Below are 63,855 nucleotides of genomic sequence, written 5' to 3' on the forward strand. Positions count from 1 at the left end.
TGCTGGTAGAAGGAAGGCTGCATACTAATGGTGCTGTTCCTATAAGAAATGTCCAGGTTGATTTGAAGAGCATACAGCTTCACATACAGTTCTCCTTATGTCCAGATTAATAATCAAAACTAGGTTAGCCAAGGACTTTGGGCTCCATTTATGCCAGGAACTAAGAATTCCCATTCTTGACCCCACCAGCTTTGTGCAGGTCAGAGAAAGCAATTCCCTTTGAATTGCCCCTGACCTTAACTAGTGTTCAACATCATAACGTTCGCACTCCATCCTTCATCAACATCTCTGCAGGGAGGATCTGCAATGGTCTGAACAAAACTGGTCATGACCAGTAAATACAAGTCATTGTCCAGCCTTATCTAATATTGGATCTGAAGCACACTGAAGAGAACCCAGCAGTCTAAGGGCACATCCATGTCTACAGTCTGAATGTTTTGTTTTTAAGAGTTATGAGTCACACAAAATGTAATCAATGCAACTCATTTGCCCCAATGTATCTTGTGTAATAGAACAAACATTAACTACTATTGGGTATTTTTACGAAATTGCATTCTTTTAATTGATTTAGCACTATATTAGCTCTCTACTTCCTCCCAGAAATAGCACATAGTACAGAAGAAGTTTGATTTGGAACAGGAATCTATGTGTTTATACAGATCAAGACAGAGGTATTATTTCCTATATAAAAAATAATGAATGCAATAATCACAGACAGCATTCACTACCAGAAAGAGCACAGGCTCATTGACCTAGCAATAAGCTCAGGCAGGGCTTTATGGATGGAGTTTTTCACTAATTAGTTTGATGGAGAACAGAAATGTTGCACAGCATAATGAGGAATAAAACTTAAACAACCAAATACATTTGTGCCTTCTATTATCTTCTCTGCTCCTTTCTCTCCCTATTTACATAGTTGATAATTAAATAACTGAAGATCATTAAAAAAAAAAAAAAAAAAAAAAAAAAAAAGGAAGCCTTCTAATTGTGTAGGCCATCTTGCCATCTTTTTATTGAAAAGCTGAGGTTTTCCAGTATTATTTTATTCCCCTCCTTTAGAAGATCTGTCTACATAGATCAAGTGCAACAGAAACACACCTGAAGACTGAAGCTGTATTTAGATGTAAGTCTCCAGCTGAGTCTGGACCATGCAACAAGCATTTTGCAGGGGTATAGCTGCTGTCTTCTGGAGAGATCAAGCTTGTAGCCTGGGAATGGGAATTTTGACCACTCAATGCTCTTGTGGCAAAGCATGCAGGAAAAACAGCAGCTGATTTATGAAGTAGCCATCTGTTCCCTATATTTAAGACACAGCAGAGTGTGTTGGTACCAGCTTTCAGTGACCAGCGATTCTCATTTTAGAATGTTAGAATCCTATTGCAACTATTTATTTAGGTACCTGAAAATGCAAATAGATGTTTATTGGATATTTTCAAAAGTATGTAATTATGTGATTTTTATTAAAACCCTCTGAAATAGTGTCCTTGCTTGTTTAAATCATTTTAGAAATTCAATTTTTTAAGCAATGAAATATCTTTAAACATCGGCCTTCAGTGTTCCAGGAAGCCTAGTTGGAGAGAAAGATAACAGCTCTTATTTTAAAGAAGATTAGGAAAAACGACAGTGTGTGATAGCAGAGCATCCAGCTAAGGTGATGATCACCATGGGCTAAACATGTCCTAGAAGTCCCTTACTCTCTTATAACAAGAGGAAAAAAGAAAAAGTGAGCAAATAAAGATCAGCTAGGAGTCCAGACTACCAGTAATGAGAAATGCCCATCAATATTAAGCAGTTAAATTTATTGATTATTCATGTTTAATGAAGTACAGGATAAATCCGTTGTGATTTTATTTTGGGTTTTGTGATGTACACGTGAATCAGATTCAATACTGGTGATATTAATCATCCTGTCCTCACCCAAGAGCTGTATTTGTTGACATTTCACTGTTACTTATTGTCTCTCTGTTTCTTGCTGTTTCTCCCTTCTGCAGTGCTATACTTCTGCAGCATACAACGTACAAAGGGAGACATTTGTTTTGTCTTTTCCACTGTACCTGGACTGCTCTGGTCCTAGTGCAGGAACAGAACCTCTATGAACCAATGTCCCAGCTCAAAGAACTGGAAGTTACGCACAGACAAAAGAAAGTTAACTTCCTAAAACACCAAGATCTCTTTCTGGTCGTCTTCTACTCTGGTGCTCACCAGAAACAAAAAGCATTGAAAACTTCACGAAGTCCACCTGTACAGTAAGAAGTGGAATCAGTAATGAGAAATGAAAATGAGATGACAAATTTTAGAGGTAAATTTTGTGCACTTATCTATTTATTTAGGAAATTCAGTGTGTACAAGATTCCAGCAGACATGGTGAAAAGGACTTATCCCTGTGATCCCCTGGACATGGTGAGTGACAAGTCACAGAGGATGTAGCCTGAACACAAGGTTGGAAATCTGGGCACACCAAAAGCCAAGCACTAGAAGGAGACTGGGCTCCATCAGGAGAGAACAAAAATAAATAATATCGAGTGCAAAATTATACAAATCTGAAAGATTTCCAGCTTGTGGGTGGCACAGGAAGTTAAAATGACGCACTGGTGTCTGCAGGTATGCAAACTCTTTGGAAAGATGTAGGAATAAGCAACAAGATAGCTGATGAGTGACATTACAGAAAGAATTACATGATCACAAATAGGACTTATACAGATATAAAAATGAAAAACAACATACGTACTTTTTTTTTGTTGTTTGTGAAGTTCTGCCTTTATTGTATGTTGCTAATTCCATATCTGGTCACAACAGCTAGAGATCACTGCTGGACCATTTTGCTGAGCTTTGTATGAGTATGCATAGCCACATGAATCCTTATTGATACTGTAAAGCTCCTTACAGAGCTTGTTCTGAAGCGACACTTACTAGTTAAGGTTGGGCTTTCCTTTCCTTATGCCAGAAAAAACAAGAGAGTCACCCTTGTACTTGTACTCTGCAATCGCACTGAGCCTCCCAAAGGATTACAGTGCATACAGCTGGAGTGAAGAATAGAAGGGAAACACCATTTCTGATTTTAAATGCATAATCAAATTTGCATCCAATTTCCATGCTTATTAAAACAAAATAATTTGTTTCTCTCTGCACATGAAGTGTTTCACTCCTCTAGCAACAAAGAGGGTTGTTTCAGTCAGTCTGGTAATCACAGGTGCTGGTTAAAATCCGTCAGGCATGTCCTGATGGCTGAAAATAAGCCATGCAGGACCCAAGTCCGCAGTTGTGCATTTGATGAACTTTTTGAGCTTGTCTGCCTAAGAGAGATGATTCACATCTGTCACCTGTCGCGTGCAGTGAGGAAAGGGGAGACAAAGGCATGGGCAGCATACCTTTCAGAAGGAGCAAAGCCTATGGTACAGAGCAGAGAACATAAACATGCTTCCTACTTCCTAGCAAACACTAGAGACCATAAAACCAAAATAGTCCGTCTTCCTGTGGTTTACTTAAGTGTCTATTATTTTCTTTTGTGGCTAATAGTAGGAAGGCCTGGAGTGAAAAGTTGATGCTTGTTTACCAAAATGCTATGCAGCAATAAATAAACAAATAAAAGTAGCCAGAGTCACTGTGATAAGAGATCTGTGAAGAAATTGGAGTCTTCATGATGGGGATTTAATTATTCTAGTATCGACAAGAATGGGAATTAAAGGAGGAATCAACAGGCTGACTTCCACAGGCAGTAAAAAACAGGTTTATCTTTCACTGTTTATTGAGCCCTTAGATATGATAAATTCAATAATGGTCTGGTGGGTGTTTAGTGCTTTATGATAATATATCACTGGGCTTAAAGTAATCATGGTCTTAGGCTATGAAGGTAACAAATAAGACTTCATCATGTTGTTAAGCTCAAATATTCCCAGAAAGATGGTAGGAGAGGGGGGGGGAGAACAAGGGAAAAGAAGTGATATTTAAAGCAAACAGAGTAAATAATACAATCATGTTGATCCCAGTAATAGCAAACAGTTAAAAGTGATAATGGAAGTTACTGAAGTAAAGCAACAACATATCAAATACAGACAGAAAGCAATTACAAAAGGTATAATAGAAAATTGAAAGGACAAGCTAGCTGATGTAAAAAGCTCACAAAAGCTCTGTAAAACATTCAAGGGGAAAAAGTTGCACTTGCTAATAATAATCCACAAAGGCTCAGGGAATGCTAATTAGCGAAGAGCTGCTCTTTGTGTGTACAAGGACATACGGGCCTGTTCCAGGTTTAAACAACTGAATGACAGAGATTAAACTCATTGTTCTTTTAAAAGTTAAAAAAATCACAGTGTTCTGGCATCAGCTAGTAACGAACCAGAAATAGATTTACTGGATTTTCAGAGATTATCGAAGGCCACCAATCTATCTATAAGGAAAACATGACAGTGCACATTACATGGACCCGCCACTCAGCGTGATTTGAACCAACACCGCTGTGCACAACTTGGGAAATCCGATTGCCTTCAGGCTTTGTCTATGCTTCACATTTTATTGCACCTACCTTTGCAACAAACTCAGTTTAAATTACTTGTAGACTAGAAAAAAATAGAAATACGGATACCACACAAAGTAGGGAATACTGAACAGGAGACAAAATCATCGCAGGGTTCAATTATCTGTTCAGTCTCAGCTTTCACAGATGAGTCACTTACATGTCTAGCAGGATTTTGAACAGCACTTTACCTTCAGAATCCTCACTGCCTGTTTTCTTAGCACAGGGCTGAGAAGGGTGCTCATTGCTTATTATGACAGCTGTTTCTATCTGAAGAACAGAAATGCACAAGGACAGCAGCAGGAATCAAGTTGTGGTCACAGATACAGGGTGTGGATGGGTGATACTGAAGGCCCCCGGTGTTCCCTTTCTGTTTTCATAGTGTAGACGTATTTGCCGATAGAAATCAAAATAAGGGTAACTCCATGGTACTGAACTGCCAAAACAGAGGGTGTCCTGTCTGATCCTGCTGTCAGCCTTGGCTAAACTCATTTTATTTTCTTTCTTTAGTGGGATAGAGAAGCTTGCAAGTATCATACCTATTCACTATGTAAAAAGCAGCCTGCAAGGAGGTGGGGAGCCCCAGCCAGTACATCAGTGCATAAAGCAGCAACACTCATTTCAGAGATTCCCTCCTGAAATCCTATCCTCTGCAGGCAGAGGAACACCAAGCTGTTGACCCCTCAGGTACTTCACCCTGTTCTGCCCCAAAGAGATCTGCAGAGCTAATCTCACCGTACATTATCTTTTTTTCCCTAACATGATTGTAATTTTAAAAAATGAACACTTAACCCCAGGGATCTGTTGACAAATATGTATATTACTAAATAGTACCACTTAGCAAATATTGAAACTTAGACTTCAAAAAATAAAGGCAACAAGGACTATTGTAAAGAAACGTGTGCTTCTCTACCCTTGCTGAAAAGGCTCATTCCCCCCATTTTTAGTATTCATTCTCTTGCACGTTTTTGTTTTTAAATTGCTGCATCTTTACTTAACAACATTGTTGCTTATGCAGAAAAAATACTTTTTGGAACCTGACTTCATCTGACAGCCATAATAAAGAGAATGCTTTAGAAATTAAGCTGAATCATCTATACAGAAATTGTGAAACTCTGTATTAATGATCCATTTCATTCTTAAACAATAGAATTCTGTGCATCACTGATGAGACAACCAAATATACGTAATATTCATTGTTGCTTTAAAAAGAAAAGTAAGTAACATGCAATGCTACCTTCATTCAGAAGGCCTTATTCTCCTTTCCAAGATTCAGATGGTTGCCTGTATTCAGGTCTCTATGTAAACGAATTAACCGTTCTTTCACTACTATACCTGCAAAAAAAGAATACAAAACAGTGAGCCTTGAGTGTTTCCTATTAAGAGTCAACATCTAAATGCTAGTCCCATTTTGCATGTATTAATAGAAATAAATTAAAGTTGCAACAATTAAAACCGAAGCTGCTTTAACTGACATTTTCAGTAGGAAATACTGCAAAGGCCAGTCCAGCTCTTACTGGTCTTGGTTTTAAGAGCACAAAATCAACTGCAAACCTTAGCCGGGAAGAGCCAGCAATACCTACAAACTCACTTCAGAAGAGTGCAGAAGGTAGTTCTAAACTGAACCCCACTGTTTCTGCACTGAAAAGCCCAGAAATACAGTCACACAGAATAAATACTGTGTAGAACTGCATGCTGTTACACCAGCCCTGGGGCTGTGGGACGAAGGGCTGTGAGAGCTGCAGAGGTCCCCAGGTAACACCCAGGTTCTGAACTGAGCAGTTGGAGGCAGAATTTTGCCCATACAGACCACCACATTCATACAAATATCTCCTCCCAGTGTGTTGGGCTGGCATGCACACATCTCGATCTATTTTTGTTTTATCCATGTGGCTCTGGGGATTTGAAAGACCACACTGCTGATTTTTCTCCTTGGCTCTGTATATCTGACTATTGGTTTCTAAATATAATTGGAGATATTGATTTCTTGACATTTAGTACACAAGTTCTGCTTTAGAAAATTACCCCATGCATCAGTTTTCACTGTGTTCTCAAATAGCACCCTAACTTCTCTGCCAAGTGAGAAAGAACAAGCTATAGTTTTTGCGAGGAACAAACATTTCAACAAACATGGGGCTGGAAGCAAGCAGGCCACCCTTGTGTTGCAGAAGTGAAAGAACAAAATTTGAGCAAGGCACCAGGCAAATCCTAAAGGCAAAGCTGTCCACACAGGAGAGGCGTGGGCTCATGGTGACTATTCCCCTTTTAGGCTGCTCTCTGCCTCAGCCCCACCACTGCAAGCCCATCTCTGCTCTGCCACCTCAAGTCCCAGAGGCTGTTCTGTGCACCAACACAGCACAGCCCCAGCTGTCCTTACCCTTTCAGGCTCACACATCTCATCAGCATATACAATTTTTCTGGACAAATCAGTATTGGGATAAAATTACTACAAAATGCTTGCAAAAGTCTGGCACAAACCCATTTTCTGTACTCACACACTCAGACATTTTGTCTCTCCCAACTCACTACTGCTGTCAGAGGCTGCAAGAACTATTTACAAAAGCTGATCCTGAGATCTTCAGTTAGCAAGGGAAAATGGATGTCACAAACCAAATTGATTCTGTCAACAAATTAGCAAGCATTAATGCCTTTTTATTAACAGCATTCCCAGTGTTTAATGTCAATCATCAGCAAGTCCCACAGTTCAGAGGTCAGAATATCCCGTAGTCCCTCAAGTCATATGAAATCTTCATTTCCTCCTCATGCATTTCCCCCAAATAGCAATTCCTTTATCAACATTCACCAACCTAAAATCACAGAATCACAGAATCACAGAATTTCTAGGTTGGAAGAGACCTCAAGGTCATCGAGTCCAACCTCCAACCTAACGCTAACAGCCCTCCACTAAACCATATCCCTAAGCTCTACATCTAAACGTCTTTTGAAGACTTCCAAGGATGGTGACTCCACCACTTCCCTGGGCAGCCTGTTCCAATGCCTCACAACCCTTTCAGTGAAGAAGTTCTTCCTAACATCTAGCCTAAAACTCCCCTGGCTCAACTTAAACCCATTCCCCCTCGTCCTGTCACCAGGCACGTGGGAGAACAGGCCAACCCCCACCTCGCTACAGCCTCCCTTGAGGTACCTATAGAGAGCGATAAGGTCGCCCCTGAGCCTCCTCTTCTCCAGGCTGAACAAACCCAGCTCCCTCAGCCGCTCCTCGTAGGACTTGTTCTCCAGGCCCCTCACCAGCTTCGTCGCCCTTCTCTGCACCCGCTCAAGCACTTCGATGTCCTTCTTGTAGCGAGGGGCCCAAAACTGAACACAGTACTCGAGGTGCGGCCTCACCAGAGCTGAGTACAGGGGGACGATCACCTCCCTAGCCCTGCTGGTCACGCTGTTCCTAATACAAGCCAGGATGCCGTTGGCCTTCTTGGCCACCTGAGCACACTGCTGGCTCATATTCAGCCGACTGTCCACCATCACTCCCAGGTCCTTCTCTGCCTGGCAGCTTTCCAACCATTCCTCTCCCAGCCTGTAGCTCTGCTTGGGGTTATTGCGCCCCAGGTGCAGGACCCGGCACTTGGCCTTGTTAAACTTCATGCAGTTGACCTCAGCCCATCGGTGCAGCCTATCCAGATCCTCCTGCAGAGCTTTCCTACCCTCAAGCAGATCGACACACGCACCTAACTTGGTGTCATCTGCGAACTTACTGAGGGTGCACTCGATGCCCTCGTCCAGATCATCGATGAAGATATTAAAGAGGACCGGCCCCAGCACCGAGCCCTGGGGGACGCCACTAGTGACTGGCCTCCAACTGGACTTGGCTCCATTCACCACGACTCTTTGGGCCCGGCTATCCAGCCAGTTTCTAACCCAACGAAGCGTGCGCCAGTCCAAGCCAAGAGCAGCCAGTTTCTTGAGGAGAATGCTGTGGGAGACGGTGTCAAAAGCCTTGCTGAAGTCAAGGTAGACCACATCCACAGCCTTTCCCTCATCCACCCAGCGCGTCACTCTGTCATAGAAGGAGATCAGGTTCGTCAGGCATGACCTGCCTTTCATAAAGCCATGCTGACTGGGCCTGATCGCCTGCTTCCCCTTCAAGTGCTGCATGATGACTCTCAGGAGGATCTGCTCCATGAGCTTTCCTGGCACTGAGGTCAAACTGACAGGCCTGTAGTTTCCTGGGTCAGCCCTCCGGCCCTTCTTGTAGATGGGCGTCACGTTTGCTAGCCGCCAGTCGATTGGGACCTCCCCCGATAGCCAGGACTGTTGATAAATGATGGACAGTGGCTTGGCCAGCTCCTCTGCGAGTTCCCTCAGTACCCTTGGGTGGATCCCATCTGGCCCCATCGACTTGTGCACATCTAAGTGCCGTAGTAGGTCACCAACCAGTTCTTCATGGATAATGAGGGCCACATCCTGCTCCCCATCCCCTTCCACCAGCTCAGGGTACTGAGTATCCAGAGAACATCCGGTATTGCCGCTAAAGACTGAGGCAAAGAAGGCATTGAGCACCTCCGCCTTTTCCTCATCTCTTGTAACTAAGTTTCCCCCCGCATCCAGTAAAGGATGGAGATTCTCCTTAGTCCTCCTTTTTGTGTTGATGTATTTATAGAAACGTTTTTTGTTATCTTTAACGGCAGTAGCCAGATTGAGCTCCAGATGAGCTTTGGCCTTCCTAATTTTGTCCCTGCACAGCCTCGCTACTTCTTTAAAGTCCTCCTTAGTGGCCTGCCCACTTTTCCAAAGCTTATAAACCCTCTTTTTCCTCCTAAGATCAAGCCACAATTCTCTGTTGAGCCAGGCCGGTCTTCTTCCCCGCCAGCTCGTCTTTGGGCACGTGGGAACAGACCGTTCCTGCGCCATTAAGACTTCCCTCTTGAAGAGCGCCCAGCCTTCCTGGACCCCTCTGCCCTTCAGAACCGCCTCCCAAGGGACTCCACCAACCAGTGTCCTGAGCAGCTCAAAGTCAGCCCTCCGAAAGTCCACTACAGCGGTTTTACTGGTCCCCTTCCTGGCCTCGCCAAGAATAGTGAACTCCACCATTGCGTGGTCACTCTGCCCTAGACAGCTCCCGACGATCACGTCCTCCACCAGTCCTTCTCTGTTTGTGAAGAGAAGGTCTAGCGGGGCACCTCCCCTGGTAGGCTCACTAACCAGCTGCGTCAGGAAGCTATCTTCCACGCTCTCCAGAAACCTCCTAGACTGCTTTCTCAGGGCTGTGTTGTGCTTCCAGGATATGTCAGGAAATAAAAGTGTATTAAAAGGGTACAATTTATTACAAGTCCTCCAGCAGTTTTTCCCCATGTATTTCATCACAGCAAATTATAAATTTCTAGGTCATTAAGTTGAGAGCATGATAGTTTATTAGCTTCATCTCAAACTGTATATATACATGCTTTTTTGACATCCTTCATTTTTATTATGATCTTGGTAAAAGTTCCCTCAGATTGTGTTGTACAGATATGAGTTCAAGAAGAATGATTACCAATTGAAGTTTTAATTATTTAGGTCCAAACTAGTGCAAAATACCAACAAAAATATCAAAAAGCATTTTGCATCCCGTTGTCTAAGGTAGGGTTTATAAGCTTTAATATTTAAATGTAAAGGGACTTTATGTCAAGTACAATAGAAGAGAAACATTGCCACTTACTGGCAGTACCAATGTCTTCACAATAGTTGTAGGCATTTATATGCATCTTTCAAAAGCTCTATTAACCTTTATATTATTTGTCAATAAAAAGCCCCATTAACATTTAAACTGTGTATGTCTGTCTGTTTCAAACAAGAATCAAAAGATAACCTGTTAAGAAACAGGCTATTATTTATTACAGTCTACATTATCGGAACTGCACATGTTGGAGATTTCCAAAAGCTAACATTTCTTCAAGTAGTTTAAAAAAACTCCGTCAGCAGTTGGCAAAAAGGCTCATGGCCTGAGCAGGAGATTAGACGGATACACAGATAAATGGGTATCACAGACAGCATGGTACAACTTTGGAAAGAACAGTACAACCAGCTTGAGCTACTTCAGAAATGCTGGAGGTCTAAAGAGATCGCACTGCACATGAACTTGAAATTTAAACACTGCTTTTGCAGTAGGATCAACAGAACTTACCTGACATTAACAACTAATCTTACCTGACATTAACAATTTGTCTTTATTGATTAAAATCATGTATTTGTCCAAAGAAAACATATTCACTGGTAAGAACTGAAATCACAGCTATGCAAGTAACGGACTCTTCAAGCTGATGAACTGGAAGTGCCAAGGACGTAACTTATCAGTTCATGCATGTTCCCTAGAACTTTGTTGTTTCAAGTACCACTGATTTAGTAAAATACCTGTGTGCTGCTTCTCTAGAGCAAAGTGGGTATTTTGAAAGGTAAGGGAAAATGTTCCCAAAATACAGAGACCGAAAGAGAATTCAAGCAGTTTTGTTGTTTGTTTTTTTTTTTTTTGTAAAAAGTGTAAAGCCACTGCTTTTACAAATCATTAATGGAAACAGCATGACTCATTCCACTGAAGAGAAAAAGAATTCACTGATCGTCTTCAAGTATGGGAGATATACTCACAGTAACAACAGAGGCATTCCTTACTTTATAAAGAAACTTATAGACTCCATAGAAAATTTACAACCAAAATGGAGCTAGTGTGACAAATAGTGCTCAGGTAGCAACAAAAAAAAATACAAAGTTCACAAATTTATCAAAAAATGCATTTCAGTGGCTTCGCTTCCCCAGGATCCAATTTGATGGAGCGTCACTTCATGTAATCATCCCTTTCACCTCACGTCCGTCTTGTCTTCTGTTTTTTCGTTTGTCTTTTTGCTTCCTCTTGGCCACCTGTGTCAGAACCCGTCTGTCCAAGCGCACGTACTCCTTGCAGCCGTGTCGTCAGTTGCAGCAATAAGGGAATAAGCTAGGACAAAAAAAAAATAAAAGGGAATTAGCTTGTGATTTCAGTGACGTGTAAGGTCTGAATTTTAATGTTATTCAGACACATGCATCCCCAAATAAATAGAACCTATTGCATAAATAGCATGTCTATGTGTTTTGTTTTGGTTTTGTTTTGTTTGCTTTTTCCAAGAAACATCAAATGAGAAACTCAAAAATGCGAAGGAACTCAAACTTTACACTACGGTTTTCTAAAGGAAGGTAATTCCTCAAAAACTTGGCTACACTCTGTCTTTTCTTGAAATGTGTCACAAAAGGTGATCACTAACTCCATCTCTGAATATCCATCACAACCAACCTTCCCTTAACACAGTACACGAAGAATTCATGGATATTCCTCAAAAATATTATTTGAGTAAAGACAGAAACATGTGACCTACCTTATCATGATTGTACCCAGCCAACAACAGAAGCAGGGTCAGTGGCAATGCAATATAAGATCCTTGGGCAATATCTTGCTCTGGGAGCTTTCTCTGAAAACAGTGGAGACCACGGATTTTTTTTATTTATTTTTTAAACAGTAATCTGTGACACATTCATCCCTTCCCATCTGACTTCCTTCCAAGCACCCCTAAGATTTACTTTACTTTTAATTTCAAAGCAGATCATTCATCTGTTATCTTGATTAGACCCGTTCATCTGCTACCTTCCTGGGGTCTGTTGTTTTTTAAAGCTAATTCACCAACAGTCAGTCTCCACAGTTAACCTGTGGTTCTTTGATTTACCTGTCACATGCCACCCAAATCTCACCAACCTCAATGATAACACTACAGCAGCCACACTAGCACAAAATCTTCCAGGCGCATCTGCATCCTTCATTCGTAACTGCCATTTCATGTTCATGCCCCCACATTTCACTGAACATGCAGTGATGTAGAAAAGAAATAGGTAAATATTACTGAATGAATACTTCCCTAAACTGACCACACTGCTCAACTCTGGAATGCACAAAGACATTTCTCTCTCTTACAGGAGATTTCCCCTGACATTAGTTTGAAGACCCTTCTGCTTCACCTGCAAAAACTGAAAACTCTCTTTTGGGCCTGGTGACACTTGTTTCCTTTACAGAGAAGTCTTTCAAGGAATTCCTACAACGATCCTGTCTTTCTCCTTCAGACCCCAGTTACTACATCCTTTTAGTTACTGTAACGTCTACAACTCCTTTGCAAACTCCCTACGTGCTTCCCACAATACATCATGCTATTACATCACTGCCTGATGCCTTAAATGTGGCCAAAACCAAATTTACTGTCCCTTTAATGTCTCTCATAAACTGCTTATATTTACATTAACAGCAAGTTAAACCAAGACCACAAGATACATGCAAGCTAAACTACTCAGTCAATTGCTCTCAAGGTGAGCACTCAAAATAAATGTTTATCTATTTTGTACTTACAGTGGGACTAAAGACCAACGTAATGTGCTTATGATATCCAATGGCAGTGAACGAAACTTGAGGCAGGGTGTAGTCATACTGTGATTTAGTTAATGTAGAATCCAGGAGCACCACATAATTCTGTGGGTATAAAATTAATTCAGTCTACAGCACCTGCAGCAGTCTGAGGCAAAATTAGATTCAAAGGCAAAACTCAGTGTAATAAGCTTCAAATCTTCTGAGACACTGGTTACTCCAGCATGAATACAGTACTGCAGGCATACCAAAAATAACACTTCAGCATGCTCACGGAAGAAAAATAAATAAAACAAGCTAAGCTAACTGTTCAGCAATATTCTTACCTCTCCATCTCGGAGCAGTGGTGGGAAATGGAAGAAGAGTGATTGGCCTAAGTTGACTGTATGAATTGGGTTGTCAAGGTTTTCACTTTTGTAGAGCTTCACCTGTGAAGGAAAGAAGAAATCACAAAACAGATATTTCTGAGTCTGCACCAGAATAGCTATTTTAGATAGCCTGTATCTTTCAGGATAAAAGCACTTAAAAATTTATCATGGGTTTTATAAACAGAAAGGTGTCAAGCAAGAACACCTGGATTTGTTCTAACCTACGATGTGAGAAATAACAGAAACACACTAAAATAACTGCAGGGACAACCGGTATCTGCTATTTTCACATATCTAGATGTATTAGAAATAGTCCATGCTTTGCATCAAACAGAATTAAGTAATTATTTTAAATAATCCAAACACTTTCATAGGAATTTGCAGTTGGGGATTGTTTTTATTACTCTATTAGGCTCATTTTGCTTGGTTTCAATTCCCCTGAACTTATTTAACAAACTAGACACCCTCAAGCTACAGAATAGGCCCGAAATACTGAGCAAATAGTTTGCTTAGAAATGAGCATAATTAAAAGAGGATTGCATCATACTCAGTAAGGCTGGTGGGGGGCAGCAGTAACTCCTTTTATGAGATTGCATACTGGGTCTGGCTGGGATGGAGTTAATTCTCTTTATAGCAGCTTGTATGGTGCTATGTTTTGGATTTGTGGCCAAGTGTTGATAACACAGCCATGTTTTAGCTATAAAACATGTGTCCTCCAGAGGACACATTAAGCAAACTTTGGGGTTTTGTGGACTACTCTGCAGCAGCCTTCTGGCATCCATACAGATATTTGTAACCCCCTGGATCAGATTTTTGTAAAGACTCGACTTCCCTTGCACACACCCCAACTGAAATTCTCATAAATTCTGCACAGTGCTACCATAGCTGTGGCTCCAATCACAGCTCACTGGAATATTTCCAGTTGTTTCATCAAGGTTACACAACAAGAAGGGGCCAGACTGAGATCACAAAACCTCTCACTTCTGTCTGCATCAAATTTGAGCACATCTTTCAAAGACAAAAATCTCTGCACTGGAAGCAAGAGCTATGATATGCACACTTGCATTACATCCAGTGCAATGCCCAACCTAACATGAAACAGGTACAGGCTTGAATAACTTCCATATATTTATATCCTGATGTCAATTTCCTATATGCTTAGGCAGAATTGAAAGGGCCTAAATTTCCTGAGAAAGATGGAAAGCACGCTCAGGTGCTCCCCGCTGAAGTAAGTTGTTTTCCTTTCACACCTGCTCTGAGTGTTGGATGCTTTGGACAGCTCCCAAAATAACCAAAAGCTTAGCAATGAGATCTTGTCAGGTAAGATGCATAATGAACTAATATAAAAGAAATCCAGGCATTGTGTTTGTATTTGTAGACAACATTTCCAAAGAAAGAGCTTTTAAACTTGAAAAATTGTACGGTAACTCCTATCACAATAAGAACTCTTGCAGATACTTCCAGCAGTTACACCATAAGCCAAAGGATCACACGCATGTAGCAATTTTTTTTCAGATTACAGTACAGTTTTTTGAATTTTGAAAATTTCAGCTTTACTGTGTTTGTACTTTCTTCTATAACTGTACTTTTATATTAATGTACCCTATGGTATAGCTGCATTCACATGGCATCTTCTTGCTAGCTGACGTGCACGTCAAAAATTCCAAGTATTTCAGGAACTAATGCAAGTTCTCTGATGCAAAACACTCATTTCACCTCTGGTGTCTTCCTCTCCCTATGGACAGGCCATCTCAAAGCAGGGGAACAGACCAAGAAATGGGCAGGCCAACCTGACAAAATACTTCTTGCACATATTCCAATAAAATATTTGAGACACTAAAACAAAGCAGTGAGGAACACTGGAATCTGAATTCTATATGAAATTCAGATTCATCTTCATTAAACAATTAGTTGTAACTCGAATTAAATGTGTGCTTCTGGCTACTGAATGATTTCCAGTGATCCGACAAAAGAACATTGGGAAACCAAAAGCAAATACACTTGACAAAGATCGAAGGTTTGAACTTACACATAATGTGGACAGATATTCAGAAGATGTGATTACATTTCCACTTAAATCAAATTGATTAATTTGCCGAAATGCTATAATATTAATATCACCAATGTCACTGTTCCCAACCTGCAACAGACAACAGAGTCATATTTACAGACAGACAAAGAACAGAACACAAATACTGCTCAATTTAAAAAAAAAATACGGATTTTGTTCTCTAACAGCCACATGGAAACTTAAGGTCTTTCCAATTGCAGTTTTCCTCCAAAGAGTGTAGCTCACAATTACAGACTTGTACAGCACAGGGCTAATGGCATTAATTTATTTAAACTAAAAATGGAGGAAGTATCAAAAGCATGCATCAATGTGAAAGGCTGAGTTGCATCCACACAACAGCTTGAAGTCTGAACACTGGTTGCAGTATTTTATTTCTGTGCTGAGATGCATATTACTATGCTAGGATGTGTACACAGTTGATAAATGATAAATATATCACAATATAACCTGCTGCAAAAATATGTAACTTCATTGCCTTCAAAATTGTTTAAAATATGTAACACTTGTGTTTGTAAATCTCAGCTCTGATCAGAGTATGAAAAAACATTTGTCTAATAATAACTACAGTAAGAGGTAGGTTGCAGTCAGGCCAGGTATCATATAAACAGTCTGGCACCACTGGGGCAGTGTATTTTTTCCTGCTGGTGTCCTTCAAATGCTTTTCCATCCTGAAGAAAATGGCACCCAGTTAGGATACAATCTGCTGCACACAGCTCTCACTTGCAGTATGTAAGCTTCATGTGATTTGCTGGAATTTGGGTTGCCATTCCCTTCCCTTTCCCAAGCAGCAAACAGTCTTAGCAAGACGCTAAGGACTTGAAAGAATTCACCCTGTTTTGCTGCAAAGGAGGGTATCCTGGTCAGGCATGCATCTGAGCTCAAATAATGACTATCTCCCACTGAAAAGTTCTAGACAATAATGAAGGCTAATTAACCTTTGCTGAATGTCAAGAGATAAGTGAGAAGCAGCTAATTTGAATCTGCAAGGATGGAGGAGTATTTAACAAGATTTCATCAGTTTTGAATTTGAAGTTATTATTATATTTTATAAAGATTTACCAGTCTGAATGACAATTTCATCTACATCAAGACTGAAGGATTTGTACCAACTAAAGTACAATAAGGTATATTTATCAATCAATAAGTGAATATGAGGATAGGATAATATGACAAATTATGACAATCTCAAATCACTAATACTCTGTTCCACATCATAAAGAACGCTAGAAGATAATGCTGCATATTTATTCCCTCATTTCTTGACGTATACTTTTTATGACTGTAAAAGAATCCTTTTCACTTGTTTACTGTTTGGGCTTTATTTTATTTCAATTTTAAGTTATGATGCTGACACACAATAGGAGACCTGTATTTATGGAGCTAACTTGCTGAAAGCCACTTGTCGAAACAGAATGCATTCAAATATATTACTGCTGATAGAAGAGATGTAATGCCTAGACAGATGCATTTCATATTTAAGTGATACCACACAAAAAAAAAGAAAAAAAAAGTAATTACCTCAATTGCCCGGTGCTGTGGTAAAGCTCTTTCAATATGATCATTGCCTTCAGCTTTGAGTTGGACATGATACACACAACCAGGCTAAAAGCAACATTCAGACAGTAAGTCTCAATGCTGAATAACATGCACTTTAATTTTAGAAGATATTAATTGAATTTTCTAACATTCCATTAGTTTTCCTTATCCTAAATAGATAATTTAGCCCACTAAAACCATTAAGGATGTTTACTTCCAGTAAATACAACAGGACTATCAGAGCTTTCTCTAGTTTATTACATTATTAAAAGAAGTCACCTGCTGTGAAGTTTTAGCTAGAAAGAAAACACATTAATCAGGATTAAAACCAGATGAAATACTCCTTTCTACCTCAGCATAATTGCTTACTCCACACAGCAGTCCCAGAAATACAGGGTTTCCTGAAGAACAGCCTACTTCACATCCATGCTGCAAAACCCAACAGACCACTAGAATACACTGTCACAGTACTTCCACTAGAAAAACTTGAGAACAAAAGAGAATTCCCTGTTATACCACCTATATTTTTACTTGAACACCTGTGAGACACATTCTTGTGTCACAATGTGGGAACTGTTCAGTGTTTATGTGAAGGCTGTCAGCATATGCTGGCAGAAAGATGGACAGACACTACAGGAAAAACATTCTGTTTTACTAGAATGAACGATCACTACATGACAGTGCCTCCTAACAAAGACAGACTCAAGGGAATTTGAGCTAGCAAGTGTGATGGGAAAACAGAAATCTGTAGCTAATTCATAATTATTTTTTTTTTCATAAAAAAAATCATATTGTTCCATTATCACACTAACATAAAAGTAAATGTTTGAGGAGCATTCTAATCCTTACCAGAAGGCCACGTAGCCTGAATTTGCCTTCTTCATCAGTTATTGTGTCTTCTCCATAGATGCTACACTTTTCCTGCCCCACAGCTTCTACTGAAACTCCCTGCTCAGGCTCTCCATTTAATGAAGAAACTGTGCCATAACAGCTAGAGGGAGAAAGAGAAACAATTGCTACAGATGTGCAAATGCTGGTTTACTGCTTGTTTTTAAGACGTGCTATTGTTATAACTCATGGGAAAAGTACTTGATATAATTAGCATAGCACGCAGAAGGGGAATTTGTAATGTATATATAAAAAACTGCTTTAAAACATTTAAATCAGCTGCAGTTCAGAGTACAGCTTTAGGGATCCAAGTTCCAAGAACCCTCCAAAACAGCATCACTTACCCCTGAGGGCAGGGAAAAGGAGGAAGTCAGGTGCCTGAACTAGTATACAGTCCCTAAAATACACCTCACCTCTCCCACTGGGCAAAGCACAAGACATTTCCAGTGCCACTGACACAGTACTTTCATAGCAGTGTTTTTGCTTACAGCCACATCATCTGGGCCTAGCTATATATTCTAATGCATGAGAAGATGTTTAAAAAAAAAAAAAGTACTTATAAACAACATAATGAATTTATATTGTGCCTTCAAAAGTACCCTCCAAACCTTCAAAACAGTGTTTTTTCAGGAGAAAAAATATTTTCCATAATGCATCCTTACACAACATGCAGCATTTCGCACAGATTTTCAGCTCTACTGACCTGTACGCTGTTCTGTAACCAGTTATCCGAATTTTAAGATTCTGTCCTTCTTGCACTTCAATCATTTGTGATGATGGTTCAAAGCGAAACTCTTTCATCATGGGTTTAAAATAATACTGCCCTGGGCTCTGCAAAGATAAATGAAGCAAATTTACTGATACTGACACAAAAATTCACCAGCTCCAAACAATTGTTTCTGCAAGAGCTCCCTAAAGTTCTCTCTCCCAGCCATCAGCTAAACTGGTTGGAATATATGAGCACTGCAAAACAGGGAACACGTTGGCAAATGAACCAATGGAGCTCTACGAGAAAAAGCCTGAAAAAGGAAAAGAAACCATGACGCTAATACTTCATCACAAGACCACAAGGACAGGAAAGTGACCAGGAGAGAAGGATGTTTGCAAGGAAACTATTCATGCATGTCTACACAGATGTACAGATCAATAATCTAATTACATTTCTTTCCTCTAAAGACTACAATGATCACCAACCAACTGGCCTGTTTCACGTTTATAGACTGCCAAGTTTGTAACTGAGATCAATCAACATCATCTGTTGCCCATGGGGGAGATTTTCCAAGTGAGATTTCACATCTTCCACTCTAAGATTTTAAGTGCTGTCCACTCTGAGGGACCTACACCTCTCACAGTGAGTTATGATTTCACCGGAGACCATACATCCCCCGCCACTGCTAACGTCCCTATTTTAGAGGGTAAAGTTACACGGCATCACATATACAACCACTGTGAGATGAACCAATTTCAACTTACCAGATTGGAGAAAGTCAACATGCCATTATCCTGTGTAAGGAGGTTGGACCGGAACATCCCTCCACTAAGAGACAAGAGAACTCCAGCAAGAGCCTGATCATCCTCAGATTTGATCTGTTTTTGAAAATGCAGCAGTTATGAGGAAAGATAGGATTGCCTCATGAAGAGGGGTTCAATTTGAAAGCCCCGTGGAAAAAGCCTAGTCATGCTGGTTCTGAGCACTCAGTTTTGAGCAGAAGAGAACTATCAGCATCTGTAGTGTGACACTGCAGGGCTAGTCTTGTGCTCTCAACATCTGGGCAGTCAGAGACACACACATCATGTGCCACCAGAAAAGTCATTCTCAGTCACCTCACAGGACACGGTGGGGGCCAGAACAAAGTATTCATGAAACTAAAGCCAGGCACTAGTTTCACCAGACTGTCTATACCTGAGAAATAGAAGCAATTAAGAGAAGGTGGTCAAACTCTGCCAAAGCAAGTAAATCCAGTCTTTTGAATTGCAGACCCTTATTTTCACTCTATAAACCACGCAAAATATCATCTGTATGGCAAGTCACAATTATATCATTTTGCTGAGGTTTGTTTCCACTATGATGAAATTACACGATCCCGACATCCCACACCCATTTGCATTTGCCTGGAACACACAGTTTAATTTTTTTGCCTGTCTACCTCTAACTGCACACACTATTCATTCAGAACCCAAAGTGTTTAGAGCATTACCTCAAACGTCACCCCAGCAAGGGCAAAAGCTTTGAAGTCTCCAACTGTTCCTTCTACTGCAGTCAAAACAAAGCCTTCTTTCTGAGCAGTAACTGTATATTCCATGTCACTGTGGAGTGGCCCAACACTTCAAATATAAGGAAATAAGAGCTCATTTTAAAAGAAGCATTTGGATATTACATGTGTTGTCAAGTCACCATGGCACTTAAGCCAAGAATCCAAAAGATCAAAATAAATCTGCTCATTACCTGTAAGCACCTTTGTCGTCAGTGAAAACTGTGATGAGAGGGGACGTTGCTCCCTTTTCACCAATGACAATCTCAACGCCTTCCAACTCAGGATGAATCCGCCCTTCCATAAATAAGCCTGCTTTTCCATGAATCTCTATCAGCTTTCCAGGACAACTCTCTTGGTCATTGCAATGGGGATTTAAAACAAACAAGAAAGTCAAGAATACACTCATCATTGCATCTTACAGCAAGACTTTAACTACTTCCAAAGAGATGAGTTCTTTTGCCTTGGACTACAACATCAATCCACATAATTGTATGGGCTCTTAACATATGTTAAAAAGTCTGAACGCTCAGTAATTTCAGTAACTGAGTACCAAAGCTATAAGCATGTGGCCAGCACAACCATTTTGGATTTGCTAAGTACTTCACAGATTCATAAAGTTCCATATACTGCAGCCACGTGGAAAGTATTCTAACAGTAACAAAATTTTGTGAGATCAAGTTGAAGTCAGTGTATGCTATGTTTAATGACATACATTAATTTAGTTTTGTTTACTTGATGTATTTAGAACGTGCACAACAGAAAGGCACGTAAAGAGAGGTACCTAATTTTCTAGCCATTTCAAACCAAGCATGTTCATTTAGAAACCTTAGAGCAAGATGGACACTGACTCAACAGGTAGCATAGGTGACTGTTGATAGTTTTCACATTTTTTTTGTGATTGTTTATATTATTGTAACTTAATACAGAAGAAAACTTGACAGAAACTTCAACTGGCTATCATATTTTAAATATAAACAATGCTTTTGCACAACCATTTTTCTAGATCAGTGTAATATGAGTAGTTCTGAGAATCTGCTGTTATATACAGAAATCTAGTCCTTCCTCCTGTGCCAGGTGGTCTGTCAGCACTTGAAAGCATATTTTACTGATGAAAACTGTATTTGCACCCTCTGCCAAAACCCCATGATTCCAAATACCATAGAGTGAAACTGTCTTACAAAGAAACTGGTGCAATTGAAACTGCTTTCCTAGTATTTCCTTTGAAGAGCTATTCATATGTTGATCTGTAGGGATGCATTTCTGTCTTAAAAATCTATTTCTTTCAAACTAGATTTAGATTTACCTCCACTAACAACCGTTTCCACATAAGGTGGGTAGAAAAGCAGCTCTTTTGAAGACGGCGTCACAGTAATTTTCTCTCCAGACCTACAGAGCACACATAAGACAGTATTAGGAGAAAACAGAATCAGCATCTCTCATGTAGTACTGCGTATTGACCTCAGAACCCATCTGAATACCCCAAGGGAAAAATATCAACAATAACCTATGCAATATTCATATTATGTGGTATTAGCTTCTATTTAGCTAGCAGTCAACCAGAACAGACACAAGCATCCACAGAGCAGCTCTTCCCTATGTGGAATATATCAGTATTCTTTTTTGTGGAAAGGCCAGGCAACAGAGCAAAGAAAATACCCTGTCCATTGGAGCTTGGTAGTACCTTGCCCAGTAAGAAAATTCATATAAGAATGGTCCTTGGAGTTCCTCCACCATTTCTTGCACTGGTGGCTTTGTTCCTTCCTCTTCTTGACCCTTCTTTTCTCTCTCTTGTCGGCGGGCCTCAATTTCTGCCAGCTGCTGCTCCCTGCGTAACTCCTGTACAGATTTCAAGGGCCCTAAAACTAAGTCAGGTTCACTGTCAATAGAAGATCTGAAAACAAGGAAGAGAAAACAAAATAAGCTCCTTTCATACAAAGGGAAGAGAGCTTGTTGTATCAATTACAACCTTTATACCACAGCAAATCCCAGAATTTTTCTTTTAAATCTATTCCTTTTTAATTTTTCTGTTTATTCCAAGCATAGGTAAAACTTCTATGCCCATAACACCATCCATCAGTTACTACTTGAAAGGCTTGTTCACAGGGACCACTGGTAACCCACTAGGTCTTGCAGGAAAGGACCTATTCACAACACTCACAAATTCTGCCTCATCATGCTATAACCATTCAAGAAGTTAGGGTCCTACTGTCTTCAAACATCCAAATACAGAGCAAACATTTAAAAAAAAAAAAAAAAAAAAAAAAAAAGCCACAATTGTCTCAACCACTTTGCATCTTAGCTGAGGGTTCCTTTTTGATTGGTTAGTTTTACTTTTTTTTTTTACGTAGTCTTGATTTTGCACCAAGTAGCACATGGCAGCTCTGTTGCAGGGACAATAAGCCCCCTGGAAGCAGTGATAAGACCACACGGGTGGTAAATTCTTAAGCCAAAGCAACGGTTTACAAGAGTACCTTTAACAAAGCCATAATCTAAAAGAGAAAGGCCTACATTTCAAAACAGCGAACACGCTTGATACAGAAAGAACGTTATACAAAATAAACAAGAAGACTTGTATCTCCTTTTTTTTCAGTACTATAAACTTTCCCTCAGAACCCACCTCTCAGGTTTAGAGTATACAAGAAGAAAATAATCTGTCACAAACAGATGCTTCCAATAGCTGGCAATTCCCAGGAAAAGTGCCAAGTTGTGACCTATTGGCCCTACACCTTTGAACCATCCAGCTGTCCTGTCACCATCTACTGAACAGATTGCTAGGTAAGTTTAGCTACCTTCCCTAAATCAGCTCAGAACAATAGATCTCGTTTCACCTTCCCTGATCTTACATCCTCTCTTTCCCACCAATTTCTTCTAGTCTCCAACCATCCTTTGTATCTTATCTCCTGTCCTGTCTACAACAGACTGAAAAAATGACGCAGAACACTGCAAAATCCTCTAAAAAGGAATGAACTGAAATGATCACCATTATTTTTCCTACAACCACTTTAGATTATCAGGATAGTTCTGTCTCCTGCTTCAGTCCTCATCTATCTCTATATAGACAGAGTTGTTTTTTTGTGTGTGTTTGTTTTTTTTAAAAGATAAACATACTATTGCTCTTTCATACTATGTTTCATCAAGCCTTTAAACTTTCTCTGCAGTCCAGAGACAATCCAGAAACTTACTAAAAAATTTTTGCCTTAAAACCTATTAAAAATCTGTACAGACACAGTCTCATGATATTGCTTATACACTACTCCAGTCTCATTTTTGAAACATAACAATTCATGTTACAAAACTGCTAAGAATTAGCTTTGATTTTTGGATAACTTAAAGTTAACATGTCTCTGTTCTGAATCTTGTACACAAGCACAGACTTTAAAAAACAAGCATTTTGCTTTTAAATCCAGAGCTGTTTCCTTTATGTTGACAGTCAACAAATTGGATTTTGTCTGAAAAGCTTCATGCAGGCTTGAACAGAGACAGTCTGTGGCAACTGAGCTGCCTCCAGAACACTTGCCAATAGTCTCAAAAATCAACAACAACAAAAAACTCAGCCTGGAATGCTGGTACAGTATTTGCTTCTATGCTAAATTGGTTTTGAAATCCTAATGTCTCTCTACTGTCTCGCTGTTTCTTTTCCGGCTGCTGTTGTTGCCCAGTAGTTGCAGTTGTAGATTCATTAAACTCAGGGACTCAAGGAAGAGCTCTGCAGGAAATTTGTTTCTCCACAAAGATGCTTCATACACTCAAAGTCTGAGAGCCCCTAGTCTAGAACAAGTGGACATCAGGAAAGCATTAAAGCACTCATCATTATCAGCCACTTTCAGGCAGAGCTGGCACCTCATACTATTAAAGCTGTTCACAAATCAGCACTCCCCAGTGAGCTGTCTGTTCAGCTAAACATAAACTGGCACATTAGTGTGTAATCACTCTGCACGGTTTTCCTCTTATAGCCCTCTTCACACCAGTAACAATGCTCAAAAGAAGCAGATTCTCCTTCTGAGGTAACAAAAAAAACAATCCCAGTGCTAAAGAGCTCAGAGCAAGCTACAACAGTATTCTCTGAATTCTGAAATTTTAGATCATTAAAATATGTAATCACTCAGAAAATCATTCCTTTTTATCATGACACACAAGTAGAAAAGAGTTATATTGAAATCAAGTAACAGCATTCAAAATGAGGGCTCAGAATTATTTATCCATCTACAAAGAAGCCAAAGCACAGCTTAGCATAAAAACCTCCTGCAGTCTAGAGTAGGATGCCATTCCCTTAGAAAGCAGCCACTGTGGTATTAAAATCAGAATAAAACTTCATGAGAGAAACATCTTTCTTCCCTTTTTTTTTTACAGCCCCAAGATTTCTTTGTTCTTACTTAATGGTAATAGTCACATCCATCAGTTTATCTGTTACAATCGAGCCAAGGACATGGTGTCGAACAGCAGTGAGCGTCAGTATACTAGGAGAGGACCTGTAAATCAAATTAACAAAGAGATGAACTCAAGGTCTCCCTCCTAAAGAAAATAACCAAATCTTATTTAGCTGAGTTTGTGTTCCCATTCCCAAGTTTATAGTGCTTTATAAACCATGACATACAAATTAGATAGCAAAGTTGTAGTGCTAACATGATAGCATATTGAAAAGAGCACATTTTCCAGCTGCGAAACCCAAACTACTACATGACATTGGCCAAATAACTCCCTTGCTTTGTGCCTCGCACTTCCTCTCAAGCTGATGTTGATTTGATTGATTTCATATGTATGATCTCTTTACACACAGCAGAGGGACACTCACGAGTTACCAATATTGGACATGGCTCACCATGACACCCAAGTCTAATGGTACTTTGCTGCCAAAAAGGGTTCCTGTTCCAATTCATCTACTCAGTTTTTCCTGTCTCTAATGTTTAGTATGTCTCTTTCTGAAGTACTTTTAATTCACCAAGCAGAAATGAATCAGATTTTAATGCTGAATTTGTTTTCTGCCATGTTAATGAATAAGTAGTAGTCAGGTAGCAGAAACCCTCTTTTTGGAAGCAAACAACTGTCAAGCACTTTGCCAAACCTTAACTAGAAAAAAACTAATCAAACATAGCTGACTTTGAAAGTTCAGCACTGCCCACTCGTGATTAGAATGAGTACTCACTCAGCCTGCAAAACTGGGGTGAGCAGAATCAAATCACCACAGGCAGTTATGGCAGGGACACACAAGTAGTATGAACCTCCTAGTAAACTTAATACCCTATCTTGCATTTCAACCCTCACAAATCATCAACAGTTTCCACTGAAATTTCTCTGCTTTGTTACAAAGCAAAAAAGCATTAAACACAGCCACAGAGCAGACAGAAACATCAATTTGAAGTAGCAAAAGCATCTTTAAAGCCTATCCTTGGTCACATTTTTCTTTTTTAAAGGGCAAGAGGACACATCTCATACACTTTGCTAAAGCTTCCCTCTGTTGGTTAGAACCAGCTATAGCAACAGATCCTGAATTAATCAAAGAAAGCAGCTGCAGCAGAAGGAAGCTTTGTGAAAGGATACTGATAGGTGTAAGTTTAAAAATAGATTTTGCTCTTACGTGTCGTAAGTGTAATATTCATGTTCAAATTGGTGGCAGGAACGCGGGGTTACTTCATAGACACCTGTAAACATTAAGTAAAGGAATAATCCACTGGCAAAAAAAAAAATAAAAATCAAGCTTGCTGTGTTGGCTGAATTCTCAAGAGCACATGAGACCTGAGGTATAGAAACAATAACTAAACTTGATTGTAAATTAATTCACCTCTCTTCAGTCACAGATCACTACTGGAAGCTGCACAGAGTTTCTCGTATACACTGATACAAAACACAATTAGTATCACAGCAGAGTGGCACATAAAAACATAATTACAAGTAGAACACACTAAACAAGGTCAGAAGTAATCTATTATAGCTGGTCTCAAAGCTGATTTCCTTTGATTACAGAACTACAGTTGAAACTGTGTTACTGTACTGTGAATGAGGCCACTGACTCTAAGGATGAACTGTGCAAAGATGAAAACTGAATCAAAACCAAATTCATTTCTAAACTGTTTTGTTAATGGACATTAACAAGGAATTAGCTCTGAGACATTAAAAGTGAAAAAAAGAACTAATTTTAAAACATTCTCTTTTTTTTTTAAATTGTTTTTATAGATAAACTTCTGGTACCTTTAACAGCTAACCTTCAAGAATCCTGTATTGAAATGACCCATCTATTTATCAGTCACATTCCAGTCACAGAATCCATATGAACAAGATTATTTTAACATCCTCTTGATTAGTCCAAGGTTAACACCCTTCACCTAGTCAAAAAAATATTTTGCTCCTGAAACTGAACCTAGGTAAGTGACTAAACAGTAAGAAAATATTAAAATATTAGAACAGAGAATTTATATTCAGATGTAATAATGCCTCTCAGAAACCTCAGAATCCACAACAGATTATTTTTAATTCCCAGTAGTATTAGTTGACTGGTTCTTTTTCTTTTTTCAACTAACATTTTAGAGCTGTTACCTGGCTTTGAAAGACAGAATCTATTAACTCCTTTAGACAGGTTATAAACACCAACATTCTCCGGTCCATTTCCGTCCTGGTAAAATTCCTGTGAAGCCGCAACACAATTCACTATTAGTAACTACCAAGCATCAAAATGAGAATAGTGTTTGCCTAAACGTACATTAATTCTTCTGTTTTATAGCAATTAACAACAACAGAAAGCCATTTTACTAAATCTAAGGGACAAACTTAAAAGTGTTTTAAGCATCAGTGCTCCTGTGCTGCAAGACACCCTAAAGAGAGAGCCTTGATTTCAAGAATAACACAAGCTACCTACACAAGTTCATTAAAAAGAGAATTGAGGATGTTTGTTTACCTACGTACCAGTGTAATCGCATGAGAAAGGGAACATCTCAGCATATATCCAGTCTGTCTGAATTCTACACCTGAAACATCCTCCTCCATAACTTCCAGCTCCAAAGATTTATTCTTCCAGCACCAGTCTTCATGTACAATGCTTACTAGAACACACATCACAAAAAGGTTTTAGTAATGTAAAACTGTGTGAATAAAGACAGATTTTGTGGTGTTAAAAGCCTGTACCACACTAACTTCCCCTGACAATAATCTTCAAAGCCAGGTATACATGTACAATAAACATAAGCACAGAAAAGAACTGTAGCAACACACCTGGCTCACAGCACTGCTGTATCACCAGGAATCCAGCATATCTCATTAATGTAAAAGCTATTCTAATAAGGAATAATGAAGTCTGGTATCCCTACAAAATTCTGCATTCTGCGCTACCACTGTGGTAGTCAAAGATATCTAGAGGACAGCAGAACCTAACTCCAATTTCACATGCTGAAATGATGTTCTGACTCATATAAAAAGAGCAATATATATGTAGCCCTTCTACACCTTTCCTAGGAAAAGAATTTCTTTTCATAGTAGGCCAAGACAGGCTGGCAAAAACACTTTTTGCTCTTTGGAGAGGCTAGTTACTGTGGAAACAGAAGACCTGTGATGTTCTTCTGCTCTCAGGTTTGGGACAAATCAGTTCACGACAAAGGCCTTTAACTTGACACCATGCAAGTGTATCCTAAAACATACGGAATCAGTTACCTGGACACTGAAAAAGTGGTTAAGCAGACAAGATGAAGAAAGCCCGATACACTGGTGTATAGCATTTTCCCAGATCTTAAATTTGAGAACTAGTTCCACATTGGGCATGTCACATAGAACATGAACAGTATCCATGATAAAAGAATTAATACAGACTAAGTCACTAATTTAGCTAATAAGTTAACACTTCCAGCAAATCCCCATATTCCTACTTTTGTATTTGCCAGGTGGCACGTTTTCAAATGTGAAGGCCACTGAGTCCGTATTTCCAGAGAGCTGAAGGTTACGTTTTTCACCCTGGCGGCTCACAGACTGTAACGTCACCATCAAATCACCGCAAGCATCTGTGCAGAAAAGAAAGAAGAAAATGAGGCTGCATACTGTCTTGTCAGCTTTCTCCCAAAACCCCAACTCCAAGGAAGCTTCTCGTGTACTAAGATTAAACCAACTGCTCTTTTCTAGTAGAGAATATTTCCAATTAAAACAATTAATCTGATTTCCTAAGCATCTGTTTACTAATGTTTTGTTGCACTTGTAAGTTTAAGCTTAATCATATTCTTGTATCTAAGGACAAGAAACTTCCAGAGGTCAACACTGAATTCCTGGGGTCCACCTTATACTGCAGAGACTACAGGGGTCCAGAAAACACATGAGATGAATCAGAGAGAAAATGTAAGGAGCAAAAATGACAAAACTCAAACTCTAATAATCACCTGCTAAAATTAGTGGGTACTCAAGGACAGCAGAAGATAGAAACCTTTGACTAAAATTAAGTGAAAACACTGAGAAAGAGAATAGACTGCACGCTTCTGGCAACAGCCTGAGCTTCTATCCTACAGGTTTATACATGCACTGTATTTTATTTTTTTAACGTTTTTTTCAGTATTTCTGACATTGTTGTAAAATGTCCCAACCATCAGCCAGGATTGTTTGCTCCCACAACTTAAGTGTATTTGAAAATAAACAGGTCAGAACTTATTCCTAGCAAGTATTAAAAATAGGTAGGTAACTTCACTCCAAACTTCATTAAGGTGCTAACTAGGCTGTAAGGTCTCTTGAAAAAAATAACCATTTCATTTATGCGCTGGAAATTAATTTACTTAACTGTTGATGGGGCTGACCACAGCAAGTGGCTTGATCAAAACTGTGTTCATACACACAGTGCTGAAGTTCTCCATTCTCTTTTCCACTTGACTTTCCAAACTGGCTTACCTAAACAAGAGATCTTCCCAGAGACTGATGCCAAAAACTGAGAGAAAGTCACATCCATGACTGGTCTGTCTGTAACAGTAACAGGGAACACTTTGGGTTTCAAAGCCAATCCTGCTCTGGTCTCAGCTTCTGGAATAATTACCTGTGGAGTACAGGACATCAACACATCTCCAGCTTTTAAATACCAGTCCAAATTCACCCACTCTCCTGACTTTAACTCACCAGAAATTAGAAAATGGATATTTACTGTAAGTCTCAGGCAAAGCAAAACCAGCCTCTCAAATATAATGTTCAAAATTCTTCACTAAAAATCCTCCAAACAACTGCAAAAGGCCTGAGCTAAAAATTCTCCAAATATCATGGTTTCAAAAGTCTGAGCGAGTTTCCACTTTGAGATCTATCTACTCCTGCTTCCACATTGGGCTGTTTCATTATCTGTAAGGACAGCCAGAGGCCTTATAACCCTGCACTTCCTTATCTCCCAGCCTGCAATTTTCCCCCACAAGGGGGGGATTCAACACAATTTTTAGTGTTTGTGCTACAGGTTCTGCTATGACCTGTTAGCTCCAGAACCACTGAGACACCTGAAAAAGCTACACATTACATGTGTCATTCACAGGAAAATATATGAAGATAGTAAGTGAACTAAGGGACATTACAAATAGAGGAGAGAGAGATAAAACCCTTCAATCTCAATGGCCTGAACACCTTTTAACAAGTGTGAAGGAGCATGAGAATTTCAGCTTATAAAGAAAAAAAAGTAACCATCATTGTTTATATAGTACAAACAGGAGAAGAGGGTCATGAAAATCTACATTCAACTTCTCAATTTTTAAAAATCAAATGTTTTAAATTTTCTAAAATCTCTCGGCAGTCCTACAAGGAAGAAATGGAAGTTAACTCTTACCTGAATGTTGTATATACCCGATTTTGCCTTAAAACAAAATGCTCCATGAGGGTCTGTTTCTGTTGTAACCAATGATCCTTTGTCCTTGTCTAGAGGCATCATGGTTACCTTATATTTATTCATCTGTTTGACTGTGTCAGGTAAACGAGTTACTGAGATCCGGCCACACACACTGAATCTGTAAAAAAATTCCAGTCAGAGATATACTGGTTTGACAAAACTCAGAAAATACTTGTTTTAAAGTTTCCTCAAGATTTTAACTGGTTTGATATGTTTTGTGTCAAATATCGCAAATCTGATATATAATGCACTGGAACAAAACCCTACCACACTATACCTGTGAAAATATAAGAAAAGTTTACAGATTACAAGCTGTTAAGTTTCACTTCTCACCTTAAATAATGCACTATATTTAGTCACTGATAAAAACTGTAATTGATCATTTAGCACAATTTTTTTTAAATTGGCTAACAGATTCTGCACAAGCTAGTTGTGATTTGTCTCAGGAAATTCCTAGTTATCACTTCTCTTGAAGGTTGCCATTACTTCCTCCTCAAGAGAAGCTCTTGGGCACAGAAACTATGCCCTTTTTGCCTTTCTCAGCTCACACTGTATCTCCCAACACTGCACGGCCTTACAGCGCACTGTATTTAGTCACTGATAAAAACTGTAAGTGATCATTTAACACATTTTTTTTTTCTAATTGGCTAACAACACTGGTACTTACCCTGTTGCAATGATGTTTGCCAGCTGAGGGGTATTTGGTGCGATCTTCACTGTAATAGTATCAAAGAAGAGATGCTCTTTCCTGGCATGAATTGTGTATGTACCTGTTGTTATGTTCTCAAGGCGGAAAGATCCATCGGCTTTTGTTTTTACTGGAATAAATAAAGTGAAGAGTTAAAAAGCAGAACATTTTTTCCAGTGTCTATCTTCATGTATCTAAAGAGCCAGACGGTATGTACTGCTTTAGGCTATTTTAATTTACATTGCACAACAAAGAAACAGTATTATGTTCCTTATTAGATCAACCTTCAATTCTGTATTATAAAGCAACATTTCTAGTTTGGCATATGTTTGAAGGGAATTATAATAATTTTTCTACTGCAAAACAAATGAGCAGCTAATACTCTCATCTAAGCCAGAAAATGAAGAATTACTCAACTGTATGCAAATCAGTGTAATATTGCAAATAAATTACAAAAAAATAGTAGTGTATTATCCTGAAGGTCCAATTCCATCGCATACCCTGCTCCTGTACTTGAGATTATCAAAGATTTACCTGTAGCAACACAGACCAAGACCATTGCATACCTTTAATCTGATTGTTTAGGGTCACAGTGGCATCAGCAACTCCTTCTCCTTCGGGACCATTCAATACCCTGCCCGTGACAGAGAAACCCATCACATGGAAAATAGGCTGAAATGGAAAAATAAAGTTATCATTAATCTTCTCCCAGTAAAAGCATTCACACATCTACAGCAATCAATACATATTGGTTTTTGTCCCATACACATGCAGTAAATTTACTTCCAGATTTAGGAAGAAAATTCAACAGGATAATCACAATAAAGTATGCATCAAGCTCAAGGCATATTGTCCTGCTAAGAAGTACAGGAACCAATTCTTAAGTTACCTGCATTAGCACACTTGAGAAGACTCTCACCGTACATCATAAGACCATTACTCAAGAAACTCTGCAAATCAGAGTTTTATTTACAGGCCCTTCTCAAGAGATTTGACACTGCGAATGAGTAAACTTAATCAACCCAAAGGATTACTGCCTGTTTGCCACACAGACATGAAAGTGAAAGGGACAGCTTCTCCTTATTTTGTTTCTTACTGGTAAAACGGACTGAAGTATAGAAATACAGAATAGATATTGTCATCTACCTGCTAGGCAAGAAGGTACATGTAACAAATCTCTTTAAGCTTCTTACAAAGACAATTTTCCACAGCACAACTGCCTTCTGCAAGATCAGTTATACTTCCACAGGAATTGGTACAAACAAGATGATTTCTCTACATGCCTTACCTCAATTTGTAAACTGTCATGTTCTACAAAGAAGTCCAACCTTGATGGTGCAACATCAAAGGTAATTCTCTCTCCCCTGTAGAATGGTATCTGAAAGGAGAACACATCACTTTGATTCCTAAGAAGCTGTGACATCAGAAGTATTTTCCTTTACCATTTTTCAGGTCTTTTTCACTAAGACACTTCCACAAATGGCCAAATGGGCTGCAAACTTCCTGGAAAAATAACTCAGATTGATGGCGACACAAATAAAAGCAGGATTTTCAAGAACGTTTGATAGAAACCATATGAGATAATATGAAGAAACAGAAAAGTAACCTTCTAATGAGAATAGAGCAATGGTATTCAATACAGAGAGTTTACATAAGAGAATATATGATCACTAAAGGATTAAGGGAATAAGAGAAGTTTGGATCCCACTTCTAGATCATGCAGTTTGAGACTGCAAGACCGTCATTCTAGGCAGTGCAAAGACATCCATGCTCCAACACTGCCTGGGCATAACAAAGAGAATGGTATAAAAAGAAAAAATAGTATAAAGAGAACTTCAGGGGTTTGAGGTGGCTGCAGCCCATTGAAACTTTCAGCTTCCCATCAGCCTCTAGAAGTGGTTCTGTGACTGGCCAATGTATTCAGGAGATCTGTAAACAAATACTTCCTCAGAAATCACACCAGAGTCCTACTACAGCAACTCACTTCACTGTCAAATGCTTTATGTTGGAGTCTCCTCCATTTTTTTCACCCATCTCAAAATATTTCAACTGGCTTTGTCTTTAACAGCTGCAAAATTATGCACAACCTTGCTTAGAGAGCAAAAGTTAGTATCTCAATGGATAAACAAGAAACAAACTTGCTAGCTACTTACCACAGTGTATTTCCCACTTGGTAGGGAAAGAAAGCTGAAAGATCCATCTTCTTTTGATACAACATTGCACAAATAGGTTAGAGACTCATCTCTTGACTGGAATCCATCCACAGGAGAAATATTGCAGCCCACAACATCCTGTGTCAATAAATGCATTAATTATTTTTTTTCTCGTGGATGAACGTGGAAAACAATTTGGGGGGATGCTGGATGATTCAAAATACTATACCATGATGAATGAGAAGTACAAAAAACAATTTAGACGCAAAGTTTGATAGCATGGTTTACAATTCTTATACAGGTAAAAAAAAAATAAAATAACCAATAACAGACTTTATGTTAACAAGGACAGAAAACTGAAAAATTAAACATCCTTTAGATGACAGACAGAACTGCATTGCATATCTTAACATAAACTGTCTTTAGCTCTGAGGATGAAGTTAACGTTACAGAACAGAGCTCTACTCTACATACCAAATCACAGTACACAAATGGAAGTTCCATGCTCGTTATATAAATAACACATTTTTAAGGTGGCAACAGAAGCTGCTGAACTTTGATTTCATGTAAAAAGGGCACAAAGCAATTAAGGCTTTATGTTAAAGACAAATTACAGCTACTATCTAGTGAAACTTAGGGTTTGTCTGGCACTGTCTTGAGATTTTTTTGCACTATTTTTACAGAAGCTGATATTACACAATGGAGGACTGTCATACTAACAAGGGAACATTGTTACTAACCAACATTTAACATGCAAAAAGGTGTAAATGGAAAAATATTGTCTTAAAACTGTAATCCTTAAACCTGCTGACTCACAAGGAACGTAAAGAGCAAAAACATGCAGTGAACCATTTTACATTTTGCACTTGTTGCCTGCTTCACCTCAAGTTTTAGTTTTCTATGCCCCTGAACAACTTGAGTGTTGGGAAAAGTTCTGAGACACCATTACCTCTTTGGTGACTGAAGAAGAGAATAGAAGAAACATGACTCCTTTCATCGGTTCTCCATCACTCCTTACTGACCCAGAAACGTTGTAGCCAGCAACAATCAGAGGGCTAGCAGCATAAGCATTAGAACTCATTACCCGTACCACCGTGTTTGCCTGAACACAGAAACACATACATTTGCATCAGAAGTAGACATTAAATCTCATTTACAGCACTAAATTACAATCAGAGGCTGAATAATCAACATCAGAAACAGAAGCCAGAGCAGCAGTTCTCAAAGAGAGCCCAAATGCTCTTCAGAACAGAAAGATGCTAAGGCAAAGATACTACTGTAAAATAGCGTTTTTACTGTTTCACTGGTTTAGGAATTGGTCAGGATTTCAAAGCTCGTTAGAAAGTAAGCAGTCTGAGAGGAAAGGTTTAAAGCATCTGCTATGTTCTCCAGGTTCCTGCAAAATGCATAGCATTAGAAGTCCTAAAACAAGAGCTCATCTGACAGTCTTTCCCCAGCTGGCTCCATTATCTCCAAACTAGGCCTGCACAAGACAGTTTCTTGCCTGCCTCATTAAACTTAAGGAAAACCGCATTAACCTCATCCACTCACACAAACCCTTGTTCATGCTAGCTGATCAAGGTAAGGTCTAGCCAATGCACTCTCCCTAAGCATGCAGAACAGAACTTTTGTAGGCTCTAACCTCTTTCAACATCCAGGTGGGATGAGATGCAAAGATTTCATATTCACCAGGAAGCACTTTAAAGAAAGCAAACCTGTAAAGCAAGAAAAGGATTGCTTAATGACTATTGCTTAAGAAACAGTCATTAACATTTGCTTACAAAAAGCAATTCATAGTCTCCACGCATTACAAAATGTATTTCAGAACTTCTATAATCCCAACCAATATGGCAGAATTGAAAGAGTTTCATGTAAATGAACACATGAGGTATGCCCATGCCTATTCCCACACTCACTTTCCTCCAGGCTGGGTAACAGTTGCTTGTATGTTTACATCACTGCCAGCATTTCTCAGTACAACCTGGACTCCAGCAGGACCTAAAGCCTGACCTTTGCTGAGGACCTGTCAAAATGAAGAGAAACCAGTGTACAAGTGGATAAAAGTAACGTGCAGAGGTGAATTAGGACATTTTTATGAAGGTACAATTAACATGGGATGGAATAAATAAATATAAAAAATTCTAACCTTTCCATTCACAGAAAATCCCGTAAATACAAAGTTAATATCGCCTCCCTTTGTGCAAATGTCATTAATGCCATCTACATGGATATCTACACTGGTTGGTTCTAGAGGGGAAGAACAAGAAAACATGGTAGTTAGTGACAGAGGAATAACAGCACAACTCTACTTTAGCTTTACAAAACTCTCACAGAAATGCACTAGCTCAAGTGCACTATTTATGCCCTAGAAGCCTTGTCTTATCCAAGTTAACCACCCACAAATCCTAATGTTGAAAATCCTTCCCCCTCCTATTATATACGTTTTTATAAAAAATACACATTCATTTGTATCAATTCATGGGCTGCTTTGTCAGCGTCTACCTTACAGCTTTACTTTTCTCCTGTACAGTAAGTACATTTTAGTTATTAAAACCATGCAGTAGGGCTTATGTCTTTTGAACAGCAGTGGATTTTCCCTGCCAAATGCAAGCTAGTGATAATTGAAGTCCCACATTGCAAATACACTGTCCTATCAGAAGAAGAGATATGAGCACTTACCAAAACTCCACCCTAGGGGAGGCTCAATTTTAAGAATGAAATCCCCCTAAAAGTAAAATAAAAAATAAAAATATTTTTTTTTAAAAAAACAATAACAGTCTTCAATGATCTGAATTCAGTTTAGCTGAAGAATGGAAAAAAAAAAAGTCAGAATACAAGCAGCATGCTGCAGAGAGTAACACAAGACTCAAGTGTCCCATTCCCTTCTTATTCTACCTAGTGTTCAAAGCAGCAGCAGTATCTACCCAGACAAACCAGGATTCTGGGCTTGTGTCCAGACAGCTAAGAGTAAGAATTAAGCAGCATCACGTTTATACCACTTCCACACCAACCTGGCTCATGGACAAGCAGCTCAGTGTTAGAAGGTGTTCAAATCTCTCACCTGTCCCAATAGATGTGCTCTAAATCTGCCTCTAGTGTTTCTACTAGGTGATCCTATTCAATCGTTCTGCCCAAACATGAGATAACAAAATTCCAAACCTATTAATATTTCTGCACCAAAAGGCCATTAGACAGAGATCCTCTTTAAATCTGAAGGCACCACATATGTGCTGAAGTTCATCCATTAAAAGGCTCAAAGACCAAAGAACAAACCCACCAAGGTTAAAAAAAAAAAAAAGTCTGAAGTCCTCAGATTTGGAAATTAATTTATTTCTGAACCATAAGTTAACTGGTTCTTTAAGAGCAAAACACTTTGACCACCTGAGAAGAGCTTGTAAAAATTTGAATGTCAACATTTTTCCAGCCAAAACAGACATCAAACTTCTGCTACATTCTGAGCTTATACCATTTTTCATATTTAAGAAAACTCTAATATCTGCAATTACTTATTCAAGATATTTTCAACTCAGACATATCAACACACATTTTTATACAGATTATTTATTTTCATTTCCATCGGTAGATGACTTAAAGCTTTATCTCTATTCAGATTGCAAGAACCTGTACTTTTTATTCATTCTTTGTACAACTGCTAGCACATCACAGTTGTCGTCAGTAACTATGGCTCCTAATGCTGCAGTGACACAAATAAAATAGCACAAACACAATGCTGCAGCTAAAGTTAACTGGCTTTTCTCTTGATAACACTGACCACAGAGAAACAGAATAGCTGCATTGCAAAAAGAAACTCTGGAAAGCTTTATTGTTATTTTATTTGTTATGTGTACTGTTCAGACATTTCATCTGCCTGCAGATGTGAACGTGGAAGCAGCTTGTGCCCCCAGTGCAGGGGAGAAGCAGCAGCGCCGTGTCAGTTCCTTACCTTATCATAGAGGGGAATCATGAAATACCCATTGTTTGGAGCACAATCTGTTTGGTATTTCAGAGTACCATGCTTTGTATACAACTTAATCTATAAGAAACAAACAAAAAAAGGAGAAAAGTGTGAACGGGGGTGGAATCAGGTGCTCTCTACTCAAGTGTTTGTACACGTTAGGGGCTGCACGATCCCCTCGGGTAACAGAGGTGTCAGGGGAGAGGTTTACTGCAAGAAGGCTACGCTCTGCCAAGGGAAAACCAGCAGAGACCTGGCCTCAGGAGAGCCCGAGGAACACTCCAGGAACCCCACTTCACACAGCAACCCCCCAGAGCACCTGCCAGCTCGGGGCGCACTCAGGGCACGGGGGCAAAGCCTCGCCCAGCCGCTAACCCCGCAGGCCGGCCTGCCGAGGGGCCGGGGGGAAGAGGGCCGGCGGCGCCCACCTCGATGAGGGAGTAGTTGATCTCCACGTCGGACTTGACGAAGCCTCCGCAGCCCACCACGATGTCCTCGGAGCCCCGCACCAGGGCGCAGCACAGCGCGCAGCCCAGCGCCGCCACCCAGCCCCGCATGGCGCTGCCGCCGCCCTGCCTCAGCGCCGCCGGAAAGGCCGGCACCGGCAGCGGGGCCAAGCTGCGGTCGGTGCCGCCCTCTGCCGGCCCGGCGGGCCCGCAGCCCTCCGGACTTTGCTCGGCGTCCCCAGCCGGGACGGGTCGGGGCCCCTCGGGTGCGGGACGGGGGCCCGGCTGTGTGAGGAAAGGCTCTGCCCGCCCCGGGCGCCATGGCGGCGGGCGGCTGGCTCTGCGGCTCCCCGGAGGGCTCCGGAGGGCTCGGGGTGAGTGAGCTTGGCTCTGGGCTGAGGCGCTGCAGATGTACATGGGCGACGTGTGGGTAACGGCGGGCTCTCAGGGAGGAAGCTGTCACTGTGGGTGAAGGCAGCTGGCGTTATGAAATCTTCGTCTCCGAGGGATATCTGCACCCACATGCAGAATGATCTGGTGATCTGGTTCTCTGTGCGGTTGGAGTAAGTTTGGTGAGAGGTGTGCGGGCGTGAGGTCCGACTGCGCTGCTGGAAGGGTGTGCAAGTAGCCTGTGGTCCGTGTATTGTCCTCAGGAAGTGTCTGCTGAGCAAACCAGTACAGCAACAGCTTTAAAAGGGCACCGATGAGTTGATCAGTCCAGGATCACACAGATTTCCATTGTCAGGATTAATAAACTCCTATAATAACTCGTGAGCCGTTATCTTCCTAATTTCATCTAGTGATTCCTTTCACCAAGCCTTGCTTGGCATCACATTCTTTACATAAAGGATTTGGGCCACCTCTGCAAGCTGCTGCAGAAAAAATACACTATTTTACTCAAAGCTGGAACAATCATGTCCCAACCAGCCCCACCTTCTTCTCCAGCAAAAATTGAGGGTCAAGGTTTTCCCACTTGGCTGCTTAAACTTTGGCTTCAGATTGCTTTAGGAGCACCTAGTAAAATACACTTCTCGGACACAGAGTAGCTGCAGGTTCCTTGGGAATCAGGGTGAGCTGTAGACATGTTGAGTACCTCTGAAAAAACAGGTCATTGTTCCTTCTGTGCTAATAGGTCATGTAGGAATGCTCCTTTTGCCACACAGTTTTGGAACATGTTACTCAGTGGCTCTTTTGTCTCTTATGTGCACAAGTACCAGAATCTCTGAGGCTTACTTGGCAAGTAAACCAAAGCCTGCTTAAAATACCTGAGTGACCCTGACTCATCTGAACCATGTTCTTGTACAGGTCCCTGATGTTCCTGGCAATTACCTGGTCCCCTAGATCTGTCTGGATGGAGTCTTTGCTGTAAATTTAAACCAAGTGCTTTGAGTCTTCCTTCTCACATGTCCATCTGCAGTTGCTGCATTGTTAGTTTTATTATATTAACAGATGAGATTCAACTATTTATTCAGTCAGAAAAAATATTAATGGATTATAAATACAGCTGGGGAAATGCAATTGTGATGCAGTTAATGCTCTGGGACACTTCTTTCCTCCTTATCTCTACTTCACCAGGCATTCTATACTGACCACTCTTATGGTTCCCAAATGCTGATAATCTTTTTGATTCCAAAATTATTTTTTCTCATTTCACATTCAGTAACTTAAATTTCCTCCTTTTTTTTTTTCCTTCTTCAGTTCTGACGCATGATGTCTTTTCTTTGGCATCTTTCACTTTTCAAACCTTTTTTTTTCCTTTTTCCACCTTCACTCCCTCCAAAATGCTACTGCTGATCTCTCCCTCCTTCTTTCACCTGTGGCACCTTACGGTTCTCCCGCAGCTCCTCGCTTGCCAAATGTTTTTTACATTTGAAACCCAACGTTAAGTTCCTCTAACATTAGGCTGAGTTGGAGCATTAGCAACTTGCATTAGCTGGTGAAATTCTGCATACATTAGCATTACTGTTTCAATTCTGTGTTGCTTTTGTGACAGGACTGGAACCAGACATGGCACGCAAAGACCCCAAGATTTACCTGGTGCTTTGAGAAGACAGTCATTGCTTGGATCCCCTGTGCCTATCTTTGGATCAGTTTTCCCTTCTACTACATGTATCTTCGATACAAAAACAAAGGCTATATCAGGATGTCCCACATCTTCAAAACTAAAATGGTAAAGGAGGAGGATGGGGTTTGATCCTAGCATTATTGCAACTTCGATGCAGAACTTAATTTTTCTAAATCATTAACTCTTTTCTGATGACCCACCTCTGTGTTTTCTTTGACATTTACCCAGTCAGATAAAGTCATATCAGCACAAATCAAGTAAATCTTTAGGAGTAACTGTCACAGGATCTTTCCTTTTATACCCTCATATGTTTTCTTACTGCTTCCCATCATGTTCTCTATCCCATATCTGCTCTTTCACCTCTCCAGTCTTACAGCCCAGGGTGCTTGGAACAGTCAGTTCAGTGGATCATCCCATCATCATTTCACTCATCATTTCACTCTATTTCAACATGTGTTTGCTGTCTCTGCCTCAGGTCCTTGGATTCCTCCTGGTAATGCTGTGTTTTTCTAATGTCTTCTTTGTACTATGGGAAATAAGCCAAGGAATTCCACGGACTCCAGCATTCTTCATTAGCCCTGCAGTGCTGGGGATCACAATGGTAATTCTTCTTCTGTCTGTGTGTGGCCCGGCTTAGCCCTCCTGGGGCAGATCTCTTATTTCCCATATTTCTCAGTGTCTTTGAGCACAAAGATAGCTGATGGGGAATAGAAGGCTGGAGCCATGCTTTATGAACTTGGGCTGTATGAAGCAGCAGGGGACTGGAGCTAGAGCAGTGGATCTACAGCTACATTACATAGTCCTGTGGGTTGAATATGCCTCAGAAGAGCTGAAGCAGCAGTAATGCCTAGATAGCGGTCTCAGAGCAAGATCCAGTTTCCGACAACCACAGTATGTGATTTAGTATGGCTGGTATCATGATGGGATTTCTATTCAACTAAACGCCTGCCTTCCCTTCTGTCATTGCATCTTCATAGTCTAGAGTCTTCTAGCTTGTTGGCCCAGTTGTGGTTTTACTACTTGCTCTTTCAATAGTGACATTCCGCAGTGCAAAATTGTGCATAATTCCTTCACAGTTTTAGCCGTTTAGGAACAATACTTCAGCTCTGAGCATCTTGAAATATTTGGACTAGAAACTAGTTGATTTTGCTTTATTGTGTTCATTAATTTGATAATAATGTTTGGCATTCCACTACCAGCTATTTATATATTTCTACTTCCTCACAGATCCTTGCCATGTTCCTTACCCAGGCGGAAAGAATGATGGGCATCCAGTCCTCAGGCATCTTGTTGATATACTGGCTGCTCTCATTCTTGTCTGCAGTTGTGATGTTTAGTTCCAAAATCCAACATGGCCTGGAAAGAGTAAGTGAAATCATGTGGCTTTAATACGCAAGGGTATGAAGTCTCTCAAAAATACAGCTCTTTTTGCCTCATTGATTGTGAGGCAAAGAACCAAATTCCTTTCTTAAGATCTGTGCTGAGAAAACTGATGGATGACTCTTTGTCATCTCTGCTTATGTTTTCCCTTTCGATGTAGTGTGGTGAAGAGTTTTTATGTCATTCTCAAGAGCATTCTGTTTCTTAGGGCTTCTTGGAAGACCCTTTCCACCATGTTGCAACTTACCTTTATGTTAGCCTGGTGTTTGGTGAACTTGTGTTATTCTGCTTAGTTGATCACCCTCCCTTCTTCTCAAAAGCTGTCAACAATCCAGTAAGTATAATGTAGCTTTTCATGATGCTTTGTATCATTGCTCAAATAGGAATTTAGACTTTGGGGGATATGCAGAAACATGATTATCTGGAAGATGCAAAATGCATCGTTCCATATAAAGGCCAATGGTTTTAAAAGGTAACCAGCTGAATTTGGGATAACCACTTTGCCTCTCTATGTATCTTTTGAAAAAATAACGACCTTTTCGATCCACACTCATGTTTGTTTTCACTTAAACTAGTATAGGGCTCATTTTGCTTCTCCATGGTCTTCTGTGCAGCAGTACATTCCTCTGCCTGACATATGAGTATGGCAGAGCTCTGTGCTTCAGAAAGTAAATGTCTGAGTAAGAAAAATAATATTCTTCCTTCCTCCATCTGAGAAGTTATTCAAAGCCTATTTCTCCAAAGTCTCCTGATCCCATTGATCCTCCTCAATACATTTACACTGTCAGAGGCAGTGAATGGGGGCTGGGTAACTTTTTAATTGTTTTTTCCTTGGGGAGTACAGAAGAGACATCATTGGAAGCACACTCTCTTCTCTATATAAATATCATCCATGTTTTTCTTTCCATCAGAATCAGTGTCCAGAAGCCAACAGCTCTTTTCTGTCCAAAATCACATACTGGTGGTTGTCTGGGTAAGAAAACATAGAAGACATGGTTTTGCTAGAACATGAGTTAAAACAGCAGCATAAGAGGGTGTACATGAGAACCAGTCAGAAGCATCTCAGCCCCCAAGTTAACTTATGTAGTGAGGATTTAACTTCCTTCTCTGGGGACTTGAGCTATTCTCACGAGATAAAATTATAAAAATTTAGCTTACTATTTTAAAGCACCATTTGAGATTCTGGATAATACTCTCCCTGCTTACAGCAGGCTTCCAGTGCCTTCTTAATCTTTAAATAGGCTTCAGCAATCTCAAAAAATCACTGTACACCAACCACACTCCTATCTGCCTGCCAGACCTTCTGTAACAAATGCTGGTCAGAGAGAAAATACTGGATGAGGATATTGGTCTAACCTGCTGCTTAGTTTTCAGAAGTAAAATGATGACATACCTTCACCTAATGTCAACTCTGGTAATGCTTCCTCTGTGTCACTGAGCCACAGAGTAAGTTAAGCTGAACTTTGTCCCCACTGTCCAAGACCCAACTGTCAGTATTGACTAAAATAGAATTAGGGCTTACTTGGAAATCACAATTCTGTTGACAGAAGATAGCATAGGGATTTAAAGCAAAACTGCTGCTCCTAAATGCTCATATTTATTCAGGGAAAGGATATTCCTAAGTAGCGTTTATGGAAGTCCGTATGTACTCACTGTGGAGCACTAACTTAAAGCCCACCTGTTTTGAAAACATTACACCTGCAACAAATCCTTCTGCACTTACCTTACAGCTGTCTGTGTGTTCTCCAGGCTTGTCTGGAAAGGCTATCAGCGGTCCTTGGGGGTGGATGACCTGTGGTCAGTGAGGAAAGAGGACTCCTCTGAAGAAATTGTTACCTGGGCTGAAAAAGAGTGGATGAAGTATCATAGCAGAACCAAGCAGTGAGTACTTGATCTAGAGAGTGTGTCATGGATTCAGCTGGGCAGTTTCTTTCTCCTCTAAATGATGTAAACAAATACGCTCACAGAGGCTGACATGTCATCTCAGAAGAAGCTTAAAGCCCTCCCGTTTCCCACAATGTGCTAGACAGACTGCTTCAGTACATTCTCAGGTTCTGAATGTAAGCTTTGTTGGTGTTTCTGATCTGAACAAGGTAGAAATCCCACTGAATTATTTTTCTGTTAAATTCAAAGGGTATTCTACATAAAATCTGAGTAACTCTCTGCTATGAAAACTTAGTTCACTTCTTCACTCTTTGATGAGTGAGCACTTAGTGAGTTCCTTTGTGCAAAATCACATTTTAAATGTTGAAATCTGCTGGAGAACACCTTTAGTTCCTGGAAGCTTGGAGCTATAAGATTCTTTTGAGAGGGGACGTTTTTCAATGTGCATTTATACTGGACATGGCATGAGATGCACTTTAGGATATTTAATGATTTTTTGAAAACACAAGATCCTTAATCTTGTTCCAGTTACAGCTAGCTTTTCCATTGTTTCTTTAGAAACAAGGAGTCTGCTACTTTTAAAAAGGGTCAGAAGAGTGAAACTGGTACAACAGAAGCTGAAGAGACAGAGCTTCTACTGCAGTCAGAGCACAATCAGAGCAGGCCCTTACTGAAAGCATTTTGGAGCATGTTTGGAATCTATTTCCTTCTCGGCACCCTCTGCTTAGTTATCTGTGATGTCTTCTTGTTTTCCATCCCAAAGATACTGAGGTATGTGAGTATTTAGAATTTATTTCCCAAAGGAGACAACATATGTACAAGATTGCTGCATACATGAGCACACAGAGATGTATATGCCAGCACTCACAGAGCTGGATACACAGACACTTTTGAAGTCTCTGATTATTGTTGAAAGGAGCTGGATTATCATTGGTGCTAAACTCACAGTCAATTCAGTGAAAAAGACATCACTGTCTAAAGCAGTGCACACCCTCTCCATTGCTGTAGAAGATACTTAGCCCTCTGTGCATCTATTCTACTATTTTACTGACAAAGATCAGCTATAGAGAATACAGAAAAATCCCTGGTACTTCTGCATTTCTGATATTTCATCAGTTAGACATGGATTCATCAACATTTTGCTCCTGTCTTGCAGCCTTTTCCTGAAGTTCATTGAAGATCAAGAAGCCCCTAGCTGGCATGGTTATTTCTATGCCTTCATTATGGTCCTGCTAGCTTGCCTCCAGACTCTGTTTGAACAACGATATATGTACATGTGTCTTGTTCTGGGACTGAAACTGAAAACTGTAGTAACAGGGCTTGTGTACAGGAAGGTGAGTCTGTACGTTCATTTTCAAATCTTTTTTCCTAGCCCTACATTAGTAATTATGACATTGTTCTTAATATCAAGGAAGATATTACTAGAGAACTACTTCTAGCATGTAGTTCTGTGCTATATTCATCTCTGAACAGTGTGTGGGAGGTATTTTAGTATTTGTTTTTCAATCTTACCTCTAAAGGGAAAGCCAAGAAAAGGAAGCAACATAAGATTTCTTACATTGTAGATTATGGTTGGGGAAGGGAGTAAATTTTTCACCCTGAAGTGAAGTCACATATCCCAGGCAAAGGTACATTTTCATTATGTAGGATTTGACCTTTTTCTTTTTTTCCTTTCTTTATAAGGGAAAGAAAGTTGTTTGATTTTTAGATCAAAGCTGTTGTTGACTCTGCCTTTCCTTTATTCTCTACCCTATCTAGATCCTAATAATGTCAAACGCATCAAGGAAAGCAGTAACAGTAGGTGAAATCGTTAACCTGATATCTGTTGATGTCCAAAAGCTAATGGATCTTATTATCTATTTTAACGGGACCTGGCTTGCTCCAATTCGGATTATCATCTGCTTTGTCTTCTTGTGGCAGGTAAAATATGATGACGGTACCTATCGAACCCCTTCTGTTTTAGGTATCAGAGGAAAAAGGAGCTTTCAAAATTCTTATTAGAGCTTTTCTGGCCTGAACAACCTGAAATTGCCACATTTTTCTTAGCTGCTTAGCATGGGGCATTCACTTGCATTGTTAGAAGTTATTTTTATTGGAATAGAATCCTTACCTGATTCTTCAATTCATCTTCTTACCTGTGTATTCAGCATTCAGTCTCTTTCAGGGAAAACACTGGGAGTGTGACTGTTCTGAGCTGCCTGTTAATATTCTGCCTGAGATTCTCCTTTATCAGTGCTCTTTTCAACCAAAATATAGTTGCCCACTGCAGGCTCCAGTTGCAGCTCCTCTGCATGGTTACTAGTTACAAATAGCAAACTATTTGCTATTTATATAATGCTATATAAAATATAAAAAGTATATAAAATGCTATAAAGCATTTTATGTACAGAGTACATACCAACACTCACCTTTCTAGTAAACGTAAGCCTTTTGCAGACAGATGCAACTAAACCATGATAAATAAGCTCTCTGTTTTGGCACGCAAGTTATTACAAACCCAGATATCCAAGAGCTGTCCAAGAATATGTGGCATAATATAGTGCTGCCATTTCATTTCTCTAGTTGATGTAAATTCACACAAGATTGGTTATTTATGTCACAATAATATTTTGCTTTCTAAACAAAAACTGGTTTGGTTTTGTGTCACTTATGCCAGCCACAAGATGTCCTCCTTAACACATCCAAGAGCAGCCAGGAAGCAATAGATATTATTTAAATTGCAAAGCATGCTTCTGGATCTCTTTCAACACTAATCTAGTTCCTAAAAGGGAAGCAAATAAATTCAGCAGAGCATGATGACAGGAGTTACTCTGCTTGGAGAGTTAACAATCCACAGTGCTTAGGCAGCCCAACTACCAAGAAAGGCAAAAGCTGGACTAGAGGAAAGCCTTAGACTTGGGGGATGTTAGGCACCAATTTCAAATCAGAAGGAAGGTAAGCAAGGAGGAGTGGAAGACTTGTTTCTGTAATACCATAAGTTCTTCCTCTTCTCTCCTGACAGCTTCTTGGGCCATCTGCCTTGACTTCAATTGCTGTATTCCTTTTTCTCTTGCCTCTGAATTTTATGATCACCAAGAAGAGGAGTCATTTTCAGGTACATTTTGCTTCATAAAAATGAAGTGTTTTATTGACACGAATTATGCTAGGATTCAACTTTTAAATCTCAGTTAAAGGCTGCCATGCTCTCCCAAGGAAGGATGACATGAAACCCACAGCTACAGAACAAATCAAAGGCTGAGGATTACAGTAGGCATGTTGTTTAAAAAACAACAAAAATCATTGCATTGATTAGAGTCACTAACATGTGACTCTAAGAGATGGCTTAGTATGTTATGATGACCATGACTCTCTGAAGGACCACAGGAGGATTTAAAGCCTACAAAGTTTCTTCAAGATTAAACTCTTCTGCATGTTCAGTCTTTTACTTTGTGTCTGCCCACCTTTTCTGTTCTTGTTTGTACTGTCAATAAAAACAAAGCTCTGAAGAGAAAATCCAAGATATTTCCCATCCTAAAAGATGTATAAGCTAAAGAGTAAACACAGCTCAACTGCAGGGAAATTTCTTCAGAATTCATTGGCAGTGTTAAGGTGTGTTAGTTGTGTTTTATTTTCCAGAATAATTGTGCAGTTAAATATGCAACCTGCTAAGTGATAAAACTCAAACATTTATTACAGGAGGCCCAGATGAAACATAAAGATGAGCGGGCCAAACTTACCAATGCCATTCTTAGCGACATTAAAGTAATCAAGCTGTATGGCTGGGAGAAAACCTTCATGGAGAAGGTGCTTGGTATCCGGAAGCAAGAACTTAAGGCCCTAAAAAGATCTCAGATTCTCTTTTCAGCATCTCTAGCTTCTTTCAATTCATCAACTTTCCTGGTGAGTGACTCACCTTCCTACATAAAATGTGCTATTACTTCCATTTCTCTTTGTGGTCCTGTCTGGACAGATTTTTCCTGTTGGAAAGCTAGAGATAATGTCTGCCTGGAGGAGTTGGTGGTCTCACAGGAGGAGTTGAGCCCCAGTGGGATCAGCTGCAGACATTTACACTGTCCTAGCAGTTCCATGGACAAGTTACGTGGTCTGATGACATGTTCCAAGCAGATGGAGCCTGCTTTGTAGGAATCACCTGGAGATCTTCAACTACACAGAGTTCACAGCACAGTCAGTATCTGCACGAGCCACTTCTGTATATGCTGTTGCAGGTCAGCCATATGTGTTTTAAATGGAGAATGGCTGTGTTTTCACCTTACTGCGACTGCAGCACAAAAACTTCCTTAAAGGAGAACAAACATCAAATGGTCAGAATTGGTTTTGTCACCTTCACCTATGATATTTGCAGGCCAGTGGTATCATGTATATGGATGATAGCCTGGGTTCCAGGGTATGTAGGAAGGGACCTGCCACCTTTGAATCATTCTCTTTTCCCTGTCTGAAGTAAATGGTTTGCTTTTTCTTTGCTCCTTTCCAGATTGCATTTGTCATGTTTGCTGTCTACACCCTGGTGGATAACACACACATCCTGGATGCTCAGAAGGCCTTTGTATCTTTAACACTGATCAACATCCTCAACACTGCACACTCCTTCCTGCCATTCTCCATAAATGCTGTTGTCCAGGTTAATTGCAGGATACGTTTTCTTTTTTTTTTTTTTTTTTGGCCACAACTGTTTTTTAGATACCACCATTGAAAGGTAAAGGGAGGGATTTCTTATGGCTTTGAATTTCAGGCCAGCTATTTAATTGCTATTGTAAAAAAGCAAAGTGCAAGGAGTTTCAGCTAAAGGTACTTTAGAAGTACTGTTTTTCAGAAAGGTTGATATATTGACAAAATAGTCACCAAGAATAATTCTTAAGTCTTTTAGGGCCATATAAACGTCATATGGTATAAGGCAGAGACTAATACTTTTTTGGTGGGCAGTATCTGGGATTAAGCTCTCTTTTAGAAGCATTAATTACCTGTTAGTCCTGTATCACAAGCACCATTAAATCTCAGACATGTTTCCAGTTCTATTTTTAATCACAGAGATCAGAACAGATGGGGCAAAATCTCCATGGGAGATCAGAGGAACCTTGCTAGCCCAGGCCAGAGAGAAAAGCAAGTCGTTGTTAGTGAGAAATTGGAAAATTTTGCTTCTCTCTTGCACCACAAGAAGACTGTCATGATTCTTCATATACAGGAGCAATCACTGGGAAAATTGCAGGATGAATTTGGGAAAAAAAGCAGCAATTTCAAGCATTTGAACAGAAAATACATGGAAGAACATGGCTTTTTTTTTTGTTTAAGTGGAAATAAATACAATTAACTTAGGGAAGAGCTGCATTTGTCCATCTAAGCCTACATAGCATCTGCAACATAGCACCTAATTAACAGTCTTCAGTGGGTTTTCAGGTTGAGTCTTACCTTCTAGTTGTCCTCCCTTTCTATTCTAAATCTTACCGTTTTATGTGCTTCTTCATTTTCAGGCCAAAGTTTCTTTAAACCGCTTAGCAGCTTTTCTGAATCTGGAAGAACTGAATCCCGAGAGTTCAAACAGAAACACTTCTGACTGTGGTGAGCTTCTGTCTTAGTGTTGTCTTACAAGAGGAGTAGCTTCCATTGTTTAGCTTCCACAATGGCGCCTACCACAGTCAAGAGAGAAAAATGTTTGCCTTTTACCATCACTTTCTCTCTCAGGCCTATTCATTTCTAACAGTGAAATCTAGTCTGGTAATTAACCCTTCTTTTGATAATTGAAGTTCATTTTATATAAATAAAAGCACATACTGAAACATAAACAGGGATGTTTCTATACTTACTTTTGAATTTCACAAGTGTTCTTTTTCTCCTTATATCTTAGTACAGGCAAGTATCACCATAAGAAACGGAACATTCTGCTGGAGCAAAGAAACGTCTCCTTGTCTTAGAAGGTACAGCCGTAACCTTAGTCATCTCAGTTCTGTAGGTTAGGGTGGGTGCTAAATGAAAGAATTCTTCACAGCCCAAAGTGAAGTCAGTGTGGAATATGTACAAGTGTCTGAGTTTGCTTCATATTTAACACTGAATTCTGAAAATTAAAAAGTCAGACAAAATGTATTATTGCTTTTACACCTGTCTTAATGGGAACACAGAAATAGGAAGGTCTCTGTATCTGAATGTTGCCTTCATATGCAGAGACTGTTTTCCTTACACAATTTGTTGAAACATGGAATTACACTAATGTAAGTGTAAAAAAAAAAAAAAGTCAGCATAACTACAGCAAGAACGTTGCTTGTTTTCTTTTCAGAAAATGTATCTAAAAGGTGGTCAAAGACTGATTGAGGTGGGGTGCTCTTTTCTCTATAGGATAGATCTTACTGTGCCCCAAGGCTCCTTGATTGCTATAGTTGGCCAGGTGGGTGCTGGAAAATCTTCCTTGCTGTCAGCATTACTTGGTGAGCTGGAACAGATGGATGGCTGTGTGACTATGAAGGTAAATTTTTCCCTTAGCATTTGCTTCTAATTAGGCTATCTTCAGGAACAGTAAGGTATCAATGAAGTCATCAGATATACAATGAAAACCTACTTAGTGCTGAACTTTTAACAAAATTTATAGTGTAGCAGCCTGCATTTAGTCATCAAGAGGTGCTTAAGACCTGCCAGATGAGCTTGACCTGTGGGAATGGGAATCGGAACAGGATTTTGGAGAGCCAGTTCCATTTCCCACTCTAGCAGCGAGCTGAAGTGACATTATAGTAAGTAACATCACTTGAAATTCTGTTTCCTCCTCTGTAAGACAGTGAGGGTGCGATCCTTTTATTTTGAAAAGGGCTCAGACCATTAAATGGTGATGATCATTCCATATTTTTATAAAGCTAATTGGGGAGGGGTTTTCTTCAAAGACCGGTTCCCACCTGTCCACGTTGTGCTTATCATTGGTAATATTCTTCCATTTCCATTTTTATAGGGCACAGCAGCTTATGTTCCTCAGCAAGCCTGGATACAGAATGCTTCAGTGGAAGATAATATTCTCTTTGGCAATGAGATGGATAAAGCATGGTTTAATAGCGTGGTTGATGCTTGTGCATTGCAGCCTGATTTGGAGAGCTTCCCAGCAGGGCAGAAGAGTGAAATAGGCGAGAAGGTACTGGCCCAGTTCTATGAAAAAGTTTGTCAAAATATGAGTAATGACAACTTCGGATGTCCCACTTAAAACAATGAGAAATGGATTAAACTTGCAAGAGGCAGGTGCTCAGGAATTTCTGAAAAATTGGGCTACAGCTTACTGGGGTCTGAAGCCCACCTCCTGACAGTTAAGTTAAAGAGAGATATAAGAGACGCTTAACAAGAGTAAACAAATCCAGGTCATTCTTGGGTCCCTGTTTGCAGGAGAGCAGAGTTGCTCAGGAGAAGATACCTCTGTCTCAGCATCTCAAGAGCCTCATTTCTTGGGGGGTGGGGGGCTAGGAGGGAAGAGGGGAAAGACAAAGGCACTGACTTAAAAGTAAGTCATAAACCATCAGTGTAAAATGGAGTTATGAGCTTATAAATATGTTGTAGCTTAGGAATAAACAGTGTCAATGCATTTTTACAGGGAATAAATATATCTGGAGGCCAGAAACAAAGAGTGAACCTTGCTCGTGCCGTGTACCAGAAGGCTTCAATTTACTTACTAGATGACCCCCTCTCGGCTGTTGATGCCCATGTTGGACAGCACATTTTTGAACACGTTCTTGGACCTAATGGCTTACTGAAGAACAAGGTGTGTTATAAATCCTGAACTTTAAGAGACATCAAAATCTATATAGTCATAAGGGCACCCCAGATGTTTCCAGTAAGGTAGGTTACTTTATCAAAGGCTCCCAAATTCTTTTTTGCTAGTCCCAGGTAGGTACTGCTGTTAGCAGCAATGGAAGGGGAGTGGGTAACCTCTGCAGCCCACACAGCACACTTAAGTCCTCCAGTGAATCTCACCTAGGTTGAATTCTCCTGAAAGACTACCTCCATCCTCACTCAGCATGCCTAGTTCCAGCTTTACTTCTACAGCAAGTCTGTAGTTCTTTTGGTCTTCTGTCAGCATTATGCTGGTGCCTCTTTGGATTTATTTCTAGTATAGTTTGGAAGAACTGTATTTCACTTCCAGTTCATCACATTTTACCACAATTTCTCATTCCATCACTTTTGAATACTTCAGTACCAACTTTACAGTTCTCATCACCCAACTGTTCATCGCTTCAGTCTCAGGATTCACCTTAACCTCTTCTCTTCCTTTCTTCTTTGCATTGGATGCATTTTGGTATTCCTTGTTTTTTCTCTGTTGTCAGGCAATAGAGATGATAAATGCGGGTGCATGAGAAGGTCTGGTGGGGCACCTCTATTTGTTTAATGATATAAATTAACTACAATTATTTTATTTGATTTCAGGTTGTAGAAGAAAAAGAGGTATTTATTTTCATCAGAAAGTCCAACTAAAACAGACGCGTCTGTGATTACAAATACCTTCTTTCATGAGTAGATTGGTTGCAGGTATCAGAATATAATTATTATGCTCAAACATAGAAAGACTGGCAAAGAAAGCAGGTATCAGATTTAAAATATACTCAAAGGGCTTGATTGTATATTAGAAACGTAGAACACACCAATTTCTTATTTAGGGAAAAAGTGATAGGAATAAACAACAAAAATATCCCCATGTTAGCAAAAATTACAGGTTCACACTGAGCACGTCTTCTTACAAGATAGCTAACTGCACCAGCCCAAGTGAGCAGGGGAACACTGGAACAATTTAACTCTTTCTTCAAGCAGACTCGTGTTCTGGTGACTCACACGATCAGCATTTTGCACCAAGTGGACAACATTGTTGTGCTGGTGGATGGAATGATCTCAGAAATTGGTTCCTACCAAGAACTTTTACAGAGAAACGGGGCTTTTGCAGAATTTCTTCATTCGCACAGTACTGCAGAAGAAAAGGCATGCTCTGGCTTTCCAGGTAACCTAGACAAATTGGAATTGTTTTTCCCAGACCTATCAGTCACTTGTTTCCTTAATATTATATTTAACTAACTGGGGGTCTGCTGCTGTTAACAGCTGGGAAGAGGGAAAAGAGAATAAAACAGGAAAAGCCAGCTGTAGATTTTTCTTTGAAGGACACTTAGAGCAGGGATCTCATCACAGGAATCTGTCGCTTTATGTGGGAAAATATGCCAGTTAAATGAGCTGTGTCATCACCTCAAAACTGGTTCTTGAATTAAGTTTCATCTTAGTAGGCAACAGTCATGCATTTAACATAATTACCCACTATATGTGCTGTTCTTCAACCTTGACTTTGATATTTCTACCCTTAGAAAGAATTCTTTGTAATGGATCTTTCCTCTATGTTACAAGTGTCTCAAAGGCTATACAAGACAAAATGGTATTTGTAAAGCACTTGGAGAAAACAGTGCATTTATTTCACAGCTATAGGAGACACCAGCAGCACTGTCACCTCTAGAAACTGTCCATCACAGGAGAAGTTCTTTAGGTAAGCTTCAAGCTGTCTCACACACCAAAGAACTTGCTCTAAGAGTCCATTAAGAGCCGACACAGAGTCTCTTAATGAATACAATGCAGGCTTGGGTTTGATCTTTAATAATGACGAACGAGCAAAACTCAAGACCGGCTAAAGAACTGCTTTTGAATATGGATGTTGTTCATATTAACATATTTCCCAAGGAGACAGAACTTGTCCTAGAGGTCAGTATGAGGCATATGGATACACTTACCTGCTGTTCAATTCCTAGGGGGGCTGTAAGGTCTGACTCGTTTCACACCAGCCACAGCTAGTGTATGCTCAAAGCCTCTGTTAATGGCTTCACCTGACAGAGCCCAGTGCCTGTGATATGTATGGACACCTCTTGGGGTCACTCTGGAGGATCACAAAAACTGCAGCCTTTGAAATAAGCATGAACAATGGGGAGATGGGTGAGGACAAGTAAGCTTCCTGAATTCCCATACCTTATTTGACTCCGGGAAAATGGCATTGCCATTGTAGGAATCATTTTAATGTGATCTAGAGAAGAAGGAAGGGCAGTTCAGGTTTACACTCCACCATAAACATACACGATGGTGGGATTCCCTGGATCTAAATAGGCTTTAAAATACTAATTGCCCTAGCTAAAATTTGAAAGAATTTTTGTTTTCCTTATGAAGCGACAATTCAGTCAAATCTGCTACGGGAAGGGAGACCACACATGCAAGTCAAGACACTACTGCTGCTGCAGCCACTGAAGGAGTATTAACCACAGGAGAGAAAGCTCAGCATGGCAGGGTAAGCTCCACACTTTCCTTTCAAGACAAAGATAAGTACCGTGGGTTTATTACTGACCCGCTAGCCCCCATCATAGGTGGGTCAGCTCACTGCCTAAATTAAGCTAGTGCAGCTTCAGAACAGTCAGCGGAGTTGTCCAAATTTGCCTTGTAATGGAGACAAAGTTACTTCCAAACTATTTTATGTAACACCGCCTATGTAAACTGTATCTCCCAACATGTGCCCTGATCTAAGCAGTGGTTTGAAAATAGGAATAATGTTGCAGAAAATACGTGATGGGAATGAGAGAGGAAAGAGTAATTTATGACCACTTGAGAAGAGAGAGCCTGATTCAAGAATTATTAGAACGGAGAGGGCATCCTGAGGCAGTCAGGGTGAGGCGGTAACAAAAAAACATAAGAGTACACATTACAAGGCACTTGTAATCTTGGATCTGGCTATAGGTTCTTGAGGCTGATGGGAAGGGGTGAAGAGGCACATCACTCTTCTCGTCTTTCCCAAGAGGTACACTTCAAAAGGCCAAGGCAAGGAATAATGGCTTCATTATTCATCCACCAGGAAAATAAGGAAAGAATTAACGTTTGCTGTAGCCCGTGACATACTCAGCAGATATGCCCTCATAAATCATTGTGTTTCAGAGCTGTTTTTCATTGCTAACATACTTAATCCTTCCAACCTCTCCATCTCCTTTTCTTTTTTCCTAATTGTTTCACTCTAGGTTAATACTTCGATTTATGCAGCCTACCTGAAGGCGACAGGCATACCGCTGTGTGTGTACATCGTTCTGTTGTTCATGTGTCAGCAAGCGTTATCATTTTTTCGCGGTTACTGGCTCAGCATGTGGACAAATGACCCTGTATACAATGGTACACAACAACACACAGAGCTACGAGTTGGAGTCTTTGGTGCACTAGGAATCATTCAAGGTTCGTTTAACTTGCTCACCTAATTCTTCTCTGTGTTTCCCATATCCAGGATGTTTTCTAATATAAACAAGTGTATGCCCACGGGCTCTTCACCTCCCAGGCTCTTGGCACCAGCCCTAAAAGTTTGGTATGGGACCTAAGGCTACAGGCTCAGACGCACAGAGAGGATTTCTAAGGGATCTGAACATTTTGAATGTTACTACTTGAAATTCCACCTCATGATGTACTAGAAGTGTTCTGTGCCTTTCAGCAGACCACGACCAATAGTCTTCCTCTGTAGTTCCTGCTGGAACTGTGTTTATCTGGACCAAAAACAAAACAAAAGAAAAAATCATCAACAAAAGAACTACGCTATCCTTATTTTTCCATCCCACCCCCTTATATCCAACATTTTCTACATTTTTCTTCCTCTCATCTCTTTCCATTCCTCCACTATAAGTGAATTATAACCAAGTGCCATGGTGGATCTTTTTTCATGTTGAATTAAGTCTTGGTTTAGGCTTTTTAACTGTAAAGAAAGAAAAAAAGAGAAACTTGGAAGACTTTATATTCCTTTAAACCGTAAAAAAAAATGCCACAACTATTTTGATCACTCTTAAAACTTGCCTGTTTTAGAGCAGAAATCAAATCTGAAAAGACAGCAAGCTAAGTAGCAGAAATTTGAGAGAGCTTTTTAGAAGTTCAAAAGAGCAGGAAGGGTTGGGAACCTTTCTGTGCCAACAGCAAATCTGTAGTCCAAAAGCCTAAAACTTCCGTGTAATTCAAAGTAGTTCCAGTCCAGCTCATTTTGTGAAGAACAGTTTCTGTGCATTTATGTTGCTGAACTCCTCCGCAATCCCAACTACCCTAGAGAAAGGCTAGTTTACCTTGCAGCTCTGAGGCTTGGCTTAATTGCTACCAAAGATAAAGGCAGCTCCTTTCACCACTATTGCATTCACGCTACGAAGTGAAAGTCATGATCTTGCAAAGGGAAACTCCAAGGTGATTGTTCAGACCCAGTAACACTGATTTATTTTTATTTTTTTTTAATATTGCAGCCATTTGCAGATTTGTCTCCACAGCAGCAGTCCTTCTAGGTGGTGTGATAGCTTCACATAAGCTGTTTCTGCAGTTGCTGAGGAACGTTGGTAGATCCCCGATGGTCTTCTTTGAGCAGACACCCATTGGAAACTTACTGAACCGCTTCTCCAAAGAGATGGATGCCATCGATTCCATTATCCCTGACAAACTGAAATCCTTGCTGGGATTTTTGTTCAACTTGGTGGAGATCTACCTTGTGATCATTGTGGCTACACCAAAGGCAGCGATGGCCATAGTGCCTTTGACTGTTTTTTATGCTGTGTTCCAGGTAGGATCTCATAGAAATGTATAGACAGAAGAGTAGCATGTCCATGACCTTGCAGAAAGCCTGCTCCCATTTCTTAGGAGCAGAGCCATGCAGAAACTATTTTCATCATCTCCAGTTGCATTTGAGTAACAATAACATCAGCAACATTTCCCATGTCACCTCAACCTTCCAAAGCACCTCTGAGATGCTTTTATTTTTCTATTGTCCAAATCAAATCCCACCTAGAGCTATATTCCTAGTCTCCATTAGTGTAAATAAAATCATATTAAAACCAAAAGGCACTTTTCCTTTTCTCCAGCATTGCTATGCTTTTTTTTTTTTTTTTTTTTTTAAATACAACCATGTATATGAGGCCGCTGCCCCATTGGACTCAAATGCTTAGCAAGGTAAGGCTAAACAGAAGAAAAAAGGAAGTAAGTGTGTATGCATGGCTCCATTCTCCATCAAGCAAATGGCAGGTCTACAGGAGAAAGTAAACATAAGTTTTGAGGCTTTGTGAGTTCAGAGTACCTCAGCTTCTTTACATTAACCAGCTATGGGGTTACTCTCCATGGCAACAGAAGATAACACAGGCAAAAATGCTACTGCACCTTTTAAGGGCATTGCCTGCCTGCACATTAGATTTTATAACGGTAGGATAGTACGTACTGTTGCACTCACTGAGCCATTTCTCAATTTTCTGTGGAGCATCTCTACAAAGGCATTAACCTTCTGGTCACTTCTCTTTCCATTTCCTTTTGTACCCCTTTTGTACCAGCACTTCTACGTCATCACCTCCTGCCAGCTGCGACGCATGGAGGCTGCCAGCAGGTCACCCATCTACTCCCACATTTCAGAAACTTTTCACGGGAGTAGTGTGATCCGTGCTTACAAAGACCAGGAGAGGTTTATTTTGAAGAGCAATTTCCTAGTGGATGAGAGTCAGAGAATATGCTTCGCTGGAGCAGTTGCTGACAGGTACAGATCTGGAGTGGAGAAGAAATGACAGTTTACTCCCATGGCCCTTGTGAGTAGAGGTAGCTGCTCTTGGGGTGTGGGTGGAGGTACTCAAAAGATGAGGTGCACAGTTGTTGAGGAGTTAAGGTAGTTTTTCACTTCATCACTCATATTACACCTCTCGGGCAACATTACTCCTCATCCAACTGATATACTCCATCTCTGTTGTATGGTGAGGCAGACGTACTGACACACAGCTAGAGGTATAATCTGATGTCCAAAATGCACAGCTCTAGCACATGCCTGATGCAGCCCATCATTATGTGGCAGAATGCTTGAGGCCTGTGGGATATGCAGAACCCATCATACAACAGATCCATCAGCCATGAACAGGTGAGGAGCAGCAGTGAGAAAGGTTAGACCAATTAACCCGACAAGCTATGTGCTAGCTGTGCTCACCCAACAGCCTTTGGATAGAAAATCCTAGCAGAGGTGATAGGTCAACCAGTTTGGACAGCCTGGAGTCATTCATGAGCTACAAAGGGGCTGGTTAGGAGCATCACGGCCACAACAAGAGCTTTGTTGTGCACCCTGTACCCTCAGCAGTCCCACAGCTGTTTTGCAAAGTAATCACAGGTGCTATGGGGAGAAAGTAGGAGGGTGCTCAGCAACAGTTCTGTACTGTCCTTCTCTTGCAGGTGGCTTGCCACAAACCTGGAGTTTCTAGGCAATAGCATTGTATTGTTTGCAGCACTATTTGCGACAGTTGGCAGAAATCACCTTAGTCCAGGAACTGCTGGCTTCTCCATTTCATATGCTCTTCAGGTAACTTAGCGGTGAAGTAATACCATGCTTGCCTTGCAAAATCAGTTGACATTTTAACTTCTGTTACCATTTCAATTTTCAGTCATGAATTCTTTCTGTAGCTTTCTAGACACCTTCTCTTACCAAACCCTGCTGTTAATGCTGAAGCCTAGAGCGTCCAGGGCACATGGCCCCTTAGAGATAATGAACCCATTAAACATATGCAGCAGCCATCTTTTTCCTTCTGCATCTGAATTCGTATTTAATTCACAGCATGTTTCAAGCAACTGAGGCATGTTCTTCAGTGTCTGTTTTATTTGCTTTTAGACTAGCTACAGAACAGCCTAAGAAAGTGACACTACCTTTAACGCCCAATCAGTACCATTTCAGAGGAAGCAGGCCAGGCTCTTTAACACAGTTTTATAACCATGGGGGCCTTATGAAAGTTTGGTTTTTAGTCTTTTAAGGGATGATTTCTCAAGTAATTAGCTGATGAGGATGTCCTTGTAAATAAACACTATAAGAAAGTTAACAGGTACCTTGTGAGCACAGGTCCAAGGTCTTTTATCTACCCTAACATTTGTGCTTCTTCCTGCTAGATAACTGGTGTTCTAAACTGGATGGTGCGCTCCTGGACAGAAATTGAAAACAACATTGTTTCTGTGGAGAGAGTGAAAGAATACTCAAGGACTCCTAAAGAGGTAGATAGCCAACTACTGACTTGACTAGCACAGGAAAAATCTCTGCAAATCAGATTTGTAACTTTTCTGTTCCATATGGAGAACCCCTCCTGTTTTTGCCCCTTTGAAAGACCAGTTATATTTCCTTTAAAAAACTGTAGCATTTTGATCCAAGTGACAGGTTGTTTTGTAACTTCTGATTATCGTATTTCCATGAGACTGTTAAGAATTAGATTGTCGTTAAAATAGCTTCACTTGGTAACACTCATGGAATGAGGCATATTTTCTGCCCATATTTGGAGCATGTATTTATTGTGCGTGTTCAGATCTAACTGTGTGATAACTGATGGCTGCTAAATAGCCTTTGAGCAATTAAGAATCTCCAGTGCAATCATTTCTGTTCTGTAATAGTTATTTCTCCATATGCTGACCTGAGATCCTACTAAAGGAGACTTTCTGTACATTCCATGCACATGAATCTTTTTATTGAAACACTCAGTATCAGAACTCTGACATGCAAATAAATGCTTATCCCTATTTTCAGTTACGATGACTGGGATCTTTGCATGAAGTAAAAAGCCAACGTGCAATATAAAAGTCAGCGGCCTTTTTCTCTTTTGTAAACAGTAAACAGATCAGTGCAAATTTAGCACAGATGCCTTCATAAGCTTCCTGTTTCAGTATGGCCAGCTCATTTGGTAATTTAAATCAACTTTATACACTGTTGATTGTGGTCATCTGCCTAGGCACCCTGGACTCTAAATGGCAAACTTCAAGGTCAAGTCTGGCTTACTGAAGGAAGAATTGAATTCAGAAACTATAGTTTGAGATACCGACCAAACTTGGAGTTAGCTCTGAAGTGTATCAATCTAACCATCAATGGGAAAGAGAAGGTAAGCATGAGCTTCCAGAAGAGCTACAAGTGTGAGCAGTGCTTTGCAGTGATGAGATCTGGGCAGATATAGTCCCTGTGTTACACCAAGGTATAACAGCATGTAAACAAGAATGCTGTGGTAAGGTATGAGCCCTTTTCCATCAATCACATAGCACACTTCTAGTGAAAAATAGTGCTTCAAGAATTGCTGCATGAACTAGACATTCTTCTGAGTGAAATTCCATTTCACAGAGTATTAGCAGAGTTACAGCTAAGGAATTTTACTTTGTAAATCTGGTGCCATAACAAGGCCCTGATCCAGCTTGTGAGTCTTGTAGCTATTCTTCCCATTAAAGGCTTTCAAGATTCACTTTCATACAAAACAAGTACAAATTCTAAATAATTCCTTTAAGAATGTAACCCTAGACTATGTGGGTCTTGAATAGCCCTAAAAATTTGATCTGTGTAGGGCTGTCTCTTTTCAAAGGCTATACACCAGCCAAGAAGAACGACATGACAGGTCTTTCCAACTATGGGAAATGATCAACATAAAAACCAAAAGGTTTCCACTGCACTTTACAGATCGGCATAACTGGAAGAACAGGAGCTGGGAAATCTACTCTTGCTCTGGGATTGCTGCGATTAGTAGAAGCTGCAGAAGGAGCAATCCTAATTGATGGACAAGATATTGCTCAACTAGGTCTCCATGACCTTAGAACCAAGATAACTGTAATTCCCCAGGTATGAAATTAATTTCTAGAATGCTTCAGCAGAGCTGAAAGTCGTAACACATAGTAAAGGTTCAGAGAAATTCTACGAGGGAGGGACATTGAAAGATTTCAAAGTTGGAACTAACCTCTATGCCAAGCTAGTCTCCCATCCAATATAACATTAGCAACAGATTTGCACCCAGCAGAGAAAACCAGAGAGCTCGTTTTTATAATTAATTTCAGGAGTTGTTTGTGTCTCTGTGCTCAGGATCCCGTTTTGTTTTCTGGCACTCTAAGAATGAATCTTGACCCATTAAACCAATACACTGATGCAGACATCTGGACAGCTTTGGAATTGACTCAGCTCAAGAACTTTGTTGCAGATTTGCCAGATCAGTTGGAATATAAGTGCACTGACAGAGGGGAAAACCTAAGGTACCTTATCTTCAAAAAGACAGTGGTAGGGTAGTGCCAGCTGGTGGGCTAAGAGGATGTCCTAGACAAGGAGTCTAATTTGCAATGAATAAATTAAATGGGAAGGGGGTGAGAGGAAACAATGGTCAGACAGCAAATTGCCTCATAATTGGCCTAATCAATAGCATGAAATCAAATTATTAAGATGCCGAGTAGAAAACTTTTGAGACTTAATCACTGTGTTGGCTTATGTTTGTGCAGTGCTTCGTGCACTGAAATCCTACTCCAAGTAGGGATCTTGTGGGTGCTGCAGTAATACACACCTTTCATTTCCTTAGCTTGTTTCATGCTGTTATCAGCAGTGCCACCAGCCTCAATCAGCCTTTCAGGGAAAGGGAACAATGACCCTTTCATTACTGTTTTCAAATTAATCATGTAGTCTGACCCCAAGGAAAAGTGACTGCTGCTCTTCATTTACCATCTTCCTTCTTACTTGCAGTGCTGGTCAGAAGCAGCTGGTTTGTCTGGCCAGAGCACTTCTTCAGAAAGCCAAAATCCTCATTCTAGATGAGGCCACAGCCGCAGTAGACTTAGAAACTGATCTTCAGATTCAGTCTGCCCTGAGGACTCAGTTCAAGGAGAGCACAGTGTTAACAATAGCTCACCGGATAAACACCATCATGGACTGTGACAGGTAATACCTTCAGCCACTTTCCTAACGAGGAAGGAAAACTCGGGCAACCTGTATGAACTAGACAAATAACTCAGTATTAGTGAACAACAATTCCATGTCTGTCCTTTTCTTGCTTAACGCTCAAAGCTTTGCTTTTGATCTTAGGTGTTTTTACATCAACTAGGCACCAGCAGTAGGTTAATCAAAGATTTCATGCCATATCATAACTTGTGTTTTTTTTAATGCACCAACAGCTAAACAATGGCTATAGCTCTTGGTTTCCTCTTAAAATCATACAGGTAAAATATACGTTCACCTGTAAAACTTGGTTGAATACCAAGCTAGTGCTGAAATTTATTTTAGAAATAAGTAGAAATCACTTAAGTTTATTGCTGTTGTTGGTGTTCCCCCAGGCTTACATGTCTGTTTTAATGTTCACAGGATTTTAGTCTTGGATAATGGCCAGATATCTGAATTCGATACTCCGGAACAATTAATAGCTCAGAAGGGACTGTTTTACAGACTAATGGAAGGATCTGGTCTTGCCTGACTGACTCATGGAATACACCGTAATGCCATCACCATCAGGAATAATTGATCTCTTAATTGAGTTATTACCTTGGTTTCATTCTAAAATGACAGGCGTGCCACCACATCTTGTTTGAACTATAACTGCAATGGGTAGATGAAAAAGGATGACTTGGGATACACGTTGTTTCCTTAGGAAACTTAGCAATTCCATTTTCATTATGTTTCCAGATACCCAAACCTCACTCTTCTGTTGAGGGTGAGAGCCAGAAAGCAAACAACTTATTGCTGTTACGGTATAAAACCAAACAAACTAAAAGAAAAAGACCACAGCATTTCCCATTTGTGCTATAAATGGAGCCCAAATACACTGCCATATTTCAGGATTGCACAGGTTATTTTTAAAAGCAACTACATTTCATAAAGAACAAGAATTTAACTGGTAGCAAGCAAACAACATTTACAACCTGTCCTAAGTTTCAGACAGGACAAATTCAACCTTTTGCAAATGTTTTAGGACTGCTCACACAAGCACTGTTCTCACAGGTGTGGTGGCCTCCAAGGCAGCAGCTGGATCTAGTTATCCAAAGTGCAGAAACAATGGGGGAGTAGGGGAGAGAACGTGGGATGCCACTAAGTACAAGAGCATATGGCTGCCTCTTGTCACAGCTGGTGATTAGATTTGCTCTATCTCCTTCCACGTCCGCTTTGGATGGTACCTGCATGAATCGTGCTGGGTGGAAGGCTGACAGCTTAGACACAAGCTTGCTGACACAGGAAAGAGCAACTGAGCTGGTGGGTGGGCAGCAGAATATCATTCATTGCATTTGGAGGCTTGGAGCAGCCCTGTAGTGTCCCTGCTGACAAAACTGTGGTTGGTCACAGTGGAGTGTGTCTGAGCTCTTGGTACCTCTATTTCCTAATTGCATTTGGTCATGAGGAACTTATGTGGCAGCCTCCTTCTCCAACCCATGGTTCATTCCTAGCTATTTCTGTAAGTTTACCTGCTGCGCATGTCACCCTGACACTGCAGAACCTCTGGCACGGTGAATCTTTCAGATGTTACTTTAACAAACCAGAACAGCATCCAGAAGGAAAACCTTTCCAAGCTTCTCACAGCGCTGGGGGCTGCTGTCAGAGCTGCTCCCAAGTCTCTCCTCTGGGATTGCAACAAGAAAATGTGACAAACAAATCACACAGCAAGTTACTGCTGTTTACCATGACTTCTGCAAGCATTTCATTTTCTAGAAAGCTGAAATAAAAATTGAATCGAGTATTAAAGTGGCTCAAATGAGGAGTAATGGTGGAGGGGGTGGGAGAACTCAAACCAGCAAGGGTTAACCCAGACCAGCCAAACCCAGAAGTTTCTTTTCCAACAGCTGTTCAGTAGCCACTTCACCCACATTAGGAGCAGCTAACAATTTCTAGTGGACAAGTACTTAAGATAAGCCTAATGCCCGCTGCCATATAGGTGTTAAAATACTAGGAAAGAAGCGTTTTGGTTTTTTTTTGTACTTTCTCCAAACCAGTATCTGTGGTTAAACAGAGTACCTTACTCAAGGGCAGAGCCAGAAAGATTCAAACAGGTAAGTCACGAGTACCCTAAAGGCTGATCACAGGATCTAAAACCAGAAGTATTTAAAACTAGTGAGATGCAAGTTACATGGTTTAACTGTGGTCAAAAAGAAATAGAAGTGCTGGTGTTGCTGGGCAGTTCTGAAACAGACATCTTTTAACATACTGTAATCTCTGGTGTAAACATCTTTTAAATACTCACTTTCCGTTCCTAAGTTGGTAATGAAGGAAAAAGTCAACAGGAGAAAGTAATCAAAACATACTTTCACACTGGTAACCTTTGAACAGGCACTGTTTAGCTGTTGGCTTGCACAACCGAACAGCAAGCAAAAATACCAGCAGCTTTCACACATAAAGCTGTGCAGTAAGGGCAAAAGAAAAAGGATTGCCAAGATCACATGGCACCAGAGAAAGACCAACCTGTTTCAGACGAGTAGGAGTCCCCCAACTTTATATCCAAGCATTACTGTAAGTGACAAATAAGCAACTCAAATCTCACAAAAAAAAAAAAGTGTTGTTTTTTTTTTTCTTTTGAATGGAATGAGCTCTTCTAGGATGTAGGGCACATTCCACATTGCAGCAAACAATGTCAGCCAGGATGTATCAACATGCATCAAAATCTGATGCAGTAAATTCAGATGAGATGTTTTTACACTTCTATATTAACATATTTATTGCAAACATATATGTTAATAACAGCAACAGTAGCTTCACAGGCACTTCAGTGGCACACACATTAAAGCTGTAAACTGGAAGATAGACTACTGCAGGAGCTAGATGATTTCAAGTGAAGGTACTGAGCTGTAATATCAGCAGTCCCTGCTGGATGGCGCCAAACTCTTGTATTCGATGTCATGTGCCATCATGCCAGATATCACTTACCAAGTCTTGAAAGTGCCCCAAGTACTCAATGAACATTAGGTATGCGCACAGCAATGAAGTGGTGTGCAAGCACAATGGTATGCAAGCACAATGAAAACAGATTAAATAAGGAAAACGTTCTGACTTCATTGCCAGTTTCTAAGACCTTACCTTGCAGCAAGTTACATCATTTTCTGCAATTGTTCCCAATAGCAATGCCTGCAGGGCTCAGCACATGGGCCTCTCCTAGCTGAAACTCCATCTCTCACTGCTGTGCTGTTCCTACCTCAAGGCACCCCAAAGACTACACAACACTGCTTGCACACACAGGTTCTGGGGGAAGAAAGCTGTATTCATTATCTTTGTGTGCAGTAAAGGTCAATTTACACTGATCTTCATAATGTATAATGCAATTTTGCTCAAGTCACATTCAGACAACATAGTCACGTGTAATCAGGATCATGAATCAATGCAGCAATAGCACAAAGCACTGGTGGGCGTTTAGGGCGAACAGAAAGGTGTGTCTGCTCCAGAGCTGGGGCAGAACAATTTGTGCCAGCAAGCGTATGAATATATAAAACTGGGAGAACAATGACACATATTAATAACTACAGCATTGAAAAAGAACAAGACAAACATACAACAAGCAGTCTTCTGGCCCCTTGTTGCACTATTTATACGGTTATCTGCAAAATACAGACAGCCTTTTGGACACACGGTGCCCTGAATGTCGCATGCAGCCCATGAATAGGACTGAGAATACACAGTGACATCTTCGTGTACCCAGCTGGATACAGCAAGTGCAGTTTAAGTCATTTTTACTTGCACAACTTCACTGCAAACACTTAACGCAGCAGAAGCTTAGCTCTACA

General features: G+C 40.2%; 2 protein-coding genes across 2 annotated transcripts; one reads left to right on the plus strand and one right to left on the minus strand.

Annotated features, from left to right (window-relative positions):
• Positions 1–9,859: 9,859 nt before the first annotated feature.
• On the minus strand, positions 9,860–37,186 carry LOC116495151 (nodal modulator 1). Its single transcript, XM_032197431.1, has 31 exons — positions 37,044–37,186; positions 36,604–36,693; positions 35,340–35,385; positions 34,807–34,907; positions 34,577–34,683; positions 34,303–34,375; positions 33,610–33,762; positions 32,661–32,798; positions 31,796–31,885; positions 31,074–31,179; positions 30,487–30,637; positions 29,760–29,937; positions 28,853–28,994; positions 27,853–27,984; positions 26,900–27,036; positions 26,534–26,621; positions 25,578–25,641; positions 24,376–24,471; positions 21,684–21,893; positions 21,306–21,388; positions 20,194–20,353; positions 19,946–20,072; positions 19,221–19,334; positions 18,451–18,578; positions 17,709–17,850; positions 16,842–16,925; positions 15,282–15,392; positions 13,211–13,312; positions 12,870–12,989; positions 11,854–11,946; positions 9,860–11,438 (listed from the first exon to the last, which is right to left on the minus strand). The coding sequence occupies exons 1-31, from the start codon at positions 37,170–37,172 to the stop codon at positions 11,307–11,309; spliced, it is 3,627 nt and encodes a 1,208-aa protein (XP_032053322.1). The 5' UTR covers positions 37,173–37,186; the 3' UTR covers positions 9,860–11,306.
• Positions 37,187–39,287: 2,101 nt separating this feature from the next.
• LOC116495472 (multidrug resistance-associated protein 6-like) lies at positions 39,288–60,610 on the plus strand. Its single transcript, XM_032197952.1, has 29 exons — positions 39,288–39,727; positions 40,354–40,491; positions 40,715–40,840; positions 41,418–41,479; positions 42,256–42,387; positions 42,949–43,161; positions 43,547–43,724; positions 44,149–44,310; positions 45,392–45,484; positions 46,066–46,269; positions 46,862–47,008; positions 47,856–47,943; positions 48,230–48,299; positions 48,715–48,841; positions 49,316–49,492; positions 49,943–50,110; positions 51,154–51,337; positions 51,805–51,868; positions 52,537–52,654; positions 53,373–53,580; positions 54,618–54,928; positions 55,686–55,885; positions 56,563–56,689; positions 57,268–57,369; positions 58,095–58,241; positions 58,805–58,963; positions 59,201–59,367; positions 59,846–60,040; positions 60,461–60,610. The coding sequence occupies exons 1-29, from the start codon at positions 39,434–39,436 to the stop codon at positions 60,567–60,569; spliced, it is 4,470 nt and encodes a 1,489-aa protein (XP_032053843.1). The 5' UTR covers positions 39,288–39,433; the 3' UTR covers positions 60,570–60,610.
• Positions 60,611–63,855: the final 3,245 nt, after the last annotated feature.

This window comes from Aythya fuligula, chromosome 15, assembly GCF_009819795.1.
Source record: "Aythya fuligula isolate bAytFul2 chromosome 15, bAytFul2.pri, whole genome shotgun sequence".
Lineage (NCBI taxonomy): Eukaryota > Metazoa > Chordata > Aves > Anseriformes > Anatidae > Aythya > Aythya fuligula.

Excerpts from the sequence above, each read along its gene's own strand:
- LOC116495151 (XM_032197431.1), bottom strand. The coding sequence starts at position 37,172 with ATGCGGGGCTGGGTGGCGGCGCTGGGCTGCGCGCTGTGCTGCGCCCTG. Across the intron at positions 36,694-37,043 it reads TCAACTACTCCCTCATCGAG|ATTAAGTTGTATACAAAGCA; the intron begins GTGGGCGCCGCC and ends TGTTTCTTATAG. Across the intron at positions 35,386-36,603 it reads TGATTCCCCTCTATGATAAG|GGGGATTTCATTCTTAAAAT; the intron begins GTAAGGAACTGA and ends TTTTACTTTTAG.
- LOC116495472 (XM_032197952.1), top strand. The coding sequence starts at position 39,434 with ATGTTTTCTTACTGCTTCCCATCATGTTCTCTATCCCATATCTGCTCT. Across the intron at positions 41,480-42,255 it reads ACATACTGGTGGTTGTCTGG|GCTTGTCTGGAAAGGCTATC; the intron begins GTAAGAAAACAT and ends TGTGTTCTCCAG. Across the intron at positions 43,725-44,148 it reads CAGGGCTTGTGTACAGGAAG|ATCCTAATAATGTCAAACGC; the intron begins GTGAGTCTGTAC and ends TACCCTATCTAG.